We start from the raw sequence: 70,797 nt of genomic DNA on the forward strand, positions 1-70,797 counted from the left end.
CAATCGGTTGGGTGGGGGGGGGATCCCAACTGCCTCTCTGCATTGGGATTTGGTCGGAGCTGGAGGAAGGCTAGTGATTGGGGCAGGCTGTGGGGGGGGTGGTCTGCTGGGGGGGTTCTGCCTCCCAGGTGGGGTCTGCTTCCCAGGGGAGGGGTCTACCAGAGTGGGGGAAGTGTCTGCTGGGGTGGGGGGGGGGGGGGGTGATCTGTTGGGGTGGGAGGGGATCGTCACTGCTGAGGGAAGGGGCTAGAGATCGCGGTGGTCCAGGAAGGGAGAGGGAGGTCAGGGCTGGTCCAGGAATGGACGTGGGGGCCACAGTTGGGCCATGGGGGGGTTGGGGGGCCAGAATTGCAAGAGTGCTGGGTTGGCCAGCGATCAAGCTGGACAGCAAATGGGAGGTTGACAGATTGGAGCCATTGCATATGCAGAGTTTTGGAGCTTTCAGTCTCCGGGGTGAATAACCCACACCCCACCCTCCTCCCGAGCTTTTAATGAGAATTACAATTGTGATCTCTGTATTGCACAGAGTGTAGAGTTTCGGGTCTGAAGTTGCACTGAAAAAATAATCATGAATTACACCATTTTTCCAATTCATCACTGAAATTTTTGGGGGAGAACCGGGTCCATTGTGTGCCCTGGCCTTAAGAATCCCATATTCCTGAAATTGGGCAGTTTGGAAAAAATATACTTCAGCAGAGGTTTCCCATCTGCTGATACAAATCCTCTGGCTTCCCACACTGACAGGAAATCAGTCAGGCTGATACAGACACGCACATCGTCTGAATCTATGTCTGTAAATCAGGGGATCTTATCAGGGTTGCTGACCACATAAGCCACAGCTGCAAGCTCAGCAGTCAAGGCCCTCATTTTATTGAGTATCTTTAAAGCTAATTCCACCAGGGATTTGACTTGGTGGTCCTTCGCATATATCCCACTCCCTGTCTTCCTATTTCCATCCTCCACCATCAAGAATCCATCTACAAAAATTCTTAAGGGCTATTTTGTGCTGTCCTTGAGTCCTCCCCCCTTTTGTTTTGGCACAAATAGTCCCTTGGATTCATTTGTTGCCATTATTTGGCACTTATGAGGTTTCCCACCATAGCTCAGGTTGTTAGCTAGAAAGTGGGCAATTTGGTGTCTCTTACCGTAATATAAATAACTGCTGCTAGGATCACTGCTTTCATGATCTGCACCTTCCGTTCTTCAATGTTCGAGGGATCGGGTAAGGCAGAATAGACCATGGGGCTAAGACACATTAACATTATTAATTTTATTTCCTCCACATCGTTGAGGCCATATAGAACCTTTTGTTGATGGGTATTGTCAAAGAACATGGGGGTCAGCAGTGGTCTGTTTTTTGCTATTTCCGCCTATTGTGTTACTGTGAATGGGGCTGTATAGGTAATGGGACTGGCACGACTCTGACCGCTGTGATGGCTAGTGGTCAGAGGATTTATTGGAGTGGGGGAAGGTTCTGGACATGCCAAGAGTTTGGGTTCCTCTGGAAAGGGAGTTGGGAGTCACTAATCTTTGTCACGCTTGGCGTACCTGCACGCTTCCTCCTGTATATCTCTCCAACCATCCCCAGAATCGCTGTCTTCTTCTGACTCGACACTCTCAAGCATGCATATCATCCCTTTCAGTATTGCCAGTTGGTATTTTAATTATCGATCTCGCGCTGATATTCTGAATGCTCTGCAGCATGGATTCTGTTTTCCTTGCCTTCATGCTGCAGGACTTTTACCGCAGTCTGTAAATTTGTACACTTTTCCATTGGTTTAGCCACAGTTTTTGTGCTGCTTCCTGATCAGGGGTCACATGCTTTGCTTTCTCATACAGCTTTTCACACTGGGTCTGAAACTGGCCCGTATTCAACAGATTGGCCTGACTTCTCTGCTCCTGCTATATCGCTTTTGTTTCCAGTTCTTTCCATTGCCTGCTTCACGTTTTCTTATTCTTCCCGCAACTTTGTATTCTCGTCTTTTACTTTTAAATTCTCTGCTTCCTTTCCACGGACCTGCTCAATGCAGCCAGCTATTGCAGCAGCCTTGCTAAGCTTGGAAACATGCTTCCCCAGGTCTCTAAGCGCCTCCTCCCAATAGCTTTGTCCTGTGGGTCCCAGGCCCAATACTGGTTTACTGCATTACTCAATCTACCTGGGTCATTTCTTACTCATATATTTCCTTCTCCCACTCTGGGCACTTTATATTCCTATTCTTTCTAGGGTTTATCACAGAGTATGGAAGTCACCAGAACTTTCATTAAGTTCTTGCCCAATCCCTCCAAGCTAATGCACACAAGGTATGCCCCGCATCCCTCAGGGCTGAGTTGCAGAGTTTACCCTATTCTTTGACCAGTCTATCTTCAAATCCTGTTGCTTGTTCATCTCACTTTACAGACGCCTAGTTTATGGCCCAATTGCTGGTTACTTGTACTCTCATTCACCCACTTGAATCCTGGCCAATGCATGGGATGACTGCCCTCTTAATTCAGGCTCAGGCTGGATGCCTGAGAATACAAGATTGGTGGGTTCAATTTTGGTTATTTCTTATCAAAGCCCTCCCAGGGACACCAAAAGTTGTCTGGAAATTAGATACTTTGGCCAGTTTGCACTAAAACCCGTTTACCCAGGTGCTCTTACTAATGAGAAAAATTAAGAACAAGAGTCAATTTGCAATTATATTAAAATAACTTCATCTTTATGACAATACTTTTGGTACCAAATATCAACAAAACAACTTCATTAAATGAAACTTCTTTAACTTAAACACACACCACTCGAATACATTTAACTGAGACCCAAATTCTACCCAAGAGGTTCAACTGGCCAGGCTCACTCCACCAGTTACGAATCTTGGTCGTGGGTCTTTGATGAGTTCTGAACTCAGGGCTTCCAGATAGTGAAAGTTGGTCTTGGGTCCCTATTGATTCTTCGCTGGATCCTTGCTGCATCTCTGCTGCCAACACCAAGTCTTCGCTGGGAGTGGCCTCCAGGTGCCTCTTCTTATCCCCCTCTTTGCACCTTTCTGGAACATTCTCTGGATTCCAGCCAACAAGTTTACCAGGTGGAGGTTGCAGCACCCAATGGGATTGCTGATTCCATGTATGGAAGATGCCAGGGAGTCAAGGTCCATAGGTGTCCATCCTCAGGTGTGCGGATGCACATAGCCACTTTCAAAATAAGGTGATGACAGGGATCCGAGGTGCCAAAGACTCTGGCTGAAACTGGAGAATACATAAATACTGTTCTTATTTGGTCAGGGTTATCACTTCTTGTTCTAGCTTTCAGGACAAGTTCAGATTTGCCCTTGTTCATCTCTAAACCATCTGTGTGTGTGTATTGAACTTGGCCTGTCCAAATTCCCAGCAGGCCAGGTTGCTGTTAAATTCTGATGAAGGTGTTTGGTACCAAAATTATTGTCATAAAGATGAAGTTATGTTAGTACAATTGCAAATTGACTCTTGTTCTAAATTCATATGTAGCCTAGCTGCTCAGACTGTGGGCCATTGGCCACAATGGTGATGCTGCATATCGACCTCCAAACCAGCTTTGACCAACCCCCCCATCACCATTCATGAACCTCCGATCTATGATGTGCAGGTGGAACTCCCCTGATCACTCTCCAGCCTCTTCCAGTAACCCTGGAGCCCATAATGATTGTTGTGGACATTCTGCCCTCCCTCCATTAACACACCACTCTGGGTATCCTCATGGACCCCAGCCCTCAACACCTTGAGGTTGTGTGCACAGTCACATGTAGAGATCCTGTAACATGGCTGCAAAGCCTCAGGAAAGCTTAGTCTCTCACCCGGACAATTTGGCCTCAGTCCCATGACAATCTGATGAAAAGCCCACTGTCTCCCTTAGGACTCACACCCCGTCGGTCATAAGTTTCTGTGTACCTATCCATCTTTCTAACGCTAACCTCTTACCCTCTCTAGACCCTGCATGCGCCCCTTCCCTCTTGTGTAATACTCAATCCAGCCACTGGCAAGCCTCAACAGGCTGAAACCAGGCAGCCTTGTGGTCAGAGAGGTGAATCGCAAGGTTGGCGGAGATGGAGACGGAGGGCTGACCATTACCACCGCTGACCTTTCCATGGGCCATCCAGTCACTGGGAAGAAGAGTCCCTGCCCATTCAGGAAACCACTGGGAAGCTACCTCAATGTACCTAGCAAGTTTTCCCAGGCACTCAGGTCTGTTCTGCTGCCAGTAAGAACCTATCGGATGGGACCCGCTGTGGGGGGCTTTCAAATTAATCTATGCCAGCAGGAAGCGTGGTCTTCTTACCCATATCTTCCACCACCCTTTTACCAATCCCTGTAGTTTGCTCAGATCCAGCCCTTTGCCTCAGATATATTCTCAGTAATCTGCAGGCGATATTTGTTAGCTATCACAGTCAGTCACCCACAAACTTCATACCGGTGACTAGGGCCATATTTGCCAGGGCAACCAGTTATGTAGACCGATGAGGCCAGTCAGAATGAACAGGCCCTCAAGTTTGCATCTCTGGCTTCTCACAGATGCAAGGAGTGATCAACTGCACGTTTGTGGCAAACATTACAAGATCTTTCCAAGAATATTTGTATAACGTAAGGGTGGCTGCTGCATCAGTGCTTGCTGCTCTTGCACAACCACAAACTAATCATCTTACTGATGTATGCAATACGGTCATGAGCTGCCATGACTCATCCATTCTGTGCCATCCCACACTCCCTGAGCTCACTGGACTTTGCAACAGACATATCACCTGGCTCTTTGGAGACCAAGACCACCCACTCAAAAGTTGGCTGAAGGCATTTATGAGGGACCCAAGCAATGAGGCCCAAGAGCACTACAATGGGAGCCACATGATGGGAGGGTGTGTAATAAAGCAAGCAACTGGAATATTGAGAATGTGCAGGTACCTGGAAAGGATTAGAGTCACTCTTCAATATCACCAGAATGGCTCTTGAGAATGATCATAGCATACTGAGCTCTACATTACAACAGGCAACAATAAGGTTTGGACCAGCAAGGGGTCCACGGTGAGAAGTGCAGAGTGCCACAGAGGAAGAGGAGGAACTGGGGGTGGAGAAATGAGCTGTGAGCATGGCAACAGCAGAGCACCTTGCTGCCTGGGATGGTTTCATATTGGCAGGATTTAATTAGTTGCCTGACACGAAATTCCACCCCAGCAATCAACAATATATGCCTACCACAGACACCCATTGTTCAAATGCAATTCCTGTTTTAATCATTTATCACAAGTGAAAAGGTCACTTTCTAGACTGTAGACACTAGGTGAGACGGTTGAATAATGAAACTCTCAATCTTCATATGACTCAGAAATAAATGGACACTAAACAATCTAATATTGTGTTGCACAGCATGTGTCATATCCTTGTGCAGTTACCAATCTTTGCCCTTCAGCTGTCTGCTGAAATAGGGAAATAGAGAAGTAACGAATTGCTTTATAATGCGAAGAAGTCAGCTTTCCAGAAATAGCGTGGAATCAAGAACAGGAACTCACCGAAATTAATGTAAGCAAAATAACAGCAATATAAAATATTGAAGGAGCATATGGTTTGCTTTGCAGGCTTGCAGACTTCACTCAGCTGATCAAGGAGCAGTGCTCTGAAAGATTGTGATTCCAAATTAACCTACCTGGTGTTGCCAGACTTTTTCCAGAGTTTTAAAGAAACTGGTCAGATCAAGCAAGAGTGCTTCTTCATAATGGCATGATGTTGTTCTCTCTTCCCATGAGGTTATTGTGGCTTGGCAGGTGACAGTTCTTGAGCACCTGAAAGTAGAAAATCAGAAGGGTAAGGTTGGGGTGAAGGAGGGAACTGGACAGAAAGCATGAGTTCCACTTATTACTTGTCAGCCCAATCCCTATCAAAGTTTGTTGCATTTGGATACGAACCTCTTCAGTAACTGAGGAGTTGCCAAATGTGTTGCAGGCTGTGCAATTATTAGTGAACTTCCCCGCTTCTGATCTTATAATAGAAGGAAGGTCATTGATGAAGCAACTGAAGATGGCTGGGCCTAGGACACTACCCTGAAGAATTCCTGTATTGGTGTCTTGGGACTGAGATGATTGACCTCCAGCAACCACAACCATTTTCCTTTGTAATGATTCCAACCAGTGGAGATTTTTTGCCCTGATTCCCGCTGACTCCAGTTATGCTCAGGCTACTTGATGCCACACTCGATCAAATGCTGCCTTGATGTCAAGAGCAGTTATTCTCACTTCACCTGTGGAATTCAGCTCTTTTCTCCAAGTTAAAAATGTCATTAAATTTCTGGAATTAAATGGTACCTTATGAATTAATCAAGTGGCACATGGTTTTATGGGATGCCTGACCATTTTAAAGTGATGGTCTCCAGGCGACTTCTCAGACACGGTTTCCAATTGTAGTTAATTGCAGCATACCCGGCACCTCACCTCACCTGGCAGTCTCATGGTGATCCCTATAAACAGTGCTAGTACAGACTCCTTGTTGCAGATGAGAGTATCTGATTAAAGGGAACCAAAATGGCAGGTTGTATACCAAATCAGCATTAGACACTGCTTGATATCATGATCTACCCACTCTGCATTCTTCTAGTACACGCACAATGTACCCTCAGCAGTGCCCAAATAGCACACTGGAAGTAGTCAGCTGCTGTTGTAGGAGTTCTGTACTCCCCTAGCATGACAGCAGCAGAACTATGGAACTGAATTTTGTGCCCATTATATCTGGGGCAGTTTATAATTTGAACTGTTTTAAATTATATATGTACCCCATTATTATCAACTATTTTGAAAAACATTAAACTGAGCAAAGTTTTCAATTATAAACAACCACAGAGATTTATAGTTTAATTATGTTGGCACCTCTGCCATCTCCAACCCAGCCCAGACTGATGGAACCGAATCCCCTGCTATGCACTCGATGTACAAGTATTACAGACAATGAATTTGATCATTTTAATCCCAATCCTAGGAGAGTCTAGATCAGCGCTTTTGTGGAAGAGTGTATATTTCAACATTAATACCGCAAAGGTGCCCATTAAAAAAATTGAAGTGTTCAACCAGTTAACAGAGGTGTTATCGAGCTAAACCGAACAGGCAGACAGGACATCGATGAGTAAACCACAACATTGATGCCCCACACCACCTAGTGGCTGTCACAAGTGGAGCAAAAAGTTGGCAGCGAGCCATATTCTTGGCTTTATATTAAGGAGTTATTTATACAGTAAATTTCTGTTTTCAGCAAACCTGACACGCTCAAGGAGTTTTGCTCTTGGTCTGTGAAACTCGGTGCTAGAGTCGCCATAGCAACCTCCTCCTCCTCTAGATACCAGGCCCTAAGAGGGTGTCAGTAACCATAGACTTTCATTGGATTGGTCCATGATTATGCTTGACATAGTACTGCAGTAGTTTGCAGTTGTCTTCCGCATTATGATTGATCAGAAACATTCCTGCTCTTAATGCCTGCCATTGGGCCTACTGTACAGGTTGATAACTAATCTGTTTGACCTTCCATGGCCACCAAGTCCTGAAGTAGGGGCTTGAACCCAGAGCTTCTAACTCTGTGATACAAACCCAGCAATCAAAACGGACAAAGAAAAGAAAAATACAAGTGGTGAAAATTAAATTTACCGTCAATTTGTATTGAAAATTAAATTCAGCATGCATGTTATTTTGGTGCTGGACGTGCCCAACAAAAATGTGCATAAAAGGGGCAAAATCATTTTTCTGTCCTTTATTTCTTATCTCTGAGGATGATTCATCTCACAATTTCATATTTGCTGCAAAAACAAGGGCGCGCTTTTTCAAATCTTTTTCCATCTGCACGTGCACAGTTAGAGCTCCGATAGTTTCGGGCACGATAAGCCCCGCCCACAGCACGATTCAGACCCGTGATTTCTTCTTCAGGCTGCGTGCGTATGGGAGCACCTGAAAGCAGATTTCCAACTCGGATCTGAATTGTGCCCAGTTTCAGCTCTTAGAATGAAAATGGTAAAATCGGGCCCATTATGTAGCTGGACTAGTAAAGCAGAGGACAAATGATCTAGTGGCATTCACGCCACTCAGAGTCCATTCTGCGTCATTGCTACTCTCAGAAGTTCTTCTAACTTGTGTTCAATATGGCAGAGTACTGATTAATTTAAATTAAATTTTAAATAAATCCGGAATGAAAGCTAATGGTGACCATGAAACTACCCACAGCAACGCAGTTCCCTCTTAGCTGCCCACTGACACAGTGCAAGCTGCTCAGTTGTATAAAACAGCTACAAAAAAAAATGAAAAAGAACTACAACTGGAAGGACTACCCAGCATTGACCTAGCACCGCACACAGCAAAGGCATAACCAGCCATAATCCTGAAAAGTCTTCTTCACTATCATTTGGGAATGTGTGTGGAAACTGGGGCAACTTTCCCATTGTCTCATCAAGTAACATCCTGACGGGGTCATATTCAATGAATGATACTTTTCAACCAATATCCCAGAATCTACATCACCAACACTGGGCATGTCCTGTCCCACTGACTAGTGGTGGTGCAGTGGTCTACAATCAGGAGGAAGAGCCCTGGGAATCATCTGTATTGACTCCAGACCTCATGAAGTCTTACGCCGTCTTAGCATCAAACATGGGGTCATTACCACTCAACAGCCTCCTCAGCTGATTAATCAGTAACTGTGCCATATTGAACACAACCTGGAAGAACTTCTGAGAGTAGCAATGACGCAAATGGTCTCTGAGTGGGGAACTTCAATGTCCAAAATGAAGAGTGACTGGTGTAGCACATTGCTGACTAAATTCACCAAGTCCTGAATCACATTTGTGCCAAAATGGGTCAGTGGTCAGAGAACCAACTTGATTTTGTCTTCACGAATGTAGCTGTCACAGACAGTATTGTCCTGCTCTTCTGGAGAGTGGACCTTCCACTGAGTTATGCTGCACTTCCACACAACTGAATAGGATAAATTCAGAACAGATACAGCAGCTCAAAATTGACAATCCCTGAATTGCTGTGGGCCATCCACAGCAGCAGAATTGGATTCAGCCACAACCGTTAAGCTCATGGACCCCCCTATCACTCACTACCATTACCATCAAGACAGAGGATCAAAGAAGAGTGGAGGAGAGCACACTAGGAGGAGCACTGGACATATTTAAAGATGAGTTGCCAGCTTGGTGAAGCTGCTTCACAGCACTATTTGTATGCGAGACAGCAGAAGCACCTTGCTAAGCAATCGCGTAGCCAGTGGATTAGATCGAAGCTCTGCAGCCCTGTCACATCCAGTCATGAATGCGGCAAACAATTAAATAACTAACAGGAGGAGAAGGCAATAATGGCAGATCCCAGCATCTGAGCGCAAAAGACACGACTGAAGTGTGTGTGGCCATACCTTCAGTGAGAAGTATTAAGTCAATGGCCCAGATCGGTCTCCTCCTAAAGGTCCAATCATCACAGAAATTAATCTTCAGCTAATTAGAAGAAGCAACTGAGTATACTGAGTAGTACAAAAGCTTTGAACCCGACAACATCCCGCTGCAGTGATGATGATTTGTTGTCCAGGACTATTTCTGCCTCCAGCCTAACTGTTGCTGCACCCACTTGATAAGGTGGAAAATTGCCTGAATGCGTTCTGTCAAAATCCAGCCTGGCTAATTGCCATCCCATCATTCTATGCTGTTTATTAACAAGATGATGGAAGGTGCTATCAAGCGAAACCTACTCCACAACACTTGCTCCCAGATACTCCAGGGGCAATTCTTCACTCCCATTGGCTGAAGGTGTGATTGCCGCTGGCATGTAAAATCATGCATCAGGGCTAAAATGGAAATCACACTAGGTGTCAAACCCATTAATTCTACTAGCCCTCTCTGTCCCCAATCAGGTTCTCATCCAGAGCCCAGAAAATGTAATTAATATATTATTACCGGATTCAAGTCTGGATGCTCTAGTCTCCCATGTACTGTTGCCAGCCTCTGGTGTAAAGTCCAGTGGTGGGATATGGTACAGGTCCTGACAAGCATGACTTTGGACTTTAATGGGGGGGACGTCCAGGTGGCTGCGCCCCTCTGCCACTGCCAGGCTGCAGAGCGAAGATCTCACATGGGACAAAGAAAGGAACAAAGAGCAAAGAAAATTACAGCACAGGAACAGGCCCTTCGGCCTTCCAAACCTGCACTGGCCATGCTGCCCGACTTAATTAAAAACACCTTTCCTTCCCTTCCCATCCTATTCATGTATTTGTCAAGAGGCCCCTTAAAAGTCACTATTGTATCTGCTTCCACTACCTCCCCCGGCAACGAGTTCCAGGCACCCACCAACCACTGGGTAAAAAACTTGCCCCAGCATTTCCTTTAAATCTTGCCCCTTGCACCTTAACCTGTGTCCCCCTCGTAATTGACTCTTCCACCCTGGGAAAAAGCTTCTGATTATCCACTCTGTCCATACTCCTCTTAATCTTGTAGACATCTATCAGGTCGCCCCTCAACCTCTGTCGTCCCAGTGAGAACAAACCAAGTATCTCCAATCTCTCCTCATAGCTAATGCCCTCCATACCAGGCAACATCCTGGTAAATCTTTTCGGTACCCTCTCCAAAGCCTCCACATCCTTCTGGTGGTGTGGCTAACAGAATTGGACACTATATTCCAAATGCGGCCTAACTAAGGTTATATAAAGCTGTAACATGGCTTGCCAATTTTAGACTCAATGCTCTGGCAATGAAGGTAAGTATGCCCTTTGCCTTCTTGACTATCTTCGCCACCTGCATTGCCACTTTCAGTGACCTGTGTACATGCAACCCAGATTCCTCTGCTTATCAATACTCTTAAGGATTCTGCCATTTACTGTATACTTCCTGTCCATATTAGACCTTCCAAACTGCATTACCACACATTTGTCCGGATTAAACTCCATTTGCTATCTCTCCGCCCAAGTCTCCAACTGATCTATATCCTGCTGTATCTTCTGATGGTCCTCATCACTATCTGCAAATCCACCAACCTTTGTGTTGCCCACAAACTTACTAACTAAACCAATCACATTTTCCTCCAGATCATTTATATACATTACAAACAGCAAAGGTCCCAGCACTGATCCCTGAGGAATACCACTTGTCACAGCCCTCCATTCAGAAACGTACCCTTCCACTGCTATCCGCTGTCTTCTATGACTGAGATGTGGCGATGCTGGCATTGGACTGGGGTAAACACAGTAAGAAGTCTCACAACACCAGGTTTAAGTTCAACAGGTTTATTTGGTAGCACAAGCCACAAGCTTTCAGAGCACTGCCCCTTCATCAGGTGAACGGGAGTTGTGTTCACAAACAGGGCATATATAGACACTCGGTACATACTCTTGCAACTCGGCCAATGTTGTCTACCTGATATGCTGCAGGAAAGGATGCCTTGAGGCACAGTACATTACGGAGACCATGCAGACACTACAACAACGGATGAATGAACACCGCTCGACAATCACCAGGCAGGAGTGATCTATTCCTGTTGGGGAACACTTCAGCAGTCACAGGCATTCAGCCTCTGATCTTCGGGTAAGCATTCTCCAAGGCAACCTTCACAGCACACAACAACATAAAATCACTGAGCAGAAACTGATAGCCAAGTTCCGCACACATGACGACAGCCTCAACCAGGATCTTGTGCTTATGTCACACTATCTGTAACCCCCATGACTTGCCTGGGCTTGCAAAATCTCACCAACTGTCCTGGCTGGAGACAATACACATCTCTTTAACCTGTGCTTAACCCTCTCTCCACTCACATTGTCTGTACCTTTAAGACTTGATTACCTGTAAAGACTCGAGTTCCAACCATTATCTTGTAAATTGAGTTTGCGTTTATAAATGCCCTGTTTGTGAACAGAACTCCCACTCATCTGATGAAGGGGCAGTTCCAGAGCCATGACTGAGCTAGTTCTGTATCCACCTTGCCAACTCACCTCTGATCCCATGTGATTTCACCTTCTGCACCAGTCTGCCATGAGTGACATTGCCAAAGGCCTTACTGAAATCCACATAGAGAACATCCACTGCTCTACCCTCATCAATCATCTTTATCACTTCCTCAAAAGACTCAATCATGTTAGTGAGGCACAGCCTCCCCTTCACAAAACCACGTTGCCCCTCTCTAATATGTCTGGTTATTTCCAAGTGGGAGTAAATCATGTCTCAAAGAATCCTCTCAAATAATTTCCCTACAACTGATGTCAGGCTCACTGGCCTGTAATTACCTGGGTTATCCTTGCTACTCTTTGTAAACAAAAGGAACAACATTGCCTATTCTCCAATCCTCTGGACCTCCCCTGTAGCCAGTGAGGATATAAAGATTTCTCTCAAGGCCCCAGCAATTTCCTCCCTTGCTTCTTTCAGTATTCTGGGGTATATCCCATCAGGTCCTGGGACTTGTTTACCTGAATGTTTCTAAAGAACCGGAATACCTCCTCCTTTTTGATCTCAACACGACTCAAACTATTTCCATGCCCTTTCCCAGATTCATCATCCATCTAGTCCTCTTTGGTGAGCACTAACGCAAAGTACCTATTTAATACCTTGCCCATTTCCTCTGGTTCTGTGCATAGATCCCCTCCCATGTCCTTTAGTGGGCCAACGCTCTCCCTGGCTACCCTCTTGCTCTTTATATATGTATAAAAAACTTTGTGGTTTTCCTTAATCCTGCTGGCCAATGACTTTTTGTGACCCCTTTCAGCCATCCTTACCCCTTGCTTAAGTTTCTTTTTACTTTCTTTGTATTCCACACTTGCTTTGTGTTTTCCCAGCTGCCTAGCCTTGAAATTTGCTTCCTGGGGGGTTGGATGAGCTCAGGCTGCAGGAAAGAGGTTGACTTCAGAGATTGTCCCCCGTAATAGGGTGGATTGCCCCTTGTACTCCTGGGAATAGTGGACATTGTTCTTCCCATAGTGATCTTAGGCAGATTTAATTTGTGTCTGTGTACTGTGAAACTTTTGAAGTGTCCTGGTCACTTTAACATTCATGCCCATGAACAAGTAGAAGATTCAAATTCACAGCAGCACTCCTTTCCACAGAAAGGATTGTCCTTTCTCTCTCACACAAGCTCCAGTTGTGAGCAGCCCTTTGAAGTCCTCTATCTGACCAGAGACGTCAGTTTCACTGGGGGCTTTCCCTTTTGTAGCCTCAATGAGCAGCAGATGCTCTGATTGACAGCTCCTGAGCAGGTCAGACAGTTCATTGTGGACACCGCCCTGTAAGCCCTGTAATGAACTTCCTCATTCTACCAGGCCTGCTCACTCAGCCCCATTCTTTTAATATTGCATTTTTCCAGGTCTCTGAGCCTTCCGGGAAAGCTTAAATGTCTGGAAAGGCTTGTGCACATTCAGTTTCATGTTTCAACACTCCTAATTAGCCTTCCATTGACCGGTTGGACCAATTACATACCAGGCAAGAGCTTTGTTTTTTTTCCCCTTCATGGTTGAATGCATCTCAAGCACTTGGTTTTGTTCCTCACCACAAGTTTTTAAACATTGTAGTTAGAAAAGAGGCAGTGAAATCTCCTGTCTGGTGTGTAGTTGATTCAATCTGTCAGCCACAGCACCCAGACAAGAATGTCGTTTTTGAACTGAAAACTATCTGAAATGACCATACTAAAAGTGAATTCCACTTTTCCCTAGAAGGAACAGTCCAGGCACAAGGCTCACACTCTGGGGGAGAGTCCTGAGGTCAACTCCTTCCATCCAGCCTGAGTCCACCCAAACCCCACATCCCTTGGGGGAGCCTCCCTCTGCAACTTGGCAGCATCAAAGGGGCACAGGAGCAAAGCACTTACCTCCTTTCCCTGCCCTCAGCATTAAGTAGCTGCAGGGTCAGGGCAGATGGGAACCTAGAGGGAATCCTATCCGAGCAATTTCATGATGTCCGCCTCAGTACCTGCATTGGGGGGTGGGGGGGCGGGGGGCATAAATTCTGGCCTCTGTTCATTTCTAACTCATGTACTGAGTATTTGGAAAACGTTGGGAGAGAATCCTAAGAACTGGGATATATTACTGCTATTCTGATGAACATCAGAGCCACTCCTTCCAAACAAACATATTCAACACATTATTGATACCAGGGCGAGAAAGGAGAACCACAACTTATCAGCTGAGGCATGTGACCAAGGACCAAGAATGTAAATGATCTATGGAAAATCCTGAAGGGGATGCATTTGGCCACTACTGGGAAAACTATGCCAATTGTAATTTTAGTCACTGAACTTAAGAGATAAGAATCACCTACAGAGGTAACATTGTAACTTACTCTCCTTATTGAATCTTTGCCTCTTGTTCTATCCTTGGCACCTAGGTAGTGGGCTTTGATCCTCTGTAAGCAGCTGTGTAATAAAGCAACATTCAGGTTGTATTATTAATGTTCATTTATAAATAAATTTAAAAAGAATCATCAGCAAAAACTGTGAAATTTTGGTCAGATAAATACCAGTTGCTCTGAGGAGGAGTTGGGGGAACTTTATAACCAGGCCTGATCCAGCAGAGGTTCTTTGGTAACAATCAGAAACAGGAACCCTATTCCAGAAACTGTGGTCAACCAGAGTACGCCTGCTGCCATTCACCTGTGATTAGCCAATTCAAAGTAGATTTATTAAAATATTTCCACCTTTCATGTGTCATTAGACATAATTTTAAAAATTCAAGCTGCCAAACCACACCTGCACCTCACCATCCACCAAAATCAGTGTCCAGGCAGCCATGCATCTCCTTTATAGTTCCCATCACCCACCCATCCTCCATCACCACCACCACCTCCAATTCCTTTTTATCACATAGCTGCAGGCGTATTATCAACCACCATAGGAACAGAAGTGGAATCTATTACTAAATGCAGTTCAAAATGGGCTGAAACAGAGGGCTTGATCATTTCTTTCATTGCTATTTGTGTGACCTCACTTGTATAACAATTGGCTGCTGTGTTATCTCATTCCAACAGGACCAAACACCAAAAGGAATTCAATGGTTGCAAAGCATTTTGAGATATCCTGAGACCATGAAAGGGACCACATAAATGAAACTTCCTTCTTTTTCATTTTTAGTTCTTCATGTGTGGTTTCCATTGCTGCCACACATTATTCTACCTCTTTTCTTATTTCAAAGCCTGCTTGTTTTGTGGCTGAGGCACAAGACATCTAAATTGTCCGATCAGTTTCTTAAACTGCACTGCAGATGTTAGTTTGACTTTTTGTAATGTTCCCTCTCTAGACGTGCCTCAATTTCTGTAATTTGAGAGAACTATTCCTTAATTGTTTGAATCAGTTTACCCAATTCCCTGCAACTCGATTCTCAAGTTTGCTGTTGGCACCATCATAGTGGATTGGATCTCATAAGAACATAAGAACATAAGAAATAGGAGCAGGAGTAGGCCAACTAGCCCTTCGAGCCTGCCCCGCCATTCAATAAGATCATGGCTGATCTGTCGTGGCTCAGTTCCACCTTCCCGCCCTCTCCCCATAACCCTTAATCCCCTCTCTTATCAAAAACCCATCAACCTGCGTCTTAAAAATATTTAGCAAGGCAGCCTCCACCAATCTCAAACAATGATAAGATGGAGTATAGGGAAGAGATAGAGAATCTGGTGAACAATAATCTCTCCCTCAGTGTCAGCAAAACGAAGGAAATAGTCATCGACTTCAGGAAGCGTAGTGGAGGAAATGCCCCTGTCTACATGGATGGGGATGAAGTAGAAATGGTCGAGAGCTTCAAGTCTCTAGGTGTCCAGATCATCAACAACCTGTCCTGGTCTCTCCACGTCGACACTATAGTTAAGAAAGCCCACCAATGCCTTTACTTTCTCAGGAGGCTAAGGAAATTTGGCATGTCCACTATGACTCTCACCAACTTTTACAGATGCACCATCCAGATGTATCATAGCTTAGAATGGCTCTTGCTCTAACCAAGACCGTAAGAAACTACAAAAGGTTATGAGCATAGTCCAGTCCACCACACAAACCAGCCTCCCATCCATTGACTCTGTCTATACTTCCCGCGACCTCGGGGAAAACAGCCAGCATAATCAAGGACCACACACACCCCGGATATACTCTCTTCCATCTTCTTTCATTGGAAAAAAGATACAAAAGTCTGATGTCACATCTGACTCAAGAAGAGTTTCTTCCCTGCTGCCATGAATGTATCTATCTCGCATTAAGTTGATCTTTCTTTACACCCTAACTATGACTGTAACACTACGTTCTACACCTCTCTTTTCCTTAACTATGTGTGGTATGTTTAATCTGCACAGCGCACAAGAAAAATACCTTTCACTGTATACTAATGCATGTAACAATAATAAATCAAACTAAATCAAATGAAGGATCAAATCAAATCAGTCTACATCTACCTATTGATCATAATTAGGCAAAAGGAAGTAAGGACGGGGATTGCCAGGACTATAAACCTTGACACAGATCTGCTGGATTGTGTGGCCTGTTTCAGTGTTGTAGAATACAATGCAAATGTTACTCCCAATGTTCTCCCAATGCCGAGAACTCTACTTTTGTGCTATGGCACTGCCTGTCTTTTCCAAATGTTACCCAATATTCAAATACTACATTACAAGTTATGGATGGAATTTTCTGCCCCCCCCCCCACCCTAAGATCCAAAATTCCCACCTGAGGTCAACCTTTAAATGGTCCATCAAATTTTCTGTCCCGCCCGCTACGTTTCCTGTGTTGGGTGGGATGGGAAAATTCCACCCTATATCTTCAACCATCACTGTATTAACCTATGAATTGTTCTATTAATTCTCCAAAGCCTAACCTTGCTATATTTTCCTTGTTTAAAGACAAGTCAAAGCAAACTGCTTCTTCATGTTGTTACTATTCAAGTCAAATCATCTCCTAGTTTTATAAAACTACTGCCTACAATTATTGCTGGTCAAAGAAAAAAGAAACCTGACAACAAATCTAGTTTTATTTCCTTGACTTCTCTCTGTGAGGGTAGGAAATTGGAACACTGAAGAATTAATTTGTTCTTGGGATAGGGATTCCAGTTCTTTATTGGACTGTGTGCACTATTGGTGTTTCCTCTTGGTTTCCAGTCCACTGGTCTTTGCTTTGCCATTTCTTCACACTTCATTTTTTTCCTGTCTGTCCCCCAAACCCATTCACACATGTCCTGTGTCTCCATATCATTTAATTGATTACTCTCATTTTATTGCCAATTGTCTCATGCTAATATCACCCCTGTCATCTAATTATCTCCTCTTCTCTGGAGAGTAGAATTCTCCAATCTTGTTCACCTCTCCCTCACTGCCAGCAATAATGGAGAATTTGGCACTCAGCCAAAACTCTATTCACAGCAGCGGCACCAAAGAATCCCAACTGCGATCAAGGTCAAAGATTCCGGCATCCATTTCAGCACTTTACAGGTGATTCTAATTGATTTTCATTTCCATTCCTCTCCTTCTTCTTTCCAATGGTGCTGTTCCTTTTCCAATCATGTTCAATTCTCTTGGGAAGTATACATTTTGTGAGAATAGAATTAGTTTTGTCTGAGGTAGGAAACCTTACAATCTTCATTGTTAAGTCCCATGATTGAAAAATAGTCGCTTGGTTAAGATAAAAAAAGATGTGGAGTTTAAAAAAGAATTTGTTGTTACTAAATGAGACTGGAAATGTGATGGAAACTTGTACTCTCATGTTCAGGTGAGTGTGTTTTTTTTCTCCTGCAACCATTAATATTTCAATTAAAATGTTTTAGATGAAGATTATTCAATTACACTTGCCCCCCAAAATAGCAAGTTTAACAATTGCATCTATAACTGGAACATTCTTCAAAGTAATAAATTACAGTCTGAGTAATTATAAAGCAATTAAAAAACAAAATAAAGCTAAAATATTAAGTTAGTTTATTTTAGAAGCATGGTACATAGATGAATACTTCAATGTTTAGTGTTAAAACATAAATTTGTTCCAATAAATCCTCCTACGTCAACTTGTAGTTGTGATGAGTTGAAATTAGGGTTTTTTTATTCATTCATGGGATGTGACTGTCATTGGCTGGGCCAGCATTTATTGCCCATCCCAGAGGGCAATTAAGAGTCAACCGCAGATGCTGAAATCTTCACATTGACAATTTTACTGAAAGAGTTAAACTGCTATTTCTCTTTTTTTTTAGAAACTTATAGACAACAAGAATTTTTATCTAAGAAGTAAAGTTTATTTATTAGTCACAAGTAACACTGCAATGAAATTACTGTGAAACTCTCTTAGTCACTACATTCCAGCACCTATTCGGATCAATGCACCTAACTAGCATGTCTTTCAGAATGTGGGAGGAAACCAGAACACCCAGAGGAAACCCACACAGACACAGGGAAAATGTGCAGACTCCACACAGACAGTTACCTAAGCCGGGAATCAAATCCAGGTCTTTAGCACTATGAGGCAGCAGTGCTAACCACTGTGCTACCATAAAGCAATTAAAAAACAAAATAAAGCTATCTAACTATGAGATAAAAAGGAAAATGACAATCACGTTCTTGTGAAATCTGGTTATAAGGCAGCATTCAAAAAATCTCTATTATTTTCTTGCTGAAAAGATATTATTAAACTAGAAAGAGTACAGAAAAGATTTACTGGAATGTTACCAGGACTTGATGGTTTGAGTTGTAAGGAGAGGCTGGATAGACTGGGACTTTTTTCTCTAGAGCATTGAAGGCTAAAGGGATGATCTTATAGAGGTCTATAAAATAATGAGGGGCATAGATCAGCTAGAAAGTCAATATCGTTCCCCAAAGGTAGGGGAGTCTAAAACAAGAGGGCATAGGTTTAAGGTGGGAGGGGAGAGATGCAAAAGGGTCCAGAGCGACAATTTTTTCACACAGAGGGTGGTGAGTGTCTGGAACAAGCTGCCAGAGGTAGCAGAGGCGGGTACAATTTTCTCTTTTAACAAGCATTTATACAGTTACATGGGTAAGATGGACATAGAGGGATATGGGCCAAATGTGGGCAACTGGGACTATCTTGGAGGTTTAAAAAAAGGGTGACATGGACAAGTTGGGCCTGTTTCCATGCTGTAAGTCCCTATGACTCTATAACATTCTGTTATGGGCACTTTAAAAGATGTTTTCCCAAAGTTGTCTGAACTGTATGTTTTGAGGTTATGGGGTTGTCTTTGCAGCTGCAATGGTTCTACTGTCAAATTGCCGGAAACTTTAACAAGTGAGCTTATTTGGTGGAAACAGTTTGCAGGGAGTGGAGATGGTTCTTTGCTTCTGTTCTGCAGACACAGCACTTTTAACTGCCTTGTTACTTTACAGCAGAACAGTAACTGTTCTTAGATGCCTTTTTCTGTCTCTCCCTGGTGTTCTGTGTTGTCTGCCAGCTTCCTGCCCTTTTCAATGCTTTTTGCAGGCAAGCTATGGCAGCCACTTTTATCCTGTAAACATTAAAAAAATGCCTTGTCATCTTCCAAATGTGGCATCATATGTACTCTCTATTTCTAAAGTGAATTGAATGTAATCTGTTTAATTCTTGTAAATTCTAAGTAAGTGTGTGTGGGTCTTACAGGAATTCCAGAATTTCAACTATTAGGCAGCTGGAACCAACTCATAAACTCTAAGAATTGCAGCTATGGTCTGTCAGTAATTAACCATCACAGCACACATTAAATTTCCTGCCCTTTCTTGCTAGACGACACTGTGTCATGATTGTCCAGAAATCTTGTGGCCAAAGTAGCTGATTGTCTACCTGCTGAAAGTGGTAAAACAAAACCCTACACTTTGCTTTTTAAACTTGGAAGTTTGGAGAATTCTAGCCCACAAATCTTGTTTCTGAGTTATGGGGACATAGAAACATACAAAATAGGAGAGGAGGAGGCCATTTAACCCTTCAAGCCTGCTCTGCTATTCATTGTGTTCATGGCTGACCATCCAATTCAATAGCCTGATCCTGCCTTTCTCCCATATCCTTTGATCCCCTTCACCCCAAGTGCTATATCTAACTGCTTCTTGAAAATGTACAATGTTTTGTCCTCTTTCTGTGGTAGCGTATTCCATAGACCACTCGCTGGGTGAAGAAATTTCACCTTATCTCTGTCCTAAACAGTCTATATCCTGTATCTCCAGACTGTGAGCCCTGGTTTTGGACATCCCACCATCATGAACATCCTTCTTGCATTCAACCTATCTAGTTTTGTCAGAATTTTATAGGTTTCTACAAGATTCCCCCTCTTTCTTCTGAACTTTAGTAAATATAATCCTAACTGACTCAATCTCTCCTCATACGTCAGTCTTGCTATCCCAGGATCAGTCTGGGATTGTCTCATTCTGTTACGAGGCAGAGTAAGATATTACCTAGCAGCCTCAAGCTGTCTTAGATTTTTCCCTGTGCCTGCAACTCTGTCACCAGTTTTTAGAGTGGGAAAACACTTTCTCTCAGCCTTTCCTCTCTTTTTCTGTAGGTAAGACTATGGCTCTTCTTAACTCTTCAAGCTAATTTTAGCTAAAGTAATCTGGTCTGACTCCAATTTGGCTTCTTCTATCTGTTCTGACTGTGGATTGAATCTCAAATATTTGGCCAGCATCTTGGGAAACCCTTGTCTCTTTGTCTTATTGGGTATTTTGAGTCCTATTTATTTAGCTATGGCTTTTGGCTGTTCCATGTTTAAGAATGCCAATTTTTTCCATGTTGAATCCTCCTGGTCTACAAACATCTGTGCAACTAAACTAGCCATCTTAACTTCTTTAATTGGCACTCTCAAAGGCTCGTTGCTCCAGGTTGTAATTTGATTTTGGCTCAATGTTATTTCACCTCCTACTTCCAATTTCTTTAAAATGAAAATTTGGCAGAATTGCAAATGAATTCACTTCTAGACCCAAGCCTTGAGTTGACCCAGACAAGAAATGATTTCCCAAAGCACTTTGAACAATGTGCTCATACATGTATGTTTTTTCTTACCTGTGCAGTGAAGAATTTAATTTAAAATAACCTGGCAGCAAAACATTTTACTCAGAAAATAAAAGTTTATTTCACTCTATTTGACTGGGAGTTATTTAAAAAAAGATGAAGTTACTAAGTATACATGAACATAGATACAAATGAAGATAAAAGAATATTTATAGATGTAAATCAAGATTGGTCAATTTCACTGCAGGCCTGATATGTTTTGAAGTCAAGGTGTTGCATTGTCTGAACTGAAGATCTTGAGAATTGTCTCTGCGGCTACGATGACTTCCACTGTTAAATTGCAGGAGGTTGCTTTAACATCTGAGCTTAGTGGTTTATAGGGAGTAGAGAACATTCCTTATTCTGTTCCGTAGGCATGGCACTTTTATCTTCCTGCTTTACAGCAAAATAGTCTGTTTCTCCTTGCGTTGAAGGTTTTTCAAGATGGTTCTGTGTTATCTGCTAGATTTCTGCCCTTTTAATGTTTCTTTGTAATTAAGCTGAAATGGCCACTGTTATCAGGTGAACTATAAAAAATGCCAAGCGCTTTTCCAAAAATGCTTTTACAAATATGGCATCAACACTTCAAACAGCCCTTTCCCAAACTGTGGTTCTCAGCTTTCGTCCCAGTTAAGGCACAATTTATATTCTTACAATGAAGTGTCAACAAAGCTTTGTTATCTACTGGTTGAAACACAGTGAACCATTATTAAATTAATGATTGTCTTTTGTCATTTCTAAACAAGGGACCCAATCTGAAATCCACAATTCTGCCTGGTATGTTGGGGCCATTTTGAAACCATCTTTAAACTCAGTCCAAATTTTTTTTTATTGCGACCTTTAAATAAGTTTGCTAAAAGTTAGTAATATCGTAACCATGAACTGTAATAATTTCTACGAAGCTTCTTTTGCTTTGGTGTTAGATCAATTCTCAGTTGAGTTTGGATAACTTGGGATCACTTAGGAATTGAGCTAGGGAACATTTGACCTTACGCACACGTGGGCAAAGCCAAGGAGAGCAAACAGACAGAACAGCCAGTCTGACTACCACCAACAAGACTTGCAAGTCTCCACCTGTTGAAGCCTCCAGCAAGCAGAATGGGACAAAGGAGGGCTCAGAGGGAGATAAGGGGAAGGGAATGAGTGAGGCAGCAGATGGTCAAGCAACTGTACCACCCCCAAACCACCCACCTCTCAATGATGAATCAAATGAGAAGGAACCAGCAGAGGACCAATCACTGGATTGGCAGCTGATGAAGAAGATCAAATAGAGGAAACGGCAAGAAAAGGACCAGACCACTTCCCAGCAAGTTGACCCACATCTGACATGGACTACAGGGGCCACTGCCTTCAGATGAAGCAGGACAAGGGCAGCGCCTACAAAATCAGCTGAAAACTCTAAAAAGTTGGACGAAGAGTCACCCTGGGGCCAGAGCATTGGAGACAATGAGGAGGCACTTGCCCCCCATCTTTGACCTCAAAGAGAAAAGGCCAGCACACTCCAGCTGCTGGAAGCCAGGAGAAATGGTAGCCCTCAAGGAGAATGGATGGGAAAGACTTTGCCAAAGAGAACAATCCAAACATTGCTCCTTGCATCCACACCACCGATGTCACCTTTTTTTTTCATTTATGGGACATGAGCGTCGCTGGCCGGCCAGCATTTATTGCCCATCCCTGGTTGCCCTTGAGAAGGTGATGGTGAGCTGCCTTCTTGAATCACTGCAGTCCATGTGCTCTGGGTTGACCCACAATGCCATTAGGGAGGGAATTCCAGGATTTTGACCCAGCATCTGCGAAGTGACTGGGTGAAACTTTTCCAATGGGGCGATTCAAAACATTTCCCTCAGCCCATCAAAAATGAGATGATTTGCGAACACTGTGGATATGCAGAATCAAAGCAAAAGACTGGAACTGTCAAAGGCAACAGGTCTGAAATGCAACAAAATGCTTTAAAACGGGGAGAACGATTGTGTCCATTACTGTGCGTAGTGTTAAATGTACTATATGAAGTGTTGCAAACTTGAATTATCTTACCAAGTTGAAAACTGACCTGCTGTTTCTGCAGGAGTGTGCCTTGCCACATTTCAGCTTCTACAGACAATGGCTGCATTGACCGTCCCATGGGTCATCAATTGGGGTGAGAGGAAATGGCTCCCATTCCTCAGGCCTGGGTATTCTGCTGCAGGGGGCAACTTCACCAACATCAAAGGAGATGCTGGACAGGTGCCTCCTATTTGCAGACGTACCGTACAAGAATGCATCACTCCGGTTAATTAACATGTATACCCATCTCCACTGCTGCTGGCCACTTCCAGGCCAGTTATTTTGGATGGTGACTTCAACTGCACCATCAATGTGGCTGGACAATCCAGCAGGTTGGATACCAAACTGAGTATCATATCCAGACAGCTGATGGAAACAATAAGAGATGCCGAGCTGCACGACATCTTCAGTAACCATGCAGGTAGAACGCAGTGTAGATACACCAGGTCTTATGTCCTTATGAGTGGGTGGAAAAATGGAGGGTATTCCATGTGCTGCACTCCCGCAATAATGATGGGGAGATACCGGTGTTGGACTGGGGTAAACACAGTAAGAAGTCTGACGACACCAGGTTTAAGTCCAACCGATTTATTATTTACTGTCAAATAAATCGGTTGGACTTAATCTGATGTTGTCAGACTTCTTACTGTGTCTCCCGCAATAACACAGGTGAGGTGGCTATAAAATTCAGCCTATTCCATCAAAACGCTTCTCCCAGCTCCTGTGCTCTTGCCATGAATTGGCTAACCAGGGGCAGGCACTGCATGGCGAGGTGCGCCTGCGAGGACTAGCTGGCGCTGGGCTCAGGGGATGGCACTGCTTCGACTGCAGCTCCCCCTCCCCTCCAGCAGGGGACAGGCAGCAGGCGCGCGCCTCACATGGTGCTCAGAGAGAAGGGAGCTGGCGTGGTGGGGGAGGATCGGGAGCGCGCGCGGGGGGGGTGTCGGGCACGCGCGGGTTGTCGGGGGCGCGCCTCAGTCGGTCCAGCCTGTGTGCGGTGTGAGGGGGCAGTTGGGGCCACGGTATGAAGTCAGCGCCGTTTTGTGTTGGCGCGGCGGCGCTGCTGGCTCTCACCGCTTTGACTGCTGCGTCTTCCGTCTCTGGTGAGTGAAGTGCCTTTTTTGGTGTTTGTTCTGATGCCGTTAGATTTATAACATCCCCCGCCCCCCCCCCCCCCCCCCCCCCCAGAGGAACGAGGATCTCCATTACAGGGCAGCGGAAAGTTTTAATTTGAACTCCAATGGAAAGTTTTTTTTTATTTGGGAATTTGGCAGGACATTGTGATAGCGGTGCTGACAAGACATCAATATTGGAGGATTGCTGTCTGTGTGAAAAGTGAGGGCGGAAAGGCCATGGTGGTGTTGACATAAATGTGGTATCTCTAACCTTTCCAGCATTGCTTTGTCTGTCAGTTCACACACACACACAGGCAAAGGGCCCATTTACCCAGCTCAGCTCATTGTGCCAATAAATATATTATTTGTAGCATGGAAGATATTAACTAAACGCACATGTGATACCACTGCTCTTTTATGCATCCAATATTTTCAAATTAGTGTTTCAGGATGGTGCCATTTCCTACCAAGACTGTTAAGATCACAAACAAGTGCACAGCTAAGGCTACATTCAAAAAGATCATTCACTTTATCCCATTGACAAACTTGATTTTGTGTAAGATGAACACAAATGTTATTCATGTTTCAGCCCTTACAAAAATGCTATTTATGCCCGAATTGCTTCCAAGATTATTTGGAATTTATTTTAACTGTAATTGTTTGACTACCAACATGCACCAGATTATAAAATACATCAGGATTTTAAAGGAAATATTTGAATGTAACATTTGACCCATAAGGTCTATGGCTAATTTTAGTTTTTTTTCCTCCCCCTGTGAAAAATGTGTGTCTTATTGTCCAGCAAATGTAGTAGACATTCTGAATCCAAACTAATATGATAATGTCACAAAAACAGAAAATGCTGGAAAATCTCAGCAGGTCTGACAGCATCAGTGGAGGGAGAATAGAGCCAATGTTTCGAGACAGGTTGACCCTTTATCAGTACCCTGACTTGAAATGTTGTTGTATTCTCTCTCCACAGATGTTGTCAGATCAGCTAAGATTTTCCAGCATTTTCTGTTTTTGTTTCAGATTCCAGTATTTACAGTATTTTGCCTTAATCTAACATAATCACGTGTCCATGCTAAGGCTCTCTGAAGAAAAAAAACCTGTTCCACTTAATTTTTTTCTCCACAGCCTGCATTGTTTTTCCTTTTTAAGTAAAAATCCAGTTCCACCTTGAAAGTTTTATTGAGTCCACTTTCCATTCTTTCGGGCAGTGCATTCCAGATCATAACAATTTGCTGAGTTTAAAAAAATCTCATTTTCCACAGGCCTTTTGACAATTATTTTATATCTGTGCCCTCTGAGGAAAACGGAGCAAACAGTTTCTATAAAAATACCTCAATTTTGAACACCTCTATTAAACTACCACTTTTTAATGATTCTTTGGAATCCAACTTCTTTAAGTCTTCTGATATAACTAAAGCCCGCTATCCCTGATAATCTATTAAATGTCTCTCTAAGGTCAGAAGCTGAATATCTATATTAATGCAAGTTCCCTTTTCTCTTTACATTAATCACAATTGCGGAACTGGTAAATTATTAGGTATAGATTTATTCAATGTAGAAAATAACATGTTTCAATTGTCATATTTTTGGTATGAACAGCACATAAAATTTTAGAACTGTTATAATTTTCACTTCTGGTTCCTTGGTTATTAGGGCTACAAAGAGACGTGATTGTTGATGCTTGTTATTACGTTATGTAATTTTACACAGTGCTATTTATGTTAACTATAAAAATGAAATATGCTTTGTACAAATATACAAATTCATAAAGTTGAACCAGTCTTACCAGTAAGCAATCATAAAGTGAAAAACCTACTTGTGTACTAGATTCATACACTCGAACACAAAATAGAACTAAAATTGTTTGGTTGCCTAGCTAGTAAAATTGCGGTGTCAACAACAGTAGATCACTGAGTCAGAAATCCAAACCTGGCAGATTATGAAAAGCTAGTATATTTGTTGGTTTGATGTATTTATGCTACAATATTGTATCAAAGGATTATTTTGATCTGTTTTTTGTGGTTGTGTAAACAGTATTACTTGGATACTATGAAGTAGCATTAATTTATTCTCAGGACAATATCCAGGCTTGCGTTGACAAATGCCAAGTAACATCTGTGCTGCACAAATGCCAGACAATGACCATCTCCAACAAGGGAGAATCTAGCCCTCGCTCCTTGACGTTCAATGTATTACTATTGCTGAATTCTTCAGTGTTAGCATTGACCAGAAATTGAACTGGACTATCCATATAAATACTGTGGCTATAAGATGAGGTCAAAAGCTAGGAATCCTGTGGCAACTAACTCAACTCCTGACTCCCTAACACCTGTCCACCAGGCACAAGTCAGGAGTGTGATGGATACCCTCCACTTGCCTGGATAAGTGCAGCTCCAACCACGCTCAAGAAGCTCAGCACCATCTAGAACAAAGAGTTGGCTTCATTGCACCACTTCCACAAACATTCACCCCCTCCACCACTGATGAACATTGCTAGCAGCGTGTACCATCTACAAGATGCACTACAGGGACTCACCAAGGCACCTTCCAACCCACAGCCACTACCATCAAGAAGGACAAGGGTTAGCAGATATGTGGGAACACCACCATCTGCAAGTTACCCTCCAAGTCACTCAACATTCCTTGGAAATATATTGTTGGTCCTTCACTGTCGCTAGATCAAAATCCTGGGCCTCCCTAACAGCATTGAGTGTAACTACATCACGGGCTGCAGTGGTTCAAGAAGGCATCTTATCACTACCTTAAGGGCAATTAGGGATGGCCAATAAATGTTGGCCTAGCCAGTGATACCAACATCCTGTAAACTAATTTATTTTAAATTACCCCATGATCACTCAGCTTTGTGGCCCATGAAATCTTAATGACTCACTCTTCTAAAGTTTGTCTTCTCCATTTGTCTACCAAGTTTTTATATTTTTTAATGTTGTTCATTTCATGTATGAATTTGGCATAGGTGGTAGTTTGCAAACATCTCTCAAGATAAATCCTAAATGCACAATGGAAAAGTAATGCTGAGTATAGAATTTATGAAATGACAATCCTGCTAAATTTAAGCAGCTGAAGACAATGATACAAAAGTATAACTATCATTTGGTTTGGAGCCTATTTAAATTAGAAATGAATGCATGTTTTTAAAGGTGGCTGGACAAGTTGAGAGGACTGTTGGGGTCCTTGGCTTTTTAAATAGAGGCACAGGATGCACAAGTAAGGAAGTTATGCTACCTTTAAAAATCATTGGTTAAGCCCAGCTGCTGTATTGTGGTCAATCCTCACCACCACACTTTAGAATGGGCATCAAAGTCTTCAAAAGGGTGCAGAATGATTTGCTAGAATGGTACCAAATATGAAAGATTTCAGTTACATAGTGAGAATGGAGAAACTGGGGCTGTTCTCCTAAGAACTGCAAATGTTAAGGATGAAGGGTCTTGATAGAGTAAGAAGTGTAAACTTTTTAGTGGCTGAAGGATCTACAGTCAGATGATATAGATTTAAGGTGAATTGGTATAAGAACCAAAGGTTAATGAGGAGATATTTTTTGCAGAGTTATAATTTAGCGTGCATTGTCTGAACTGCTGATTGAAGCAGATTGAATTGTAACTTTCAAAAGGAATTGGTTAGACTTCTAAGGGCAAAAATTTGTTAACTTTGTGGGGAAAGAGCCAGTGGGATCAATTAGATAACGCTTACAAAGAGCTGACACAAGCTTATATAGTGCCTTTAATATAGAAAAATATCCCAGAATGCTTTTGAATGCATGTGACCCAACACAAGCCCTGAGTTTGAGAAAAAACTACCAGATATTTCACCAAGAGGTGTCATTGCAATACTGAATTATTTTAATATTTTTCTGGAGGTGAAAGCATACTTTCTGATAGTTTGTAGGTTTAGAGGGGCACCGTCTTTTTTTTGTTTGTCAACTAAGACCTGGTATTTATATCAAGATGATGCTCTGTGCAAGTCATCTCACAACAGTTGTCTGTGACTTATTGAAAGCAAAAAGAGTTTATGTAACATTCCCATAAAGTGAGGTACCTTTGTGTAAAGCCTTTATTGATGCTGTACCTCTTTGAGATTCATCAAACAAGTGAACAATGACAAGTGGTCATTATTAGCAACATCCCATTCTCACCTCTTACGAAAAACCATGAATTAATTAATGAAAATCAGCACAGATATGCAGAGATAGACAGCGTATGACAAATATGATTGAGTTCTTAGAAGAAATGGAGAGGATTGATGTTGTGCAATTGGACTTTCAAAAGATATTTGATAAAGTTCAAAGTGATAGGCTTGTCGAAGGTTGAAACCCATAGGATTAGAAGGGCAGTGGCAGTGTAGATATAGACATAGAAACAGAAAATAGCTGCAGATGTAGCCTGCGCCGCCATTCAATGTGATCATGGTTGATCATGCACTTCCAGTATCCCTGGGTGTCATGGTGGAACAGTTGCTGAAGGTTGGCACGCAGGTACAGCAGGCAGTGAGGAAAGCTAATGACATGCTGGCCTTTGTAGCAAGAGGATTTGAGTATAGGAGTAAGGTTGTCTTGCTGCCTTATTTATTTCTATATCCCTTGATCCCTGTGGCCACAAAGGCCAAGTCCAGCTACCCTTGAACATATATAATAACTGGCCCCAGCAGCTTTCTGTGATGGAGAATTCTGCAGGTTTGCAACTCTGAGTGAAGAACAAAGAACAAAATCAGCCTGGGAAACAGGCCCTTCGGCCCAACGAGCCCGCGCTGCCATCTCAACACCACCAGTTCACCTCTCTACCCATGACCCCTATCTAATGTTTTATGGCCATCCAGATTGAGGGAAACTGATTTAGGGACAATTTATTCCTGCCAGTCAGCCTAACAGCACATCTTTGGGGTGTGGGAAGAAACCGGAGCACCCGGAGAAAACCCACGCAAGCACAGGGAGAATGCGCAAACTCCCACAGACACCGGCCCAAATCCATGTGTCTGCACAGCAATCAGCGATAGTCACTGAGCTGTCGTCTGCCCAGTATCTTGTCCAGTTTAGGCACACACTAACGACATGAAGCACTAGGCCAATCTCGAACAACCAAGAGCAGCCCCAGTACGACCCATCGCGTGTATGCCCCTCGTTGGACATGAGGTGGACCGACTTAAAACCTGTGAATGAAAAGAGAAAAACATTATTATCATACTATACCCATTTACGTTACCAGGGACGCCCCAATGCTAATGACCCTTATTTAAAAGGATCTCCTATATCCACCCATCTCCAACTCAGTCATGTGCCTGTCTAAGTTACTCTTAAAGGACTCTAGCGTGTTTGCCTCCACCACCTTACTTGGCAGAGCATTCCATACCCCCACTACCCTCTGTGTGAAAAACCTCCCTCTAATATCTGTGTTGTACCGCTCCCCCCTCACCTTAAGTCCATGGCCCCTTGTCCTACGTGTCTCTATTATAGGAAATAGCTTACCTCTCTTTACTCTATCTATACCCTTCATAATCTTATATACCTCTATTAGATCCCCCCTCAGTCGGCGTCTTTCAAGGGAAAAGAGCCCCAATTTCTTCAATCTTTCCTCATACCCCAGTCCTTCCATACCAGGCAACATCCTGGTAAACCTCCTCTGCACTCTCTCCAGAGTCTCCACGTCCTTCCGGTAGTAAGGCGACCAGAACTGGACGCAGTACTCCAAATGTGGCCTAACCAACGTTCTGTACAACTGCAACATTAGACTCCAGCTCTTATATTCTGTACCCCTTCCTATAAAGGCTAACATACAAAGGCTTTCTTCACCACACTCTCCACTTGCACTTGCACCCCCAGGTCTCGCTGCGACTCTATACTCCTTACGGGCTTACCCTTTATCATATAACTCCCCCCTACATTATTCCGGCCAAAATGCATCACCTCACATTTATCCGGATTAAACTCCATTTGCCACGTATCTGCCTAATCAACCAGCCTATCAATATCCCGCTGTATTGCCAGACACTGCTCCTCACTGCCTGCCAATCCAGCCATCTTGGTGTCATCAGCAAATTTGCTGATGACACCACCTACTCCCTCTTCCAAATCATTTATATACACTACAAAGAGAAGAGGTCCCAGTACCGAGCCCTGCGGCACACCACTAGTGACAGACCTCCAGCTAGAAAAAGACCCCTCCACAACTACTCTCTGACTCCTCTTTGAAAGCCAGTTCTCTACCCATCTAGATACCTGACCACATATCCCATGAGATTTAATCTTCTGTACCAACCTACCATGAAGTTCTTCTCCATCTCAGTTCTGAATGGCTTTTCCCTTATTCTTAAATTAGTAGTGGACTTCCCACATCAGGAACATTTTCCTGCAACTAGCCTGTCCAGTCCAGTCAGGAATTTATATGTTTCTATGATATCTCCTTTCATTCTTCTAAATTCCAGTGAGTATAAGCCCAGTCGATCCAGTTTCTTTATACTGTCAGCCCTGTCGTCCTGGGGATCAGTCTGGTGAACCTTTGCTGGACTTCCTCAGTAGCATGAATGTCCTTTTCAGACTAGGAGACCAAAACTATACACAATACTCAAGGTGTTGCCTCACCAAGGCCCTGTATAACTGCAGCAAGACAACCTTACTGCTGTACTCAAATCCTCTTGCTACAAAGGCCAGCATGTCATTAGCTTTCCTCACTGCCTGCTGTGCCTGCGTGCCAACCTTCAGCAACTGTTCCACCATGACGCCCAGGTCATGTTGTACTTCCCCTTTTCCTGAACTACCATCATTCAGACAATAATCATCTTTCCTGTTTTTGCTCCATAACCTCACATTGTCCGCTCAGCCAACCTGTCCAAGTAACACTGCAGCCTCTTAGCATCCTCCTCACAGCACACACTGCCATCCATCTTAGTGCCGTCTGCAAATTTGGAGATATTGCATTCAATTCCTTTGTCCAAATCATTAATGTATATGGTGAATAGTTGAGGTCCCAGCACTGAACCCTGTGATACCCCACTAGTCACTGCCTGCCTCTCTGAAAAGGACCCATTTATTCCCACTCTCTACTTCCTGTCTGCCAACTAGTTCTCTATCCATGTCAATACATTACCCCCAATACCATGAGCTTTAATTTTGCTCACTAATCCCTTGTGTAGGATCTTGTCAAAAGTCTTTTGAAATTTAGATAACAACATCTACTGGTTCACCCTTGTCCACTCTACTGGTCACATCCTCAAAAAGTTCCAGAAGATTTGTCATGCTCGATTTCCCTTTAGTGAATCTATGCTGACTTGGACTAATCATGTCACTGCTTTCCAAATGCTCAGTTATTGCACCCTTAATAATTCACTCCAATATTTTCTCCACCATTGATCTCAGGCTAACTGGTCTATAATTTCTCCGTCCTTTTTTAAAAAGTGGAGTTACATTGGCTACCCATCAAATCTATTAGAACTCTTCCAGAGTCAATAGAATGCTAGAAAATAGTCACCAATGCATCCACTATTTCTGGGCCATTTCCTTAAATACTCTGGAATGCAGAGCATCAGGCCCTGGGGACTTATCAGGTTTCAATTCCAGCAATTTCCCCAATGCAAAATCTTGACTAATAAGGATTTCCTCCAGTTCCTCCTTCACGCTAGACACTGTAGTATATATGCTGTCCCCTAGTATTTCTGGAAGATTATTGTGTCCCCCTTGATGAAGACAGATCCAAAGTATTTGTTCAGCTAGTCTGCCATCTCTCAGTTGCTTATTATGAATTCATCTGATTCTAACCGTGCGGGACCTACATTTGTCTTCACATACTTATAGAAGCTTTTGAAGTCAGTTTTTATGTTTTATATGAAATTGACCAAGGGACAAAAAGCCAAGATTAGTGATAAATGATTATGTTACAGACAGGACTGCAATATATACTGTGTCCTCCACTACTTTAATATATTATTTACTGGATTGGTATAAATGGCATAGTTTCAAGGTTTGCAGATGATGCAAAACCCTGAAATGAATTCTGAAAACCGTGAGAAATATTGTAGAAGGTTTCAATGGGATATGCACTGGTGAAGTAGCAGATTAATGCAAATAGGTTTTCCTTCATGGAAAGTGGACATAATGACAAGGCCAACATTTATTGCTAATTCCAAATGCCCTTTATGAGGTAGCCACTGGAAAACGTACAGGTACATCCACTGGTGTGTAAGGAATTGAATCTTTGTGTGTCAGTGGATGTGAAAATTAGGTCACAACATGGGGAACTTGCTGTTTTCTTCTGCTTTTCTGGCCCCATGCCATTTGTGATCATCTTTTTGTGAGTTGCAAATGTCTTGATGCAAAATTTGCACATGCTTCTGAGCTAAGGGTCCTATTGTGGGAACCACAGGAAAATTGCATTTCATCCCACACATACTTCTCAAGTGCTAGTGTGTGTTTTGAAAGCCCTAAAATAAGCAACTCCTTGGACAGTATGTGACCACTGGGAAAATTTGCTAATGAATCTAGAAATTTCTGAAAAGCAATTGTAAAATAGTTTGATACCATCATGTGTCTCAATTAGATGCTGCATTATGACTTGCATGTTTGTCTTGAAGTGATTCATCATAGGGCTACATCTTGCAAAGATAGGTTAATGATTCCTTTGACTCAGTGATGATCAGTATTTAAACGCATGAGTACTTTTTCATTGCCATAAATGCCTTGGCATTCAATAATATAGAAAATGGGTGGGTAAGCTCTCCTTGTCATGTGTGGTGCTGGAATTTAAACGTGCAGACAGCTCTGACTATGAAAAAAATGTCCACTCCTTTTTGAAAGCAAAAAACAAAGCATCAAATCCTCTTGATTGACTGGGCAAATCTGCTTTGAAATGGAGAGGACAACTATTGTTTAAATTTCAAGATCTTGCAGTCAGTTTGATAGCTTGGCCATTATGCATGGCCAAGATCCACAAAATGTGGGCGTACTCAGCTCAGCCTGCCAACACAGCTGTTCAGGAAATGACTGACAGTTTTGAGAGGCTGTAATAACATACATGCTTTTGGTGTGGGCCAGGATTTTACATTGTTCAAGCAGGTGTGCACCCAGCCTGATAGCATGCAAGATGACATCATGCGGGTGTCATGATGGCATCACGCTCAGATGCAACATTGCCTTCAGATGGGCACGCACAGAAGTTGGAAATGCACTTGTGACAATAAAACTGGGAGTTAAGCCCATTAACAATCTAATTGAATTAAATTTTACATTGCCTGCGCAATTTTAGGTTAGGGCATAGGCAACATGTGCAGGTGGCCAAACCAAGGCCGGTTTGCATAATGGACTGGGCTTCGTCCATGACCCTTTGTAGTTTCTTGCCATCTTGGACAGAACAGGAGCCATGCCAAGCTGTGAAACAACCAGAAATAATGCTTCCTATGGTCCATCTGTAAAAGTTCGTGAGAGCTATAGCGGACATGCAAAATTTCCTCAGTCTTCTGAGAAAGTAGAGGTGTTGGTAGGCTTTCTTAACTATAGCTTCAACATGGAGGGACCAGGACAAGTTGTTAGTGATCTGGACACCTAAAAACCTGAAGCCCTCAATCATTTCTACTTCATTCCCATCAATGTAAACAGGGGCATGCCCTCCACTACACTTCCTGAAGTCGATGACAATCTTCTTTGTTTTGTTGACATTGAGAGAGTGATTATTGTCATTGCAACAGTTCACCAGATTCTCTATCTCTTTTCTGTACTCCATGTAGTTATTGTTTGAGATCTGACCAAACTACAGTGGTGTCATCAGCAAACTTGAAAATGGAGTTGAAGGGGAATTTGGCCACATAGTCAGAGGTGTGTAAGGGGCTCAGGACACATGGGGCAGATTGTGGAGGAGATGTTGTTGCCTATCCTTACTGATTGTGGTCTGTGTGTTAGGAAGTTCAGGATCCAGTTGCAGAGGTAGGAGCCGAGGCCCAGGCCAAGAAGTTTGGAGATGAGTTTTGTAGGAATAATGGTGTTAAAGGCTGAGCTGTAGTCAATAAAAGGGAGTCTGACATAGGTGTCTTTGTTATCTGGGTATTCTAGGGTTGAGTGCAGGGCCAGGGAGATGGCATCTGCTTTGGGCCTCTTGCAGCAATAAGCAAACTGTAGTGGATCCAGCTAATCTGGGAGGCCGGAATTGGTTCAAACCATGACTAATCTTTCAAAGCAGTTCATAATGATAAATGTCAGAGCCACCAGACGATAGTCACATTGCCTGGCCTCTCTTTGGTACCGGGATGATGGTCATCGTCTTGAAGCAAATAGGGACCTCATGTTGTTGTAAAGAGAGGTTGAAGATGTCTGTGAATACCCCCGCCAGCTGGTCCAAGCAGGATCTGAGTGCTCATCCAGGCCAATCATTTTCTGTGGGTTGACCTTCAAGAAGGCTGCTTTGACGTCTACAATGGTGACCTCGAATATAGGTTCATCTAAGGTTTCCGGGATGGAGGGCATGCTCTCGTTGACCTTTTGCTCTAAACAGGCACAGAATGCTTTGAATTTATCAGGGAAGGGTGCATATGAGCCAGCGATTTTTACACGCTTTCATCTTGTAGCCTGTTGTGTCTTGCAGACCTTGCATTAGTTGGCAGAGGTCCCTGTGGCAAGCCTGGGGCTCTAGCTTGGTCTTTTAGCATCTTTCATGGGATCTCCTTAAATTACATCTGGCTTTCTTGTATAGATCAGGTTCATCTGACTTGAACATATCAGACCTGGACTTCAGCATGCATTGAATATCCCTATTAATCCATGGGAGAGTTCTAGTTGAGATAGTGGTTTAAGAAGGCTTATGGTATTTTTGACTTTAGCTGAGGTATGATTGAGATGTATAAATATGAGGACCATAGATGGAGTAGACAGGAAGAAGCTTTTCTCTTGGTGGAGGGATGAATGACTAGAGTGCATATATTTATGGTAGGGAGCACCAGAGCATGGTAGGAGTCTGGAATCCGCAGCCTGAAACGTTTGGGAAATATTTAGATGTACACTTGTGATGCCAAAGCATACAAAATTGTGGGCTAAGCACTAGAAAATGGGATTAGAATAGTTTCAGTGATTTGTCTTTGACAAATTTACAGATATGATGGGCCGAAGGTCCTTTTTTCTGTGCTGCATACCTCTATGACTCTATTTCTATCCAGTGTAGCCTTCAGAGCACAGGGCAGTGCCATATGCATTTTAGCAGATGGGAATTGTGCACTCCACTAGGGGGACCACCTCCTGAGGAGGGAGAGAAATGCAGAAGGGAGAAGTGGCCAGTGTCCACAGTCAGCTTTGTAAAAAGCGACCTGTGAGAGGAAAAGTGCAAGCAGAGAGGATGCAGTGCCCTCAGGGAGAGTAAGGTGGAAGAGACAGCAGAAGACGCCACTATCCTGCTGCCAGAGTGTACACGTTCGAGATCCAGTGCCGCAGGAGGTTCCATCTCTTTACCGACACAGTGACATTGATGTGCCAGATTATTTGATTGGAGAAGTCTCCAACTGTGTGGATAGGTACCCAATGCCAATAACTCTGAGGGTCACAATAGACCTCAATTTGTTTACTCAGAACTTTCCAGGTGTCAGTGGTGACCTGTGTGAGGTGTCCCAACCAGCTATCCACAGTTGAATCAATTTCCTAGCTGACATTCTTTTCAGACAGGTCCTCACACTCATTCATTACTGGGTGGATGAAGCCAGCAAGTTTAAGTGAGCCATAGGCTTTGCAGCTACTGCTGGGTTTTCCAGAATCCAGAGTGTCATAGACTGCACTCATGTGGCCATCAGGGTGCCATCGGGTCAGCCAGGTTCATACATAGAACACTACAGCACAAACGGGCCCTTTCGCCCACAAGTTGCGCCGATCATATCCATGCTTACCAGGCCTATCTATAACTCTCAATCCCATTAAATCCCATGTACTCATCCAGAAGTCTCTTAAAAGACCCCAACGAGTTTGCCTCTACCACCACCGACAGCAGCTGATTCCACTCACTCACCACCCTCTGAGTGAAAAACTGACATCTCCTCTGTACCTGCTCCCCAGCATCTTAAACCTGTGTCCTCTCGTAGCAACCATTTCAGCCCTGCGAAATAGCCTCCGAGAATCCACCCTATCTATACCTCTCAACATCCATATGGTTCCTTCATGATTAGGAACAACTCCCACCCTATCAATATATAGAAATTATGCCACACTAGACCCATATTCAACAATTCTATGAAAGATACCCAGGCAACTCCCAAGATGCATATATCCTGTGACACTGCCAGGTGCCAAGATTGTTCATGGTTCCAGTTCAGCTGGATGGTTGGCTGTTGGGTGACAAAGAATATCCCTTTTAATAGGTAGCTGATGATACCACTCAGGTATCCAAGGACAGAGGAGTAAGAGAGATACAATAGAAGCCATACCCCCACAAGACAGTGGTCAAGAGGACTATTGCTTGCTGACGATGATGTTCTTATGTTCTGTTGCTTGGAGCAATCATGGGGAGCACTGAAATATCCTCCAGGGCACATGTTGCTTACAGTTGTGATCTGCTGCACGCTGCACGATCTGGCTCTGGCAAGGGGAAACCTATGGAAGGGTGAGGATAGCGAGGCAGCTCCTCAGGCCGCAGATCATAACTCTAATGATGGTTCTGATGAGGAGCCTGAAGAGGCTCAGGGTAAGGATGTGGAGGCAGATGTCAGGAACCTTCAGGAAAGCAGAGACACCAGGGATGCCTTAATTCAATGTGTTTTCAGTTACACTGCCATGAGATGGCTTCTGCTTCACCCCAAATGTCGAATCACGACCTCTGGTAAAGGTCCTGCTGGCTTTCATAAGCCACTGCTGAGCCAGGGACCTAAGAAAACAGATATGGAGGCACTGAAAGAAAATCAATACTTTACATTGTACACAGTAACAAAAAATCAACATAGGAAAGTGTTAGATGTTCCACGCAAATCAAATATTACAAGGATGAAAGAAAATAGTGTCACCCTTAAAATCCTCTTTGTACTCATAGTGCCTTAAACTTGTGCTTGAGTGCTGCATTTTGGTGCTGCCTCTCCCTCACTGGCAGCGGCATTGGACTTTGCTGTCGCATCAGCCCTGATGACCTTGCCGATTGTCCTCTGGGCAGTAGAGTCTGAGCTGGATGGGAGGGTGAGATTGGTGTCATGGCTGGGCACTTTTCAGTCATCACGGCATCCTCATATGCAGCGGTCACTGGCAAAAGGGTAGGGGAGTTCCTGCCCTCATCTGGCGTGCCCTGAGAGGAGCCCACGGAGATGATATGCAGTTCATCTAGCCAGTGTGAAGTGGGTTGCAGCTCCTTATTTACCATGGTGATAGACGGGCATATAGCAGTGGGATTAAGTGCCTCATCCATCTCTCACTGGCAGTAACCTCTTCCTCCAAAGCTGTTCATAGAACATAGAACAGTACAGCACAGTACAGCCCTTTGGTTCTCGATGTTGTGCCGAGCTTTGTCCAAAACCAAGATCAAGCTATGCCACTCCCTATCATTCTGGCGTGCTCCGTGTGCCTATCCAATAACCGCTTGAAAAGCCCTTGCTCCCTCAGCCTTTCCTCATAAGACCTACTTTGAAACCAGGCAGCATTCTGGTAAGTCTCCTCTGCACTCTCTCCAGTGCTTCCACATTCATCTTATAGTGAGGTAACCAGAACTGCACACAATATTCCAAATGTGGTTTCACCAAGGTCCTGTATAGTTGCAGCATAACCCCACAGCTCTTAAACTCAAACCCCCTGTTAATAAACACTAATACACTATAGGCCTTCTTCACAGCTCTATGCACTTGAGTGGCAACCTTCAGAGATCTGTAGATATAAACCCCAAGATCACTCTGTTCCTCCACATTCGTCAGAACCCTGCCATTGACCCTGTAATCCACATTCAAATTTGTCCTACCAAAATGAATCACCTCATACTTAACAGTGTTAAATTCCATCTGCCACTTTTCGGCCCAGCTCTGCATTCTATCAATGTCTCTTTGCAGCTGTTGTAAAAATCAGCCTGTTTTAACCCTTATACGGTGGACAAATAACTTTGAGTAGACGTCTTATTAGTACAAACAATATTTATTTAAACCCACACAATCAATAATCACCCACCTGACCAACAATAAGTTATCTTACAGAAAATACTAGAATTCAAGTACAATACAAGACCTTGACTTAACTGTGTGTGACTGACAAATACCCAAACAGATACTGGCCTTTATCTGTGTGTTGGTCTTGGTAGTTGTCTGTGTAGTTTGGTCCTTTGCTCTGGTCTGGCATTCTGGCTGTAGTCTCTCTTTCTTCCTTCTTGGGTGTGGTGGCTCTCCTCTTGCTGGCGATGTTCACCATTGTTGTAGCTCGTTTGTGGGATCAGAGAGAGAGAGAGAGATTCCTGGTTGTGCAGCATCCTTTATACCCTGTTTGGTTTCACGCCCTTTTTTTGGCCATTGCCAATCAATCGATCAGGACTTGATCACCCTGACTGATAAGAGTCCAATCAGATGCTACCACACCGATCTCTGGGTGTGTCCCTGGCGGCCATGCCTGTATGTGTTGTAGGCACATAGGTCACATACCTTCCTCCTAAATAAGGATTCACGGTGCCTTTACGTCTGGCACACAACCCAGTGTGATCAGAAAGTCTCTTTCATCCTGGAGATGGCCCATATCCTGTGTATTCACTCATCAGGGTTGCAGCCTGTTTGTCTGTCTTTAAACTGCAGCCTGTCGGTTTAGTTTCTTGCCCAGTTATCCCAGAATGCTTTACAAAACACCATTTTAGTTGGCCTGTTTGGCTACACAGCCTACAAAGCGCAGCCATCAGGGTGCTAGCTGATGTAAAGCCCTTGCTGGGTCCCCACTGGACTTTGTGCCTATCACACTCTTGCCCTTGCCAGCAGCTCCAAAGTCAGGGTGCGTTTCACTTAATTGACCAGCTGCATGAAAATGCATTCATCTTGTGTCCATAGCAGGAAGTGAAAATTCCGGTCCTGCTGTTCAAACATACACAACGTATGAAAAACACTTCGGGCTGTGGTTTCAGAGCATATGGTTAACTGTTTGTTTACGCAACATGTGGCATGGTGACACAGTGATTAGCATTGCTGCCGCACAGCGCCAGGGACCTGGGTTCAATTCTCGGCTGAGATCACTGTCTTTGTGGAGTTTGCATATTCTCCCTGTATCTGCATAGGTTTCCTCCCACAGTCCAAAGATATGGGGGTTAGGTTGATTGGCTATGCTAAATTGCCCCTTAGTGCCAGAGGGCCTAGCAGGGTAAATATGTGCTGTTACGGGGATAGGAGCTGGGTGGGATTGGGGTCGATGCAGACTCAGTGGTCTAATGGCCTCCTTCTGCACTGCAGGGATTCTGTGAACTCAATGGCCACATAACAGATTTCCTTTTTTTTTCATTGGAGAATATTTTTTGCTGTATCAGTGACAGACCTTTTAACAGTTTTATTACATCATCACTGGTTTTCTTTTTGCTTTTAAAATAATTCCCACTGCTATTGCGTGGTTCCTGATGACTGTAGACCCAGTGGATACTGAGTGACAGACTGGGTGGGGTGGGGGGGTGGGCAGGTGTTCTGCATTGGAGAAGAGTAGTGGGTTTCTAAAAACCTAACTGCTGTTCCCACACTCCTCCTTCACTCCATCACAGTTACTTAAGAAACTCACCACCAATCAACTTGACATTTGTTAGAGCAACAGTTATCCAGTCAAATGGAGAGGATGCCATCACATTCCTGACTTCTGCCTTGTAAATGGTGGAAAGTCTTCGGGAAGTAGGAAGGTGAGCATAATATGAACTGCTCTTGTAGCCACAGTGTAAAGTTATTCATTTTATATGGAAGAATCAGGCACGGTATTATTAACTAAATGATATAATTTTAAAGAAGATACAGGAACAGAGGGATTTGGAGTTTAAATACAGGCAGGACTAGTTGGTTTGGCCTCAATTTGAGTATTATATCCATCCCTGGGAACTGTACTTTTAGGAAGAATGTCAAGATCTTGAGATGGTTCAGAGGAGATTTACTAGAACAGTGTCAGAGAAGTGGAACTTCAGTTATCTGGAAAGATTAGAAAAGCTGGGAACGTTCACTTTAAGCAAAGGGAAATTCAGTGGAATTTCCACTGAATTTTTGTAATTCAACTGAATGTTTGTAATTATGGGGGATTTTCGTAGAGTTAACGGGGATATACTGTTTCTGCAGGCTGGATGAAAGCTGTTTTTGTGATGAATGACTCTCTAATTGCTAAATATTAATTTCTGTTGATTTTCTGGGGCAAGAAAAGTTGCCAGTTTTCTGACTTTGACACTGCTGCTGGGATGCAATAACATGTAAATTGTCAGTAACAATATTCGCTGGCAATATGTTTACTAGATTCAAGTCAACCTTGACATCGTATATGTACATGTTCATGTCTTCATTCCCACTCACTTCTCCATCTATCTCTCCTAAACCCAGCCCTCCCCGACACCACCACAAGGCGTTTTTATGAAATTGTCACATGTCAAATACCTCATACTTTTTGCACTCAACATGTCTGCCATTGTGCAAATGTAGTAGCAATAGGTTTGGCTGCCCTTTCTACTGATCGTTATTAAGGCACACCAGGCAGCGTGCCTTAATGACAAGCACCCAGTGGCTCTGACATCCATCATTATGAAGAGCTTCGAAAGGTTAGTAATAACACGCATCAACTCTGGTCTCCCAAATTGACTGGATCCACTACAGTTTGCCTATCAACACAACAGGTCCACAGCCATCTCTCTGGCCCTATACTCAACCCTGAAACACCTGGATAACAAGGACACTTATGTCAGTTTCCCATTTATTGATCACAGTTCAGCTGTCAACAACACTATCCCAACAAAGCTCATTGCCAAATTCCATGGCCAAGGCTCAGCTCTCCGCCTGTGATTGGATTCTAGACTTCCCAACCCACAGAACACAATCAGGAAGGATAGGCAACAACAACACCTCCACGATTATCCTCGTACTAGTTCCCCACAAGGCTGTATTCCCAGATCCTCACTATACCCCTTATACACTCCTGACTGTGTGGCCAAATTCTGCTTCAACTCCATTTTCAGGTTTGGTGATGACACCACCGAAGTCAGCCGGATCTCAAATGATGATGAGACGGAGTACAGGAAAGAGACAGAGAACCTGGTGAACTGGTACAATGACAATCTCTCTGTCAATGTCAGTAAAGCTATTGAGATAGTCATCGATATCAGGAAGCATAGTGGAGGACATCCCCTGTCTACATCAATGGCGATGAAGTAGAAATGGTCGAGAGCTTCATGTTTCTGGGTGTTTAAATTATCTACAATTTGGTCCCTCCACACTGTCGCTATAGTAAGAAAGCCCACCAACGCCTCTTCTTTCTCAAGAGACTAAGGAAATTTTGCATGTCCACTATGACTCTCCAATTTTTACAGATGCAAGGTAGAAATCATCCTTTCCAGATGTACCACAGCTTGGAATGGCACCTGCTGGGGCCAAGACTGCAACTGCAAAGGGTTGTGAATATCACGCAAACCAGCCTCCTATCCACTGACTCCATCTATACTTCCTACTGCTTTGGAAAAGTAGCCAACGTAATCAAGGACCCCATGCGTCCCAGATTTGCTGTCTTCCACCTCCTTCCATCGGGAAAGAGATGCAAAAGTCCAAGGTTATGTACCAACCGATTTAAGACTACCTGGATTCACTACAGTTTGTCTATCACCGCAGCTGGTCCACAGCAGACGCCATTTCCCTGGCTGTTAACTCAACCCTGGAGCACCTATGTCAGACTCCTATTTATTGACTACAGCTCAGCCTTCAACACCATTATTGCCATGAAGCTCATTTCTAAACTCCGTGGCCTGGGCCTTGGCACCTCCCTTTGTGGCTGGATCCTGAACTGTCTAACTCACAGACCATAAAGAGTAAGGATAGTCAACAGCACCTCCTCCACAATCATCCTCAACACTGGTGCCCCACAAGACTGTGTTCTCAGCCCCCTACTAATACACCTATGACTGTGTACCCAAATTCCCCTCCAATTCCATTTTCAAATTTGCTGATGACACCACAATTGTGGGTTGGATCTCAAACAATGACGAGACAGAGTACAAGAATGAGACAGAGAATCTGGTGAACTGGTGCGGCAACAATAACCTCTTCCTCAATATCAACAAAACGAAAGAGATTGTCATCGACTTCAGGAAGCGTAAAGGAAAACATGTCCCTGTCTACATCAATGGGAACGAAGTATAAAGGGTCGAGACCTTCAAGTTTTTAGGTGTCCAGATCACCAACAATTTGTCCTGGTCTCCCCGTGCCAACACTATGGTTAAGAAAGCCCACCAACACCTCTACTTTCCCAGAAGACTAAGGAAATTTGGCATGTCAGCTATGACTCTTGCCAGCTTTTATAGATGCACCATAGAAAGCATTCCTTCTGGTGTGTCAGAGCTTGGTATGGCTCCTGCTCTGCCCAAGACCACAAGAAACTACAGAAGGTCGTGAATGTAGCCCAATCCATCACACAAACCAGCCTCCCATCCATTGACTCTGTCTACACTTCCCACTGCCTTTGCAGAGCATCCAGCACAATTAAGGACCCCAGGCACCCTGGACATTCTCTTTCCACCTTCTTCTGTCGGGAAAAAGATACAAAAGTCTAAAGTCACATACCAGCAGACTCAAGAACAGCTTCCCCCCTGCTGCTGTCAGACTTCTGAATGGATTCACCTTGCATTAAGTTGATCTTTCCCCACACCCGAGCTATGACTGTGACACTACATTCTGCACTTTCTCATTTCCTTCTCTATGAATGGTATGTTTTGCCTGTGTAGCATGCAAGAAACAATACTTTTCACTATGTTAATACATGTGACAATAATAAATCAAAGAACAGCTTCTTCCCTGCTGCCATCCGACTTTTAAGTGAACCTACCATATATTAAGCTGATCTTTCTCTACCTCTAACTATGACTGTAACACTATATTCTACACCCTCCTCCTCTGCATACTCTATGAATGGTATGTTTTGTCTGTATAGCACGCAAGAAACAATACTTTTCACTGCATCTTGACATGTGACAATAATAAATCGAATCAAATCAAAAGTTGAAATGATACCTTCACTGAACTAAGAAGAGATATTCTCTAGCATAATTTCTCAATTGTACACAGTGTGGTAACTATAAACGGGCTTTTACTTATCTATTGAGTTGGATGTTGTTTGGGAAGAGGGAAGTTCTGAAAGACTTCAATTTCGTAAATGTATTTTGAAACTAAAAAATAATTTCTATTGTCTGGGTGTGTTAAGTAGCTTCTTGTACGTAACTGCCTTAGATCATTATAGTCCTGTTTGTGTATGTATGTCTTATCTTTATTGGAATAAAGTTTTTAAGCGTTATTCTATGACTGCGCTGTTTACAGTTCTCACTGGGTCTCTCACATGGCTCTTTGTACTATCCTGTAAACAAAGCTATACACCACCATGAACCAGTGTTCCAGGCTGGGACACCATAGCTGAGTTTGTGACAGCATTGCACATACTTAGTACTGTATTTCAATTTTTACATTTTTTTTTTCTGGATAATTCTAATTCAAGCCTTAACAGTGATTCCTATGGGAAACCTTGCTTCACTTAAAGGGATTTCAATTTTCAGGAACACAACCACCACTTTAAGTGAGGATTTGTTGTACAATGGCTGAAGATTGATGACTCTGTAGCTTGTTTGACCTATTAAAAAGTGATTGAAGCAGTTTTTAAGAGTTATTGTGTCAGTTAACACTAACCAATGAGTCTGCCTCAACCTCTGCACATCAATCTGCTTTAGGACAAAGAACAAAGAAAGGTACAGCACAGGAACAGGCCCTTCGGCAGTCCAAGCTTGCGCCAATCATGATGTCTTAACTAAAGTTTAAAAAAAACCTTCTGCCCTTATTCAGTCCATATCCCTGTATAGGATCCTTGACCTTATTCAGTCCATATCCCTATTCATGTAGCCATCCAAGTACTCTTAAATGTTGCTAATGTATCTTCTTCCATCACCTCAGCTGACAGCGTGTTCCAGGCACCCACCAATCCCTGCGTGGAAAAACTTTCCCTGAACATTTCCCTTAAACTTTCCTCCACTCACCTTAAACCTGTGTCCCTTGTAATTGACACATCCACTCTGGGGAAAAAGCCTCTCACTATCCACCCTGTCTATGCCCCTCATAATTTTGTAGACCTTTATTGGGTCTCCCCTCAGCCTCCATCTTTCCAGTGAAAACAATCCTAGTTTATTCTGCCCCTCCTCATAGCCAACACCCTTGAGACCAGGCAGTATCCTGGTGAACCTTCTTTGCTCTCTCTCCAAAGCTTCTGCATCCTTCTGGCAGTTTGGTGTCCAGAACTGCACGCAGTACAGCAAAGTTCTCATTTGTGGACTCTATAGCTGGAAATGGTGCCTTTATTTTCCTGAAAATATGGTAAGGGCTGCCTTCTTGAATTACTTCCTTCTTTACACAGTAAATTTCTGGTTTTGGCAAGTGGTGAGCTGTTTTCCCTGAAAAAGGAACAGAAAGTCAGCACCCCCATCAGCTTTACTTCTCTTCTGTACTGCATATTGAACAATTCAGAGTGGAAAAAAAAATGTGGCCAATTCTTGTTTTCTTGCATATCCTATGGGATAATGTTTTGATTTTGTTTTTAGAGGACTGGAAATAATAGGAAGAAAAATTGTCTTGAAAGCAGTTTGGTGTAAAAACCTTTCTCATTTGCATTAATCTAATTTCAGGAGCAACTGCAGAATAAGAAATATTGGAAAATTTACTGGAATAACTTTCTCATTAATAAATCACTTTTTTTTGTGACTTCATCATTCTGTTCTAAAACTTTCATAATGTTGTTGTTTATTAAGTTAATCATAGAACCTTGCCAATAACAAAATGAGACCTTTTGGTATTGTGATTTTAATGAATTAAACTATGTCCTGAAATGCAACTGAATATAATGTTATATTCCTTTTTCAAAGAAAAAGTTTATTTTTGAAAGTACTGGGATATACAGGACCAGAGAGAGAGAGAAAAATTGCAGACCATCCAGTTAGTTCTGATGTCTGGGAAATATCCAGCATTATGTGGCAAAATCCTTTTCTCTTTTATGCTCTTAAACAATATCCTATCTCACTTTTCCACTGCCTGCATTGGCAGTCCACTCCTATCTCATACACACAATACCTTTGCTTGAAGTGGCTAAATCCATCTCTTCTAAATGTTTTAGACTGTTCTTCTACCTTGTATCATCTGTATCTATTTAAACATGTTGACATTTACTTCGTCAATTTAAAAACTTGAGCTTTTCTATAAATTTACTCCTGAATTTCCAAATTGAGTACAAACAATATTCCTTTTAATTTAGGTATCTAAACCAGCTACCAATTTAGTTGGCCTTTTTGCCTCCTTTCCAATACCTGCATCTTTGTCTCCATATACTGATCTTGTTCCTATGGGAAACCTGGCTTCACTTAAAGGGGTTTCAATTTTCAGGAACACATGCACCACTTTAAGTGAGTACTTGTTGTACAGTGGATGAAGATTGATGACTCTGTAGCTTGTTTGACCTATTAAAAGGTGATTGAAGCAGTTCTTAAGGATTATTGTGTCAGTTAACACTAACCAATGAGCCTGCCTCAACTTCTGCACATCAGTCTGCTTTAGGACAAAGAACAAAGAAAAGTACGGCACAGGAACAGGCCCTTCAGCAGTCCAAGCCTGCGCCAATCATGATGTCTTAACTAAAGTTTATGTACAGAGAGCAGATATATATAATAGGATCCTATAGCATTTCCATTGTATATACCAATAATAAAAGGGCTTCATTGCAAGAGGGCTGTTCTCTGATTTTATTTCTGTCCCAGCCAAACAGCAGCACAAATTCCTGTGCTCCAGCTACACTCCTTTTCTCTTAAAATCAGCTTTCTTCCCCCTAGAACACATTTCTTTGTGAAGACTGTTGTAGTGATGCAAGTTGTTTTACATTTGATACGACAGTCACACCACAGTATTTCTATCAATGTGAAGTATTAACATAAAATCTATGATTAAAGTGCACTGGGATGCTGCCTTATTCATTTTGGCCTACAAATGATCCTCTAACAATTGAATTCAGCTAGCATTCAGATGCTAGATATCTAAGCTCTGTACATATCACCAAGGGACTTCTGAGCTATTTTTTAAACAAGGGGTTTGACACCAGATTTGTCTTAAACTATTTTGCTGTGTTATTCTGTTCCTGGATTTATGCAGTGGAAACCATCTTAATGATGCTGAAGTTACAGTATGAATGGTCTCAAAGTTGCTAAAACTGGCAATAATCTCTGATATGTACAATCACAGTATCAACTCCATCTATTACAAAATGTGTGTTACTTCTTACTGGCATGAAGTGCAGGGCATAAAGTTTAGAAAGTTTACTTCAACTAGTATGTCGATGACTTGGCTTGAAATGTTCACAGATGTTTTCAATAGAATGGTTATGAATAAATAAAATGTATTATCTGTAAGTTCGCAGTTCTCTTCTAAAACTTTGGTTTATGCAGTGAATTTAATAGTGTTTGTGATGTAAAGCTGTAGTACTTTTGCACAATTAATTTATTAATTTGATAATTTTGATGGAGCTGCTTCATATGACAGAAGATTACAATCTATAAATGATCACTATTATTTTCTGACTGTAATTTTTTCCAAGTATTAAAATATGTGCATTAGATAATAGTTATCTAATGGTTAATGGTTTGACTGAAATAGAAATTATTTGAGAAAAGCTATTTTGTTTTTATCTTTTTAAAACTTCAGTAACAACAATATAATTTTATTATGCACCGAAGTCTAGGATTTCTTTGAAAGCGAATTGTCTCAAGATACAGAAAATATAACAAGTATTATATTGACAAGAAATCTAAGAAGACGTTGTATTTAGGGCAGCATGGTGGCACAGTGGATAATACTGCTGCCTCACAGCATCCAGGACCTGGGCTCGGGTGTCTTTCTGTCTGGAGTTTGCACATTCTCCATGTGTCTGCTTCAGACTCCTCTAGGTGCTCTGGTTTCCTACCACACTCCAAAGATGTGTGGGTTAGGTTGATTGACCATGCTGAATTGCCCCTTAGTGTCAGGGAATTAGCAGGGTAAATACGTGGGCTTATAGGGATTGGGCCTAGGTGTGATTATTGTCAATGGCCTCCTCCTGCACTGTAGGAATTCTGTAATTCTACGATAAATAGATTTTAAAGTAAATTAATATGATTATAGCATACTGTAGTTAGAGGGTTGCATCTTCCTTTTGGGGCATTCTATAAGGAAGTAGTTACTTAAGGGAATATAAAACCCATCATTGCATCCAAAATCAAAGAAGTTATGTGGCTATAGCAAACTGATTCTGAACTAATAAATATGAATTTGATTTGAAGCTTCATAGAATTGTAAGCAAATTAATACAGAAATTTGTTGATGGACAGGTTTCAGCAGATTTGTAGTATATATTATTTTCTTGCATTTTCATCCACTCTATTTGTCAAGCTTGATGAATTTGGACAGAGGGGCAATTAATCTGTTCCTGTGATGTAATTCTAAATCTATACTATATATGCAAATTGGAGTCCTGTTACACCAGGATCTTAATGGCATTTGAGTGGGAAGGGATTTGTCTGCAGAAGGTTCCCTAACAGTAACAACCTGGCCAAAACAACAAAGAATCCTTGGAAGGTTAAATTAAAACACCCCTGTTGGGGCTGAAAGGAGGAAGAGGACCATTCTTTTGGCTTTACCAGGAGTATGGAGATATCACCTATCTAGACTTTTTTCTTCAAAAATTCCCTCTCATAAATTCACAAATCCTTTCCTTGTGCTTACATTGGATATACTTGGCAGGTCTAGACTTTGTGAGCTTTCAGCTGCTTTTTTGCCAACTGTCTGGCCATGTGTAAATGAGGGAAGGCAATTAAAATTGCGTGAACCATCCTCTGAATGTTTCCAATGGTGTGGAGATGCTGGTGTTGGTCTGGGGTAAACACAGTAAGAAGTCTCATAACACCAGGTTAAAGTCCAACAGGTTTATTTGGAAGCAAAATCCACTAGCTTTTGGAGTGCTGCTCCTTTGTCACGTAAATGGGAGTTCTGTTCACAAACGGGGCATATAAGACACAAACTCAATTTACAAAATAATGGTTGGAATGCAAATCTTTACAGTTAATCAGGTCTTAAAGGTACAGACAAAGCTACAGTTAAAGCTATCAGTCTGTGCTCAACAACAGAGTCAAGCATTATAGCCAGGTTCCACACACATGACAGTGGCCTCAATCAGGACCTTGGGTTCATGTCACACTATCTGTAACCCCCACGACTTGCCTCAGCTTGCAAAATCTCACTAACTGTCCTGTCTGGAGATAATACACGTCTCTTTAACCTGTGTTTAATGCTGTCTCCACTCACATTGCCTGTACCTTTAAGGCCTGATTACCTGTAAAGATTTGCATTCCAACCATTATTTTGTAAATTGAGTTTGTGTCTTTATATGCCCTGTCTGTGAACAGAACTCCCACTTACCTGATGAAAGAGCAGCTCTCCGAAAGCTAGTGGATTTTGCAACGAAGTAAAGCTGCTGGACTTAAACCTGGTGTTGTGAGACTTCTTACTGTATTTCCAATGAGACAACTATCCAGCCTGGGAGTTCACATTTCTTCAGAAATTATATACAAAATGCAATTTAGATGGCTGGCATTTTGTTAGGGCATGTTGTTGACTGTCCAGGGACAATTGTGCCCACTACACAGGTAATTCAACAAAAGTGGGAGACATGACTAATTAAATCACACTTCAGTGCTATATATTGTGTTACTATACCTTACTATGCTAAATTGTCTTAAATTTAAATGATTTATGCATACCTTGTTTCTTTTTACATTCTAGATACAAGTATAAATAATTTAAGCCAAGTCACAAATGGTAAGCAAAAAAGCTAATTTTATGATGAACGTGTGCACATAAAATGATTCCCATTTTACCCATTTACAGATTTTTGCTGCAGCTCCTGAGGATAAAATTGATGATTTGATTTGTAGTAAACGACTGCAATCTTTCTTTTCTTTCTGATGGATGAAAGTTAGTGATTGGCAGACTCTTGCAATTTCTCAACAACAGATGTTGGGAAACAGAGATAGTTTAAATCTTTGTATTAAATATTTGTATTGTAGTTATAAGAAGTAAGACGTAAGTTTAAGCTTAATGTGTGTGTGTGTGTGTGTTATGAAAGGAATAAAACTTCAGTTGGCTTCTTGTTAAAACAAAGGTGTCTGCATATCTATAGTCTAGTTTCACTTTGAACTTTGCTGGCATTATCATTAAGAGTTCGTGATATAAAAGAATTACAGCTTTGCACAAAATAAGCTGTTGCTCACCAGAGACTCACATTAAAAAACAAATGCAGTTGTTTTTGGTCTGGAATCAGGATGCTTTTGATAGAAGCTACCAGGATAGACAGGATGATAGGGTAAGGGGCAGAAAGCAAGTTCCAGAAATCAGGAATGAAAAGAGGAGCCTGGGAAGACTGAAGTCAAAGGAACAAAGAACAAGAATATAAACAAGGTACTGTTCACTGAAGTTAAAAGTAGGAGCAGATAGAGATTCCCTTTGAAGGCAGAGCTACAAGGTGCAGACCTGGAGAAGCCAGACGTCCGAAGTAATCCTCAGGTTGGTGACACCTTAATATAACCTAATAAAGTGGTAGTGTTTTGTTGGTGTGGCTGGGAAACAGAGATTGTGAAGAAACTTGAATGTCAAAATTCCACAGACTAACAATCCTCTGAGAGCAAAACAATTCTCCTTCAAAGGTGGATTTCATAATCATAAACTGTGCCCCCTAGTTCTAGCATCCCCCCACAAGAAGAAACATCATCCTGGTATCCACCTTGTCAAGCCCCCTCAGGATCTTATATGTTTCAATAAGATCACTCCTCATTTTTCTGAACTCCAATGGGTATAAGCCCAACTTATTCAACCTGTCTTTATTGGAAAGACCCTTCATCCCAGGAATGAGTCGAATGAACCTTGTCTAAACTGCATCCAACACAATATATCCTTTTTCAAATAAGGAGACCAAAACTGTACATAGTACCCAAAGATGTTATCACCATTTCCCCTCCAACCTCAGTAAAAGTTCCCCACTTCTCTATTCCATTCTTTTTGTAGCAAACACTAGCATTCCATTTACCATCCTAAACATTTGCTGTACCCTACAACTAATTTTTTATAATTCGTGTACCAGGACACCCAGATCTCTTGTACTACAGAGTTCTGCAATCTCTCTCCATTGAAATGTTGCTTTTCTATTTTTCCATTTTCCCACAATATACTCCATCTGCCAATTTTTTGCCTACTCGGTTGACCAATTTTTATCCCTTTACAGACTCCCTAACTTTTCTTGACAATCTTGGAGTCATTGAAAAATTTAGCTTCTGTGCATTAGTTTGTAAAAGATTAATGCTCCAGCACTGATCCGTGACGCTGCACCTGCTAAGAGCATATTTATTCATACACTGTGCTTCCCATTAGATAACCAATCCTTTATTACTCAGTTACTGATTTAAATACCCTCCAAGCATTCCAGGTTAATGAAACAAACGAGACCAGGAGCCCACTCTTAATTCATTCAATAATTCCCCTTTGTTTAACATTTTAGGTACCAACTCAAACTTAAACAATTGCAACTCTTTTAACTATTATTGAACTTTAACTCTTAACTGAACATTAACTGTAATTATTTAACTGAAAATAGATACTACCCAGTTTTAGGAAAAACTGGCTAGGACTATTCCCAATGTAGAATCTATCCTCATGGCCCTCTCCGAAGAAGTTCCTTCAGGGCACACTTCTTGCGGTGGTGGATCTCTATAGACTTATATCTGGAGACAAAGGCTACTCGTGTCCTTTATCTACAAACTTTTTCACATGCTTCCAGAAGATTCTCTGGCATCCAGCTAACTGTGTAACCGAAAACCGATCACGTGGCTCAAAAAAACCAATGAAATTACTTGTAAATGATGCTACTGGAGCTTTTTATAGACCTATGTATTATGCTGGCTTTCATGTGAGAGATTTCCTTTTATTAATTAAAGCTCAGCAAATACAAAGGACTCATAGAGGCAGTAATTCTGCTTGAAAACGTATTTTATTGTCCAGGCCTGGTCAATATGCATAGGAGACTGATTTGAGGTAGTCCAAATTATTCTAAATTGCGTTGTTATCAGTAGTACAATTTTACGTTTTTCAAAAATCATTTGCCCACCTCTTTTGCTCACCCTAGCCAGAGTGAGCCATCATTTTAGCATGAATCATTTACCTTGGCCAATGATATTTTACCCCCTGGAAGTATGAGAATAAGGTTCTTTCCCACTGTCGCCTAGCAACCCCAATACGTAGGTCCATAGAGTTCAAAAGTACTTTCCCAGGGTCTCCTTAGCAACCTCTTAGGAAAATTATATTATTCTATCCATTCTACTATCTGGGAAGCTTGTACTTTCTAAAGCCCACACTGATAAGATGGTTCTCAGTAGCTGTATTGTTTTCAAGGAATGTGGTTCTTCTCACTCAGTTGTATCCCATCATACCCTAGAGTGGCATTAGTCAAGTATATGCCTTTAATACAGAATACAGTATGCTTTAAAAATACATGTTTAAATTCTCTAATAGTGGTTATATGTGTTTCTATGCAAATTGTAACTTTAACTCCAGGTACTTTGTAGTTTTTCTATATTATGTTCACTCTAAATTAGTTATCTTAATCTATTACTCTTTATAGTCCCAAGTTATCCTAAACCCCTCCAACAGACACTATTATACTTGGTTCAGATTACATGTAGATCCCATAAAACTAATGCTGTCTGGCCTACCATAGGGTAAACAACTTCCCATATTTGGTCAACACCGCAAGCTGCAGATCACAGTTCCCAGATCATGCTATGACTCAGAGCAACTTTACAACTTGCATCTGATTTTAATTATAAGTTGACCAAAAATCCCAGCATGCTTAACTTTTAGCTGGAATAACCCTTTTGAAGCCAATATTGTTGTTAAAATCTTTGCTGTAGTTGTTCTTTCTTTGTCTACAACTTTACCCATGCTAATGTGTCACTCCCAACACCATGGCCTAAATTTGTCAGATGGTGGGGCCTCAACTACATAAGGGGCTTCCAACAGAGGCACCTTTCTGCTCCTGATTTAACTCAGTTTTTGTTTCAGACTTCCCATGGAGGTTCAATCCTTTTGCCACCCTAAACATTAAGGCCAGGTGTGACCAGAGAGGAAACAGGGTTTCAAAAATAGAAAATGCTGGAAAATCTTAGCAGGTCTGACAGCTTCAGTGGAGAGACAATAAAGCCAATGTTTCGAGTCTGGATGATTCTTCGTCAGGGCAGAGTTATATGCTTGAAAGCAGTTGAGTAGATAACTCAGTCAATTAAGAGCCTGTTAAAGCTTGTTATTGAAGGCTGTGTGGAATTTACCAAGGGTCCTCCAAGTCCTTGGAAGTATTGGGGTACAGCCAAATACTTCGAAGTATTTTTGGTAGCAGACGGAAAACAGACACGGGCAGGTAGGCTTAAAGGTCTTCCCTCCCAGCCTGATTTCAGTTGCATGCCATCCTGTAAAGGGTCTTTCATCCTGACCTTGCCTTTCCATGCTGTATTTTCGAACAAGGTAACAGGGCAAAAGTCAAGGGTCTCTAGATCAGGAACATTTTGAGCAGATTGCAGAGACCCAACAGCCATGTTGCGTTAGACCAATTAACTCGGTGACAGAAGATCAGACTTGAGACCTTTATTCTGGTCTACATGGCTCATTGTCATGCCACAAGCTACATTTATCACTAAGCCATTTGGCGTATTCATTCTGTTGTTTGCCATTGAAAGGAAAAAACCGTCGGCTGTTGATGCAGTCACTGACACTTAGTGGCAGAGTAAGTGACATTGCCTGGCTGGTAGATACTTTCTTGTGGAAGAGATTGTTCCTAGATTGATTTAAAACTACCATTCCATTTGAAATGGAAGGAGCTGTCCTGAGCCCTGCACCGTCATCATTATTTCCAGTTGTGCCATTGAAAGTATTAAAAATCTTACCTTCTGTGCAGTGTAGAAACCAAGGTTTCTAAAGAACAGCGATGGCAACACAGGTAACTTTATTTGTATAATCTACTAATGCTCCAAGTATGTATGTTTACTATTTCTGAAGCATTACGGATGTTTTATGTGGTGCTAGCAAGCAATCAGTGTCAGCTGGCTGCCTGTTGTGCCATAATACAGCACACTAGATGGCCATTATTTTATCAGCCCCCGTAGGTGAGGCCAGACCTAACTCGGAGCATTTTGTGCTGACTGTTCCTTCATGATATGCCAAATTGAAATGCAAACCATACTTGGAACAAAAGAGTATTGAAAATATATGATGGGGTTCCCAGTAACTGAGCAACTCACCATAGTTTACTGCAACTTGATAGTTTTGTGTTACAGCCATTACTATTCTTCGGTTGTTCAAAAAGAATTCAGAAAAACAAGAGTTTTGCTGACTTCTGTTTTTCCTTCTTCATCTCTCTCCCACTGTTTCTTTCCTTAACCCTACCACCAATTGTCAAATAATAGTTGGCAAAGTAAAAGAAGGTTGGTAACAAATCACTATTAATTTCTCAGTTATAACAAATTAGACTCATAGTTGGCCAAAGATCTTTTGTCAACAAGATTCAAGCCTAAGAAGGATGTGGTTTAAATATATCCTCATAACTTTATCATTAAAGAATTTTATTTAAAATTACTTTTGGGTTACTTTTCAATTTCTCTGGGCACAATTATTTTGCAGTATTTGTACTTAAGTTATTTCTGGGTTTACATCTTGTATTGATGTAGATTTTCAACAATGTCTAAAGATCGTTGATTTTTTTTCTCTCCCTGCTCTCAGCTACTTCTAATCCAACAACTCCTCTTCAAACAACCATTCAATCTCAGAACACTGCAACAATTATGCAAACAACCACCAATACTGAGAACACCACAACTGTGGGTTTAACCAATGAACCAGCAGTCACCAAATCTGAGAATGCCATTATAACTACTACCTCAGCAACTTTTGCTAATAATACACGTATGTATCTTTATAGGGGATGGGATGGGAAATTTTTGGGTTAACCTGTTTTTTTTGTTGCCCAATTAGAGTGGATGATCATGTACATTTAAGTTATTGCTGCCATTTCAGCTCAGTTTGTCAGAAATTATTCCTCGGATTTTCATTTAACTGAGCTGAAAATTGCTGGGAATTGTAGGATGAAGGGGGAAATGAAAGTGAAGATCTCATTTGTGATTTCATCCTGCTGCACAGATAAGTGTTCAGCATGAGTAACTAGGTTAAATTCGATGGCAGTGATAATTGTAGGTACTTGCTAGACACTTAATTGTGGTGGGACAAGTTGAATGGTGAATGAGGTGCCGCACACAAGCAATGCAAGATGCACTCATCTCATGTTGGCAAGAGCCAACATGAGATGAGTGAGAGAATATCATGCTATTTCTGTCTCAGGGTGGCAGGGGGAGGGATTGACGGTAAAGAGAAAGATCGAAGCCTGGTGCTAGAGCGGAACAGGAACAGCGGGAGCCTGTTTCTTTTAAATGTAGGATTAAGAGGAGCAGTCCAGTTCCTGCCAGCTCCACATTCAGGCAAATATATATCAAAAACTTGGTTGAGGTCTGCTGGGTGGTCTCAAGATCACATTTCCTGCACCCATTGCCTCAGCAGACCAGTCTTGCAAAGTGAGCCTCATGAATTTGGCCATTTATATTACAAAAGGATTAACATTTCCCTCATTTCCTTTTCTAATATGACGGGTGGTATAATTTCAGTTGGGAATGTGTGTCTGCTTTCTCCCCCATGGTCTACCATTCCCACACCAGAGTTATTATTGCTAGAAACAGGCAGTGCAGAGCCTAATTTTAGACCATGATCTACTTTGCATCGTAATTAGAGATTTACGATAATTCAATGGGTACACATCCCTTTTAAATAATAAACTAGAGATTAAAAACTATTGCAGTACCATTCTATTGCAAGATTGTGTCAGCATTCTCTAGAGCAAGATCTTGAAGTTGTAACTTTCTGTACAAGCTGGATTTATTGATCTGAGTCGCTCTGTTTGCTTTATGATTAGCTATTGTCAGTTTGTTCACAAAGATGCACATTCAGTTTATGTTATATACTATCATTTTAACTTTCACTACTTTACTCCTTTTTCAGATACTGACATTACTACAGCTGCCTTGCCTATCGTTTCACATTTTGATATTGGAAGTTTTGTAGGTGGTATTGTGTTGGCTTTGGGTGTCATAGCTGTTTTCTACTTTGGACGAAGATTTTGCGTTACCAGAAGCGGCACTCAGTACAGAACCATGTAAGAAACCTGCATCATGTATTATGCAAGTCTTTCCTACCTTTAGTTGTTAAAAGTTCTGTCCCCAACACTCTTTGATAGCTTAATTTAAAACAGTGAATAGCTGAGCATGCAGACCAGAATACTTGAAAGTTCAATCCTTAATCTGTGCTCAGAAGGCTAAGCAGCAGTAGCGAAATTGGTCTCATTGCCCTTAGCCTTGGTAAGGAATTTCCCTAATGCTTCTGACCCTGACCTCAGGTCAATAATAGACAGTAGCACCAACACAAACTGATATCCATTTGTAACTGTATCAAGAGAGGAGAAATCTAGAACAGGAAAGAGAATAATTAAGGATCAAAAATCATGAATTCTGACTTGCACTCTTTTTAAACGTTAATAAAATTAAAGGGATTTGGGGTTCAGGTGCAAAGGCAGCACCATGCTTCAAATGAAATTAATAGATTCTAATTTTAAAAAACCTAAGGGGTAATATCTACACTAAAGGGAAAGGAAAAACTGTGATTATAATATGTGCAGTATTGGGCTACACACTCTACAAAGGATCTTGAGGCTTAAGAGAAAGACAAAGCAGTTTGATTAGAACTCAGGTTGCAGGATGCTATGATGAAAATGTTTAAAATTATAAAACAATGGAACAAGAACACAGAGTTAGTGAAGAAAGGTCCAACACTTGCCTTTGTGAGAGAGGTGGACCTGCGGGAGAAAAACAGCCAAGAGTGGATAAATAAAAGAAACAAAACCTGGAACACTTAAAATTCAGAGAGGCAGACATGTTGACAAACACTGACAGAAGTGGATAGATAAAGTGCAAGGAGTGAAGCTTAGAGCATTTACCTTTGGGAGAGAGAAGCAGAAGCTTCCTGAGGTTTTAATCAACAGGAAAATCTTATGGTTGCTGAACATTGCTGCTTAGGAATGGAGTCTAAACAACTGGGAGTGTAAAAAACATTAAAAATTTTAACTGTTAGTTATAAGTAAGGAGGCAATTAGTCAAATCTTTTCTTAAATGAAGTTTAATACTACTAAGTTAGTACTAATGTTAATAGGGTTTAACAGTAAGAGTTATTAATAGTAGTAAGGCTTATCACCAGTAGTACATTTATCCATAGTAACAAGATTACTAGTGTGCAGGAAGATCTCTGATAGCCTCGCGCTACTCAAGGATATGATCACCTAATGCAAGACAGGTGTGTGGATATCTGCCTCATTAGCCTAGACCAGGAGAAGGCGTTTGACAGAATATTGCACAGCTACATGATGGATGTGTTCTCCAAACTGGGCTTTGGGGAGGGAATCCGCAATTGGATCCAACTGCTCTACACAGTCATTAGTAGCACAGTTTCAGTCAATGGGTGGGAATCAGATAGGTTTCAGATCAGGTCTGGAGTCAGACAGGGCTGATCTCTCTCCTCTGTCATTTTTGTGTGTTGCATTGAACCCTTTGCTGAGGCCCTCAAAAGCGACCCAGGCATCAAAGGGGTTACAATCCCAGGCAGCGGACGCATGCAGATTAAAGCCTCCCTGTACATGGATGACGTGGCTGTCTTTTGCTCGGATTCCTCATCTGTTTGCAGTCTTTTCCAAGTCAGTGAGCAGTTCAAACTGGCCTCGGGAGCCAAAGCCAACCAGGGCAAGAGCGAGGCCATGTTCTTTGGGAACTGGGCTGACAGATCCTTTGTCCCCTTCGCCATCAGGGCAGACTACCTTAAGGTGCTGGGGATATGGTTTGGAGTAGTAGGGGCATGTGCCAAAAACTGGGAAGAGTGCATCGCCAATGCCAAGCAAAAATTGGGCTTGTGGCAGTAACACTCTCTCTCTATCACTGTAAAAACCTGGACATCCGATACAAGGTGCTGTCCACGTTGTTGTATGTGGTGCAGGTGTGGCCTATCCCCAAATCCTGCACAGCAGCAGTGACCCAGGCCATTTTCAAATTTATTTGGAGATCAAAGATGGATCATATCCAGAGGGAAGTGATGCACAAATATCTAGAAAAAGGAGGGAAAAACATTCCCAACACCGCCCTCATCCTGATGGCCACCTTGTGTATGGCTACATCAAGCTGTGTAGACACTCGGTACACTAACAGCAAGTGCCACTACTTTTTGAGGTTCTACCTGTCTCAAGTGTTGCAGAGGATGGGTCTGGCCACACGGCCGCGGAATGTTCCAAGTAGTTGGACCATACCGCAGCATCTGTCCTTCATGGAGAAATTTTTCAGGAAACGCACCTTTCACCATATGGCAATGAAGCAGTGGTCAGCACGTAATGTCCTTGAGGCCCTGAGAGAAAAGGAGATGGCGGATCCTGTTGAATGGTTCCCTGAGCAGACTGTCGGTGTCATCTGGCAGAATGCCTTATCACCAGAACTCACAAACGAGCACCAAGACTTGGCTTGGCTGGTGGTGAGAAGGGCACTCCCCATCAGATCCTTTATGCATGCTTGAGGTCTCAACATCACCGCGTGCTGCCCTCCAAGCGGCTGCGGGTCTGACGAGACGGTCACACACCTCCTTGTGGAATGTGCCTTTGCAAAGAATGTCTAGATTGAAATGCAGTGATATTTGTTGAGGTTCGTCCCATGCAGCTCGGTGACGCAGGACTCTGTGCTCTACGGCTGTTTCCAGGGACGCACACCGAGACAAACATCAACTGCTGCTGGAGGGTCATCAACTTGGTGAAGGACGCACTTTCGTCCGCCCGAAACTTGCTGATCTTCCAGTTGAAAGAATTGTCCTCGACCGAGTGTTGCAGACTTGGCACATTCCAAGGTCCAGGACTATGTGCTGAGGGACACGCTCAAGCTTGGGGCAGCTGCCGCGAAGGCACAATGGGGAAAGGCCACTGTATAAAGCCTTTCAACCAAGGGCCCGGTAACACCCTTGGCCTGCGTAACTGCATGCAAGTTCTGAAATGTAATTAATGTAATGTGTAAATAAGAATCGTGTAGTACCATAAAAATGACTTTTTTTGCACTGTCTGTAATTGTTAGATAAGTCATTTTGCAGTGGCTTATTTGAGAGGTTTTTATATGAATAAAGTATATTTTTGTAATAAAAAAAACAAGGTTATCAGTTAATAAATCAAGTAATAGTGAGGCTGATTGTCAGACATTGAGATTGTGCATCATGTGTGATGTGGGAATGCTAGGACATTTCCCATGCCCTGGATAACCGTTTCACAGGAAGTGTTGTAGATTTCAGCAGTTTGAACTCTAGGTTTCTGAACTTGAGCAGCAGCTAGCGTTATTGTGGTGTAGCCATGAGGTTAAGAGTTACATGTTTACAGATGCCACCCCACGGCTTGAGATTATGCAGAGAGAGGGGGACTTTCTATATTTTCCTTTATTTTAAGCTTACAGTTGATTTGCACTAAGGTAACCCTTCCATTTTGACCTGCCTTCCCAACTCCCCCAATCACCCTTTCCCCATTAAGCTCCCTAACAAATGCTAGATGCCAGAAACATCACACTCAGCATTGACAAGATGTTAATGATTGAAAACACACTGAATGGTGGTGGGTCCTGTCATTACTCATAACAGAAATATGAGTGGGTACATTTAACATTGCAGTTACTGCTGGCAGAAAACCATGAAATGGTAACAGATTTCAGTGAGCTCAATATCAGATATCACTGCCAAGATTCTAAATCCCACTTATCCCAAAATCTACATCTAAAGTTATCCAGAACTTTGTAGTGTTTTTAATTTACACTTCAAAATATAGTTTACTTCATAATTGCAAAAGCGCTAACTTATTTTTCATTCATTCCAGTGAAGAAACTGAAGCAATAATCTAAGGACCATCAAATAAGAAAGTGCCTCAACAGATTGTATTGCTTTTTCCATTAATTCTAATCGACAATGGCAACACCTATGAAAAGTCTCTATTTTTCAATTTCTGCATCTTTTTCTAGAAATGTTTCTACCTAAAAGCATTGTTGCTTTGGATTAATGTTTTATGTATTAAAGCATGCAATATATTTTTAAAATCTGAATGTCCCTTTTGATCTTAACTGAACATCTCATAACCAGGTGTCAGGGCTTCATGACTTAATGTTATGAGTAACAATGCACTGAGTATAGAAATTGTCAGGGATTATCATTCAAATTTAGCTTTGGATACAGTCTAAATGGTACAATGCCAAATTTTTCTCTTTAAAGCTTCAGGTTTTCTCAACTGGTTGAAATGTCCAGGGTTTAGTTCTTCAGAAATACAAATTATTCAGCCTTAATCGTCCAAGATCAAAATCTCAAATGTTTAACTCTACTGATATCAATCAGAATGTCAACATCATAATTTGATATGGGAAAGAAACCAGCTTGGTAACAGATTGCACGTGTTTCATTACTGTTGGTGATATTATTAGATAAATGCTTAATGAGTTTGTATAACATTACTATTTTAGCGTCATGTCAACTTACTTAAAATGCATTGAATGTTTTGTTGTGAAAGGTGCCAATTGTAATTTCTAGGTTGCCAACTATGTTTCACTGAATTTTGTTTGTTTTATTGCTTAAAATTGAATTTTTAACTTAATGATAAGTAATTTTGCTTTCTCTGTTGGTCATTTATGAGGCAGAGTTCAATTGGAAATAAACGTTTTTATTTAAAACTGCCTGTGAAACATTCTCTTTGAACTTTTTGAGGCAGTGTATCGTTAGAAATTATAATAGTTCAGATGTCAGCTGCCTTGTCTGTTTGTTGTCCTGCTGAAGTTGCATTGTTGTATTTTAGAAACAAATACAGGATTTGTTAAAATTTGGTTCAGTTTAGTAATGTGTATTCCTAATGACTTGATTCCAACAAATTTGAATTCTGTTTTTTTGGTTAAGAAGAAAGAATTATCTATAAATTGGGATAAACTTATTGAATATGAGTAAGTACTGTCATTTTGCAATTTCAATATAATAAAGATTACAAACCAGAATGATGTTTTGCTGTGTTTTGTGTGAACACTTAACTTGAGTTTACAGATTTCTTGTATAGTTGTTGCTAAAGCAAATACTGTTTTCCATAATGAATCAACAGTGTTAAGTCTGTGAGAGCTAGGGTGCCCTGTGATTCTGAGGCTGCCATCGTTAACTGTTGTAGCTCTATAAATAGGTCACTTTCAAACACAAATACCTTTATTAACTTGTGCTGAAATGTATGCTGGAGTCTTCTTCATGGCTGTCTTCTTGCCAATTGAAACCATGTCCAACACCTCCAATTCTAGCCAGGGAGGTTCCTTTGAATTCTCTTTCATAGGTTGATAGCACTCATTTAATGACTGCTGACTGGCTCAGTTTTTCTATTGGCAAACTTCTGAGAGCCTTTGCATGTTTAGCCATCCAAATTAAAAATGTACATCAGAAAAACTAGCCAAACTAATTCACCTGACGAAGAGGCTGTCCCCTCGAAAGCTAGTGAGAATATTATCAAATAAATAGGTTGGACTAAAACCTGGTGTTGTCAGACTTTTTACAGTGTTACAAAGCCAGGCATTTATAATTCTGTGACGTTGGTGTACCTTTTGAGAATTTTTTTTTAAAATCATGTTCCCTGCAGTTAAACAGCTTTGGTCTTTTTATTGTTACCCGGTTGTCTGATTAGGAGTCCTTTCTTTTGCTGCTTCAGTGGCTTAAATGGGGTTTTGTTTATTTTTACTCCGGGCCTTGCGTACTTTCTGGGGTCTTTTACGACCCTTCCTTGTGAGAGAAAAGATTAATTGACAAGTCAAAGTCAAATGGTTCCTCCCCAGAAAAATCTAAGGATTGATTTTCAATTTTAGTTTAGAGGGGGTGGACATCAGACTGAAAAAGAGTGGTTCTCTCACCCTGGTATTCGAAATTCTGCTGGCCAGCTGGAAGCAAGACTTTTTGCCTTCCTGGAGGAAAAAAAAATCTGCTATTGATGGATAGCTTGCTTCGAGTCTCTCTTTCTTTCTCCCTGGTGTTTTGGGAAGCTGTTCTGACTTCATGCTGGTCAGTGTATGTTAAGAGGGTTGCTCGAAGTTCCAGTATCATGTGAACATTCGTATTTTCTGTGGTAAACATGTGGCAAGGGTTTCATATAGTGAAGTTTGTTTGATTGGAACATTTTGTATACTTGTTAAGGGTTATACAATATCATTTTTTTGTTTGTAATTGGTAAAAGTTATTGCTAATTTTCTTTCCATACATGTTAACTTTATACTTAAACTTAATTTTGTTCCCCAACACCCCCTCCCCCCCCCCATCTACCCGTGCCTTAAAAATATTTAGCGAGGTAGCCTCTACCACTTCAACGGGCAGAGAATTCCAGAGATTCACCACCCTTTGAGTGAAGAAGTTCCTCCTCAATTCTGTTCTAAACTGCCCCCCCCATATCTTGAGGCTGTGCCCTCTAGTCCTGCTGTCCTTTCTGAGCGGGAAGAATCTCTCTACCTCTATCCTATCCATCCCTTTCATTATCTTATACGTCTCTATAAGATCCCCCCTCATCCTTCTAAACTCCAACGAGTACAGACCCAGTCTATTTAGTCTCTCTTAATAGTCTAACACCCTCATCTCCGGTATCAGCCTAGTGAACCTCCTCTGCACTTCTTCCAAGGCCAAAATATCCTTGCGCAAGTGCGGCGACCAAAACTGCACAAGTACTCCAGCTGCGGCCTCACCAATGCCCTGTACAGTTGCAGCAAGACCTCCCTGCTTTTATATTCTAATTCAAGATAAGATAATTGTGGCGATAGCACAGCATTTTAAAATTGCCAGAAACACAGTCAGAATCAACGGAAATGGCTAGAATTCAGCTACAAATGAAACAGCTTGAACATGAAAAAGAATTAAATAAGCTTGAATTAAAAAAAAGAGTTGTGAAAGCCAAAGAAAGGGATGCAATTGCAGCAGAGAAAGGGATGCCATTGCCACAGAAAAGGCCAGAGAAAGGAAGGAACGAAAAGCAAAAGAAATGAAACTGCTTGAACTGCAGCAAGGGAAAGAATAGCCCTAGCAAAAGAAAAATGGATAGGATTTGAACTTTGGAAACTGGCAATAAAAGGTGAATGTCAGTTCAAATTGGTGGAGGTAAAAGAAAAAGTAGATGAGGAAGATGAAAAAGCACAAGAGGATCATAGTCAAAGGCTTGGTGGAGAGCTATTTAAATATGTCCAAGCATTGCCAAAGGTTAATGAGAAGGATGTAGAAGCCTTTTTTCATTTCGCTTGAGAAAGTGGCTAAACAAATTAAATAGCCACAGGATATATGGGTATTACTGATTCAAACAAAGTTAATAGGTTGAGCTAGTGAAGTGTTTGCATCACTATTAGAGGAGATATCTTGGAATTATGACGAAGTGAAAATATCTGTCTTAGGTGCATATGAACTTGCGCCAGAGTTTATAGACAATAGTTTAGAAATCTAAAGAAAGAACCTGGTCAAGTGTACGTAGAATTTGAAAGGATCAAACAGAATAATTTTCATTGTTGGATAAGGGCTTTGTAAATAGACCAGACATGTGAAGCTCTTGCAGAAATGATTGTTTGGAGAAGTTTTAAAATTAACTTCCTGATGTAGTGTGAACTTGTAGAAAAGCAGAAGGTTAAAATTGCTGGAATAGCAGCAGAAATGGCAGATGATTATGAATTAATTCATAAATCAGTTTGGTTTCTGACATCAATTTCAGCCTGTGAGGGATTAAAAACTGGGGAAAAGAGAGATCTTCAGGTGGTAAAGGTAATTGATACCCTGTGAGAGACGATAAAGACAGTGTACCTCAAGTTAAAAAGTAAACACAGGAGAGTGGAAGAGAAATGAAAGGCCTCAGATGTTTTCGCTGTAACAGATTAGGCCATGTGAAGTCACAGTTTTGGTGGTTTAAGAAAAGCACTAGGAAGAGTAAAGTGGTAAAACAAGATAAGCCAACGGAGTTTGTTAAAGTGGTAAAGGGAAGCCCAGTTGAAATGAAAGAGGTCCAAAAGAATGTACAACCTAGTCAGGAGTTGATGGATAAGAAGGTGCCAGATCTCCATAAAGAATTTACTTGTGTGGGTAAAGTTTACTCATGTACCAGGAGGAGTAGGTAAAGAAGTCAAAACTTTAAGAGATACGGGAACATGTCAGTCTTTGGTAATGAGAGATGAGGAGCTATGTAGTTTGGAAGGAGTATTGCCAAAAAGGTGGTAATATGTGGAATTTAGGGTGAGAAAAGTAGTGTTCCATTATACGAGGTGAGATTGGTTTGGAGAGTCCAGTGAAGAGTCATGAAGTGATAGTAGGAGTAATACAGAAATTATTTTGTCCAGGAATACAGTTCATCTTGCATAACAATATAGCTGGATCACAGATGAGCCTACTCAGGTTACTCAGAGTAACCACAGACTACTCTGGTTGAAAAGCCAGTGGAGAATCAAACAACTGTGATGTTGAAGGATGCATATTCTGGGATTTTTCCTGATTGTGTAGTAACAAGGTGACAAAGTCACAGGTTAAGGCAAGAGGAGAAATCAAAGAGTGAAAATAAGGAAGTTGAAGTTCAATTATCAGTTGGCAGGGTTACAACAGAAAGATATAGAAATAAAACAGTTGAAGCAGAAAGTATACATAGAAGAGGAGTCCAAGTGTATATCAGAATGTTATTACCTTAAAAATTATATCATAATGAGGAAATGGAGACCTTTATACATTCAGGCAGATGAAAAGTGGGCAGAAACTCTTCAAGTGGTATTGCCGGTAGAGTATAGAAAGGAGGTGTTGCAGGTAGCCCATAAGGTACCAATAGAAAATCATTTGGGAGTAAGGAAAACAAGTTAAAATAAAAAAACATTTTTATTGGTCTGGACTGTAGAAAGATGTGGTTAAATTTTGCTGATCATGTCACACTCGTCAAGTCATTGGGAAACCTCAAACAGTGATAAAACCAGCACCCTTAATACCGATTCCAGCATTTGAGGAACCTTTTACAAGGATCTTAATTGATCGCATAGGACTTGCTGTGGGGAATTTTGAAGGAAGCAATTGTGTCTTAAACTAAGACAATTCAAAACTGGAAAGGTAAATATCCCAGTGCAAAGATGTACCAAAATTTACTTCACGTAAAACATAGATAAGCCAATACAAATGCACAATTCACTGGATTCTCATGAAGGGTTAAATAGCTCTGAAACAGAGCTATAGAACGTCTCCAAAGGATCTGAAGTAGAGAGTCAAATACAGATCAATTATACTTTTTTCTTATCAATAATTCTGCCTTTTATTAGCTTAAAATCAATTTCATTTAATAGTTATACATCAATGCAAATCTCTGTCAAATATCTCAGCCAACCATAAGACTCTTAATAGCAGTGATATCTTATCCAACTAATTTCAGACATATTCGACCCTCTTGGAGTTAACTACATCCACGTTGCCTGGTAAATGTGGACACTACTGCATGGTCAAAATGAACATTCCCATCGGCCCACTGCCAAATTGAATGGACATGTGTTCCTGTGTACAGGGACACACCTATCCTTGTGTGTGGGCAGTGAATGCATCTATTCACTAATGTTGCATAATACATCCCCTCTCAGGAATTCCACCCAACAAGACTTGCTGACTATCCTGTCCCTAGACCTTTGGCTTTAAAGTATTAACTTTTTACTACCATGCCTTTCAGTAACCTTGTTTGACTAAAGTGATTAAAAATACATTTAAAATATCAGCATATGTTTTATAATCATAACTATTGTTTTGCATTCAAATATGTGTAAGCTGTTTGTGTTAGGTTGCTGAATAATCATTTAACTCTTTACCAATTTCTGTCCTCTGAAAGACTGCATTCTGACTATAAACCTTATTTAGTTGGTTAGAAATCCCCTTTCACAAGACACCTCCCTAAAACAAGAAGTGGAAATCAATACCTATTGAATATATTTGATGTGTCCTCTAGGTTTTCAAAGGTTGTTCCATTACACAATATTACAGCCAAAAGGATTGCAGAGGAGTTACTTAATTTTTTTTATTAGATATGGATTACGCACAGAAATGCAATCAGATCAGGGATCAAATTTAACATCAAAGTTATTCAAGGAGGTTGTGGACAGCTTAGGAATAAAACAATTTAAATCAACTGCATACCATCCAGAATCGCAGGGAACATTAGAACAGTGGCATCAAACTTTAAACCCTCAACATTGTCTTTATTGTCAAGATTAGCCAGAGGATTGGGATAAAGGAATTCCATTTGTACTCTTTGCAATAGGGATGCATCTAATGAGTCAATGAAAGTCAGTCTGTTTGAATTAATTTTTGGTCATGGGATAAGGGGATCACTTAAATTGATTAAGGAGCAATTGATGAGTAAGCATTATGAAACTACATTATTGGACTATGTGTCAAAATTTAGGGAAAGGTTGAATAGAGCAGGTGAATTGGCTAGACAATATTTAAAAGTGGCACTGCATGTGTTGAAATGGGAAGCCGATAAGAAATCAACAATTCATAGCTTTGTTGGTGGTGATCAAGTTTTAGCATTGCTACTAGTGGTAAATGAACCTTTAAAAGCAAGGTTAGTGGGCCTAATTAAATTGAAAGAAAATTGAGTGAGATGAATTATTTGATAAGAATGCCAGATAGAAGGAAAACTCTGTGTGTCATGTGAATATGCTTTAAAGGTATTTTGATAGAAACGGAGAGCATAAGGAGGATGTTTTAGTGACTATAACTCAGAGGGAAGAACAGAATCCAGATGACTCTGAATTTGACATTCCTCAAATTACATTGGATAACGAGAACATTATTAGAAATTGGGATAAAGTATTGAGTTACCTTCCACAGGAAAATCAAACTGACCTGAAAGAGTTATTAATATCACATGGACAAGTATGTGGGAATAAGTTGGGAAGTATCAAAATGGTTATACATGATGTAGATGTGGGAAATGCTGTTCCAAATAAACAGCATCCTTACAGCCTTAATCCTATAAAATTGACACAAGTTCAAAAGGGAATTGAAAGAATGCTTAAGAATGACATAATTGAAGTGAGTTGCAGCGAGTGGAGCTCACCCATAGTGATAGTCCCGAAACAAGATGGTACTGAATGATTGTGTGTGGACTACAGGAAACTTCATGCAGTTAAAAAGCCAGGCTCTTATCCTATTCCACCACTAGAGGACTGTATTGAGAAGGTTGGACAATCAATCTTATCTCCAGACTTGATTTACTCAAAGGTTATTGGCAGGTACTTTTATCAAAAGGGCAAAGGAGGTTTCAGCTTTTATGGCAGCAAACAGTTTATGCCAGTTCAAAGTTATGCCATTTGGAATGAAAAATGGCCCAGCCACATAACCAACAAGGTCATTTCAGGATTACCCAATTGTGCAGTGTATGTAGACGATCTGATGACTTTTGGTCAGATGTGGAAATAGCATTTGAAGCATCTGGCAGAATTATTCCATCAACTTAAGGAGGTGGGTTTAATGGTAAACCTGGCTAAGAGTGAGTTTGGAAAAGCCCAAGTCACATTCCTCAGCCATGCAATTGGACGTGGACAGATGGCCCCATGGGTTTGGAAAACAGAAGTTATTGGGGAGTTCCCAATACCATTGATAAGAAGGGAAATAATGAGATTTCTGGGCCTGAGTGATTTTTACTGGAAATTTGCCAAATTTTGTCAGCGTGATTGCTCCACTGACTTGCTGAAGAAGTGTAGCAAATTTCAGCAGGTGATCGAAGTGTCAAGGTATTTGACAGCCTGAAGGCTGTGTTAACCACTACTCCTGTGTTGGCTACATCAAACTACACAAAACCATTTAAGGTGACTATCGATATGAATGATGTGGGCGTAGGAGCCGTGCTCTTTCGAGAAGGCAACAAAGGAATAGAGTGGCCTATTGGTTATTTTTACAAAAAATGGAATGATCACCAGAAGAAATATTCAATGATTGAAAAACAGACTTTGAGTTTGGTACTGGTGTTGCAACATTTTAACATTTATGTCGCCAGTAATTCGTCTGAGACAATTGTGTATATTGATCATAATCCATTGATGTTTTTTGGAGAAATTTAAGATTAAAAATGGCAGACTGTTTTGATGGAGTCTATTATTGCAGTGTTTTAAGTTTTAAATTATATACATGGCAAAAGAAGGAATGTGATTGCCGATGCTTTGTCATGGCTGTGATGAAAAGAAGGCATATTCGATGGTGGAAGATAAAGTCTGAAATGGACTGTATTGCTGTTCTGTTTCCATGTTTTGATTTTATAAAATGTATGTATATTTATTGTAGAGTTCTGGTACTGTGAAATTGCAAGAGTTTGAAAAAATGAAACCATCTTTGAAAGTTAATGGTTCACTTTTTTCTTAGGGGGAGGTGTGACATTCGTGTACCTTTAAAAAATTTTTTAAAACCATGTTCTCGCAGTTAAATAGCTTTGTTTTTTATTGTTGCTGGACTGTCTGGTTAGAAGTCCTTTTATTGCTGCTTCAATGGCTTAGATGGGGTTTTGTTTATTATTACGCTGGGCCTCAGGTGCTTTCTGGGATCTTTCATGATCCTGCATTGTGAGGGAAGATTGATTGACAAGCCAAGTCAAGTGGTTCCTCTCCAGAAAAATCTAAGGATTCACTTTCAATTTTAGTTTAGAAGGGGTGGACATTAGATTGAAAGCAGCGTTTTCCGGTATTAGAAATTCTGCTGGCCAGCTGGAAGCAAGGTTTTTTGCCTTCTTAGAGTGAAAACAAATCTGATATTAGTGATTGGCTTGCCTAGAGTCTCTCTTTCCCTGGAAATTTGGAAAGCTGTTCTGACTTCTCACTGGTCTATGTGTATATCAAGAGGTTTGCTCAAAGTTACAAGGCTGAGAAGTTGAGTTTCAACTCTGCACCCAAAAGACTAAGCTCCAGCATCTGTGCTGAACCTATAGCAAGGGTTTTGTATAGGAAAGTTTGTTTGATTGTAATATTTTGCATACTTGTTAAGTGTTATACACGATTATGATTTTCTTTGTAATTGGTAAAAGTTATTGATACTTTTTTCCATACATGTTAACTGCATATTTAAATAAACTCTGTTCAATAAAAGCTCCTGAATGGGTCAGTTGAATCATACCTGAAGTGAAGCATCTCATGCTCACTTAGCCAAAAATAAGTTGCAAAACTTATGATTGGTATAATTATTACAATTAAACCATTTGGTAAAACAAATGTCTGGCCTCGGGAGCTGTGTAAACAGCTGGATGAGATCACATTCTTGAATTCCTCTCCCCATTCCTGTTTTCCTTTCAAACACTAGCCCTCCCCACCCCCCACCCCTTGGAATTTTTGGCTTGGGTGCCTCAGTAAAAATATGTGACTGTGAACCATAGAGAAACTCCTGTCCCAAATGGGGAACCAAAAGAATTTGTTCCTGGAAGTTTTTTTTTGATAGGCTTTGAAATGTTTTAACTATTCTTTAGCTTCAATAGTTACATGCCATATCATAAGATGTGTTTTTGCCACTTTGGCAAATCAATTAATCAGTTAAAAGAAATCAAACAAACTGAGGGTTAGATGTATTTTTACTGCAGTGATCAATCATAGGGCTCTGTCTTGCAAAGCTAAATTATACACCAAGTTTAGAGGCGACCTATTGGGTAAGTAAGTTGATCAGCATTGTGCAGGTGTTGAGATGTATTAGTGTTTTTTGGGGAAAAAAACAGTACTATTCTTTTAAGCCAAAAGAAAACAATTCTTGGAACTCAGCCTTCTAAATTTGAGAAATGGTTGTGCAGCTACACCTCAGGGAAAGAAATCCTGCCTCTGAAATGTAAACAGGTCAACTGATATAAATTGAAAATTAACACAATCATCTTTCTTTTTCCTTTTAATTGGACTTTTTGTTTACATTTGTAATGGTTTATTTTGATAGCTGGTGCCATTATGAATGTGTGGCTGAGTTTCAAAACCTCCAGAATGATTTATTTTAACAAGGAGCTACATTGTTAGACTGATAGTTTAGGGTTATTAAGGGATTGGATTGGTTGTCTTTGATCAGGTTAGTGAATAGGTGATTGCTTTTACAGCAGATTGACCATTTGAGAGGGTTTAAATATTTTTACTGATTTTTTTAATGAGTTTTTTTTACAGTATGAAGTGCATGTGATTAACATCTGTAATACATTGTTAGATTAATATTTTCATTTCCATTTCAAAGTCATGGCACCTGAGCTCTGCCCATACTGAATATGGGGTGGGTTATTATGGAGAATACATGAAGTTTAAAGGAAACATATTGGATAAGTGGTAGCACAGTAGTTAGCACTGCTGCCTCAGCACCAGGGACCCGAGTTCGATTCCAGCACTGGATGGCTGTGGAGTTTGCATGTTCTCCCCATATCCATGTGGATTTCCTTCCATAGCCCAAAGATGTTCATGTTAGGAGGATTGGCCATGTTAAATTGTCCCTTAGTGTCCCAAGATATGTAGGTTAGGGCGAAATGTGTTGCGTTATGGGGATTAGGCAGAAGGTTGACTGGGGTGGATGCTGCATTGGAGAGTCCATGCAGATGCAATGGTCCTTCTGCACTGTAGGGATTCTATGAAGTGGGGGTGAGGATTTGAGGCATTGACGTTCACAACTGTGCTGATGTCCCAGTAAACAGGAAGATGCTCCAGCCTGCACATTTGCCACCTTGGGCTAGCCCCCAATCTCTCTGTTATGTGGATAAGGAATGGCAAGGAGAACATAGATCTGAAACTAAATTATGTTGATTAGGTTAAAAACAATGGAAAAACGAAGAAGGCCAGAAATGGAAAAAGTCTTGAATGATGTCCTGGTGAATATTCTCAACATTTCACTGAGAACCATCACATAAGTATGATGATGGGAAAAGTATGATGATGGTAAGTATAACTGAGGGAAAAACATATATCTCTTAGATTAAATAATATGTCATCTTGGAAACTATAGCCTAGAGAGTTTAATTTCTATAGAATGGAAATTAATGGACAACATTTGACAAAAACCACTGCAAAATATAGAGATGATTTTGGGAGAGTAAAAATATATTTTGACCCTTGGATCAGGGAGACCAGGTGATATCATCAATTAGATTTTCAAGAAGGTTTTGATATAGGCTCATATGAGGAATTGTGTACAAAGATTAGGCCCCATGGTATAAAAAGACTAAAGGAAGAATTTTCCCCCAAAAATTATAAGGGTGGAATTTTATGAAAAAAGTTTGAAATGCCGAATGAGTGTGAAAATGGGAGAAAATTGTGCCGATTTTCTTTTGACCAAACTCCCAGTCACA

General features: G+C 41.5%; 1 protein-coding gene across 1 annotated transcript; it reads left to right on the forward strand.

The window, feature by feature from the left end:
• The first annotated feature begins 23,929 nt into the window (after positions 1-23,929).
• LOC145349362 (porimin-like) lies at positions 23,930-60,496 on the forward strand. The gene is made up of 5 exons (XM_080197875.1): positions 23,930-24,065; positions 49,050-49,085; positions 54,084-54,266; positions 55,410-55,563; positions 59,341-60,496. Exons 1-5 carry the CDS (start codon positions 23,987-23,989, stop codon positions 59,363-59,365), a joined length of 477 nt encoding a protein of 158 aa, XP_080054001.1. The 5' UTR covers positions 23,930-23,986; the 3' UTR covers positions 59,366-60,496.
• Positions 60,497-70,797: the final 10,301 nt, after the last annotated feature.

The sequence above is a fragment of the Carcharhinus amblyrhynchos genome, chromosome 10 (genome assembly GCF_965287045.1).
Source record: "Carcharhinus amblyrhynchos chromosome 10, sCarAmb.v2.hapA, whole genome shotgun sequence".
In the NCBI taxonomy this organism is placed as follows: domain Eukaryota; kingdom Metazoa; phylum Chordata; class Chondrichthyes; order Carcharhiniformes; family Carcharhinidae; genus Carcharhinus; species Carcharhinus amblyrhynchos.

Bases quoted from the DNA above. Each gene is read 5' to 3' on its own strand.
- LOC145349362 (XM_080197875.1), top strand. From the start codon at position 23,987: ATGAAGTCAGCGCCGTTTTGTGTTGGCGCGGCGGCGCTGCTGGCTCTC. The intron at 24,066-49,049 runs GTGAGTGAAGTG...TTTACATTCTAG, and splicing joins TGCTGCGTCTTCCGTCTCTG to ATACAAGTATAAATAATTTA. The intron at 54,267-55,409 runs GTATGTATCTTT...CTCCTTTTTCAG, and splicing joins AACTTTTGCTAATAATACAC to ATACTGACATTACTACAGCT.